The sequence below is a fragment of the Porites lutea genome, chromosome 8 (genome assembly GCF_958299795.1).
Source record: "Porites lutea chromosome 8, jaPorLute2.1, whole genome shotgun sequence".
Taxonomy (NCBI): Eukaryota; Metazoa; Cnidaria; class Anthozoa; order Scleractinia; family Poritidae; genus Porites; species Porites lutea.
In genome coordinates, this window is record NC_133208.1 from 724,699 (window position 1) to 792,500 (window position 67,802).

At 38.8% G+C, this 67,802-nt stretch overlaps 1 protein-coding gene, 2 long non-coding RNA genes and 1 pseudogene across 3 annotated transcripts in view; 3 read left to right on the plus strand and 1 right to left on the minus strand.

The window, feature by feature from the left end:
- The first annotated feature begins 449 nt into the window (after positions 1–449).
- Positions 450–3,027, plus strand: LOC140946979 (uncharacterized). The gene is made up of 4 exons (XR_012166897.1): positions 450–494; positions 982–1,092; positions 1,490–1,594; positions 2,690–3,027. It is a non-coding gene; the product is annotated as an uncharacterized lncRNA (long non-coding RNA).
- Positions 3,028–34,437: 31,410 nt separating this feature from the next.
- On the plus strand, positions 34,438–36,027 carry LOC140946699 (uncharacterized; annotated as a pseudogene).
- A 22,986-nt stretch (positions 36,028–59,013) lies between these two features.
- The window catches only part of LOC140946960 (2-aminomuconic semialdehyde dehydrogenase-like), a 9,787-nt gene continuing 998 nt past the window's right edge, over positions 59,014–67,802 (plus strand). Inside the window, exons 1-12 of the mRNA XM_073396047.1 lie at positions 59,014–59,233; positions 60,247–60,453; positions 61,152–61,363; positions 62,009–62,175; positions 63,048–63,118; positions 63,221–63,325; positions 64,182–64,257; positions 64,906–65,004; positions 65,167–65,239; positions 65,335–65,375; positions 66,356–66,451; positions 67,339–67,802. The exon at positions 67,339–67,802 is cut by the window's right edge and continues 998 nt beyond it. Coding sequence (XP_073252148.1) covers positions 59,061–59,233; positions 60,247–60,453; positions 61,152–61,363; positions 62,009–62,175; positions 63,048–63,118; positions 63,221–63,325; positions 64,182–64,257; positions 64,906–65,004; positions 65,167–65,239; positions 65,335–65,375; positions 66,356–66,451; positions 67,339–67,485 — 1,467 coding nt within the window. The 5' untranslated portion in view covers positions 59,014–59,060 and the 3' untranslated portion in view covers positions 67,486–67,802. The remainder of the gene's footprint in view (positions 59,234–60,246; positions 60,454–61,151; positions 61,364–62,008; positions 62,176–63,047; positions 63,119–63,220; positions 63,326–64,181; positions 64,258–64,905; positions 65,005–65,166; positions 65,240–65,334; positions 65,376–66,355; positions 66,452–67,338) is intronic.
- Positions 64,035–67,802, minus strand: part of LOC140946976 (uncharacterized) — a 7,281-nt gene continuing 3,513 nt past the window's right edge. The window contains exons 2-3 of the long non-coding RNA XR_012166894.1: positions 67,314–67,469; positions 64,035–64,230 (exon numbers count right to left, since the gene is read on the minus strand). This is a non-coding gene — a long non-coding RNA (uncharacterized lncRNA). The remainder of the gene's footprint in view (positions 64,231–67,313; positions 67,470–67,802) is intronic.

Genomic DNA, 67,802 nt, shown 5'->3' on the forward strand with positions numbered 1-67,802 from the left:
AATTACAGTCTGTACTATGGATAGACTTTGTTTATCATTAATTTTGTATCATGATAGTTGTTCAGATGGCCTACAAAGATAACCGAAGCATCAGACAGGACGGGAAGGAACACACCAACAGAATGCTGATTAATGAATGCAATGTGTTCTTGAGGTGAGTGTCAAACTATAATTACAGTCTGTACTATGGATAGACTTTGTTTATCATTAATTTTGTCTCATGATAGTAGTTCAGATGGCCTACAAAGATAACTGAAGCATCAGACAGGACGGGAAGGAACAGACCAACAGAATGCTGATTAATGGATGCAATGTATTCTTGAGGTGAGTGTCAAACTATAATTACAGTCTGTACTATGGATAGACTTTGTTTATTATTAATTTTGTCTCATGAATGTTGTTCAGATGGCCTACAAAGATAACCGAAGCATCAGACAGGACAAGGAGGAACACACCAACAGAATGCTGATTAATGGATGCAATGTATTCTTGAGGTCAGTGTCAAACTATAATTACAGTCTGTGCTATGGATAGACTTTGTTTATCATTAATTTTGTCTCATGATAGTTGTTCAGATGGCCTACAAAGATAACTTATCCTTTCGGATCCTCTGGATAGAAATTCAGTTTGCTTAGAAAACAAAAGATGTGCCACAGACAAAACTAAACCCTTGTTAAGTCCAACTATGAAAAAAGAGCAATTGTCGATTTGCCAATCAGCAATGGAAGAAAGTTGGAGGTTTGTTAGTGGAGGTTCAACTGTCATTTGAAACCGACAGCTTTCAAACCAGATGTCATATCAACCACCACCACCACAGAAAACTATCAAATCCTTCTTCAGTACAACATTTACTTTGCATGTTTTTTGTGCATAACTGAATCCAGTGTACTTCTGTATGCTACTAATAATAGTAAAATAACCTAGGAAGTCTAAAATTATGATGTACTCACTTTTCTTAACCTTCAGGTATTTCTTTTTTAGGCTGAAAAGAATAACATTGTCTTGAACAGATGTTCGTGAGTGTTCCAACATTAGAGAGGCAACTGATCTGAAGAATGTCATTGCCACAGGGAAGAGATCACTAGGCATCAGGTTGGTTTGTGACCTTTATTGGTAATAGCGGAGCCCCTTAGCTAAGAAAAACTATCCATCCGAGAAAATTTGGTAATCATGTGACCATACACCAATAGCCCGACCATCCATCTCACACTTTCTAGCTAGTTTGGGAGCCCAGATGCAACCTGATATTGCGCATCCATGTTGTGATAAATTGACAGCTGTCAAAACAGGGTATGTGGTGACCAGTATCACCTGACCGTATCGCAGGCTCAGGTATTGACCCATCGAGGTCATCAGTATTTTTTTTGAAGCTATCTGCTGACAAGTTACTAGTCCTCAAATTATGGCAGGATCAAGTTCAAATTTTTTGAAATGCGTAGGAAATAAGTTGTGTTAAAGAGCCACACTACCCAAATTTTGATTTCAACAGGGTGTGGCAGATTGTTAGATGCATGTTTATGAGTGGCTCCAACAATAGAGAGGCAGCTGTATTAAAGGACGTCATTACCACAGGAAAGAGATGACAAGTCACTAGGTTGGTTTGTAAACCTTCATTGGTAATACTACTAGCATAGCAAAATAGAATGTAACTAGTAAAGGCGGTGGCATTTTGATAAGGGACCTATCCCAGTTAAACTGGGCATCTCTGATCACATGTAGTCACTTCTGTTAGGGTATTAAGGTCTTAAGGTCTATAAGTATTAAATTATTGTCAGTGACTGAATGTTATGTGTTTATCCTTATTGAATGACATTATTATTATTATTATTATTGTTATTGTTATTGTTATTGTTATTATAGATACAAATATAAGTAATATCTCTGTTTTATAAGTATTGGTTCCTAATTGGACTGATAAATAGAATATTATACAGTGGAATGTCTTTATTAAAACACTTCAGTCTATTCAAGGGACTCTTCCATCCAGGGGATGCAAAATTTATACCAGGGCAAATATTCACATAATCTTTTTATCTGTTAGCTCTGATGAAGGGACACCTCTATTCAGGGGAAAGGGACACTTTTTCTTAGTCCTGAATCCCAGGTTTTACCTCCATTCAGGGGACACCTTAGTACTTAGAATGTGACTGACCACAAAGAGGGTTAAAGTGTACACTGATCACAACGATTGCAGCTTTCACAGCATGGACATAATAATCTCACTTAAATTAAAATGTTGATGTACTGCACTTGTCATGACTTGTAGGAACACGATGCAACAATTTGTCAGAGAAACGTTACATGTGTAACTGTGTATTTAGCTGCTTAAAAAATAATAACTGCAGCAGATTCTAGACTTTAAATAAATCCATTGTTGGTCAATTATTGGGACAGTCCCGACACTTTTCTCAGATCTGAGGGTGTCCCCTGAACAGAGGTTCCACTGTAAGTAATGTTTCAATAAGCACCAACAACCAACGAATGCATTTTAGTGCTTTAAAATTGCAAGATTTTCTGGGGAAGCATGTCCCAAGAAGAAGGCCACCCCAGAAAAGGGGGACTTATGGGCCCCTTGTTGATACAGTTTTATACAGTCTCTATTTTTAACCAGCTGGCTACGTGAGACCCCTGACTTTATATTATAGTTTTATCCTGTTGCTTATGTACATTTGTGATTTTTTTCTTCCAGGTCAGATGCACATGCCACAAACAGACTGGATCAAGTCTTTGATGTTTAGGATAATTTAGAGGTTTTCTTCAGTACCGTAAGGGCTGCATTGTTTACTTTGTAATCCAGCTTTTGAGTGAACCAGATAAATAAAATGTGGCTGGCTTGTTCGAAAGAGAGTTACTAATCTTATCCAGGACATTACATTAAAATGCATGTAGATGCATTTTAAGGGAGTTAACAATAGAGGATTATCTTTAAGGGGTTGGTTTGTGTGCGTACACCCAGTAGTTTACTGCATCATTTTCATGATTCAAGGTGTTTGGAGTTTCCTTTGTGCACTGTTTCTTGCCACAAGATTCATTGATAATTAGTAAGTAAAAAGTAAAAGGTAAAAGTTTCAACTTCTGATGATTCCTCGTGTGTGATCAAAGTCAATTCCACTTTATTTGTTATGTAGAAGATGGTTTCCAAAACAAATTATGTTTGCTTAAAATTTCCAAAAAGTAAGTTTTTGAACAAAATCTAGAACTTCAACTCAGAGCAGTTAATTGATAAAAAGTGATTGGATCTATTTACTCTCAGAACATTTGATGGGTAAATGCATTTGTTAAAATTGACTAGACCCTAAACCATTTCAGGAAATAACAGTCAGTGTTTGAAGCTCAAGAAGCCATCCAATTCACTGTCTTCACAAAATGAAGGAAAACTTTCAAAGCAGTACTGTTTGCATCTTGACAACTAAGCATAATTTGAGCAACTTTAGTGGATGTTAGTCAACCTACAACCCATTGAAGGTGTTGAATAAACACTGCTAATTTACAATAAATTATACTATGAAAATGCACATTCAGTTTTATAATCCTCGTTTATTGTGTGTCTAAACATTTGGCTTGAAAATTATTCATGCCAAATAGACATAGCATTTTATTCCTGGATAAGTATTAGCTTGCTTTTGATCAGTTTTGCCACAGGTATGTTATAGATATGAGCTAAGTTCTGCTAGTTTACAGCAGTTTTACATTACCTTCATGTGCAAAATTGCATTGCAAAGTCATTGTCAAAGAACCACATTGTCAATGACCCAATTATTTGCCAACCTTTTAATTTAAGTTCACAGTCATTGTGTCAGCAACATTAATTTGGTGATAGTTTGGCTGAAATAGAAAACGTTTTGGAAAAAAAAGGCTTTAAGTTGGCCAAAAAGGGACAAATAATGTGCTGCAAGCTTACATGTACACTGATGTGCATTGAAGTTTCATATCACTATTCAGTCAAGTCATTTTCTCGTTCAGAAAACCTTACGTACAATGTACACAACATTGCACTTAAAATGTTTTGAAAAAGGATAACAACAAAAAGCCATAAATTAAATTAAGAGTGTTTCTGAAAAGAAAATCTCCAACTCAAAATGGCAGTCTCTGAACTCCACAACTCCAGAATTTTAGCCAAAGAAATTGTCAAGCCCAGCACTTAATCAAACAGCAACTTTGTTAAAATATTAAAATAGATGGATAACTAAAATATCATTCATAATTTTGCAAAATTTGAAATTTGAAAACTACTTCAAATTTTAAACTTTGTTAGCACTGTGTTTAGAACTTTGTTCAAAGTTCTCATGGTTTGATTTTCACATGGAGGATAAAAAGATGTAAAACTGACTGTGGGTAAGATCAGACATGCAATCTACATCATGGCTTATACAGTCAGCATCAGTTATTGACAGTCTTGTTGATTGACAGCTGACTGGCTCACTGACTGGCTTAATGACTGACTGGCTGACTGACTGACTTACTGACTGAATGACTGACTGACTGACTAGCTGACCAACTCACTTACTGGCTAATTGACTAACTGACTGAATGACTGACTAACTGACTGGCTGGCTGACTGACTGATGGACTAACTAACTGACTGACTGGTTGACTAACTGATTGACTGGTTGACTAACTTGCTGACTGAGTGAGTGAGTGACTTTCTGACAGACTGACTAAAAGACTAACTGGTTGGCTGACTGACTGACTGGCTGATTGACTGACTGACTAACTTGCTTGCTGACTAATCAACGGACTGACTGGTTGACTAACTGACTGACTGAGTGACTAACTGGCTGACTGACTGACTCACAGACTGACTGACTGACTAACAGATTGACTGGTTGACTAACTGGCTGACTGACTGACTGACTGTCTGACTGATTGACTGACTGGCTGACTGACTGACTAACTAGCTGACTGGTTGACTTACTGGCTGACTGACTGACTGAATCCATAGCTGACTGGCTGACTGACTTTAGACAAAAATTTATACAGGCTGAATAATTTGTTGAAAGAGAAAACGTTGCTAGCACCTTTGATTGGCTTGGCTTTTAACTAAATGATCATCAGACATTATTTCTAGACTTATTTTGCCAAAAAAACATACAAGGAGGTAATTTCCAATTTTTAACAAAAATCTTGGGTTAACCCCTTTGAAAAAATCTCAGTATGGCGACTTTGTAATAGCAAAATTTTTATAGTCAAAGAGGACTTGTTTTCTACCTCAATGATCCTCAAACATTATTTCAAGGACCATTTGTACAAAAACATACAAGGATAAAATTTCCATGTTTTGACCAAAATAATTGGTTAACCTCTTTGAAAAAAACAATGAGGCGTCTATGAAAAATCAAATTTTTACAGTCTAGGAGGGCTTGTTTTCTTCCTCGAAGATCCTCAAAACGCTATTTCCGGGCCTATTTTGTCCAGAAACAAACTAAGATAAAATTTTCATTTTTTGACCAAAATCATGGGTTAACCCTTCTGAAAAAATCCCAATATTGCTACTGTGTAAAATCTATTTTTTATAGTATTTTAGGGCTTGTTTTCTGACAAGATGATCATGAGGCATTATTTTTAGGCTTATTTTGTTAAAACAAACAAACAAACAAACAAACAAACAAAAAGGAAAATTTCCGATTTTTCTCCAAAATCATGGGTTAATTCCTTCAAAAAAGATCTCAGTATGACAACTATTTAGTTTTTTCGTTAACTACATGATCGTCAAACATTATTTCAATGCCCATTTAACCGAAAAACAAAATGACTGACACACTGACTGACTGACTGACTGATTGACTAACTAACTGACTGGCTGACTAACTGACTAACTGATTGACTGGCTGTCTAACGGATTGACTAGTTGACTAACTGGCTGACTGACTGACTGACCGATTGACTGTCTGACTAACTGGCTGACTGACTGATTGACTGACTGTCGAACTGGCTGGCTGACTGACTGACTAACGGACTGACTGGTTGACTAACTGGCTGAGCGATTGAATGACTAACTGGCTGACTGATTGACTGACTGACTAACAGATTGACTGGTTGACTAACTGGCTGACTGACTGACTTTCTGACTGATTGACTGACTGACTAACTTTCTTACTGACTGGCTGGCTGGCTGGCTGACTGGCTGACTGGCTGATAGACTGACTGACTAACTAGCTGACTGGTTGACTAACTGACTGACTTGCTGGTTGACTGAATGTATAGCTGACTGGCTGACTGACTTTGGACAAAAATTTATACAGCCTGAATAATTTGTTATAAAAGAAAACGTTGCTAGCACCTTTGATTGGCTGAGGGCTTGATAAAGATAAAATTTCCATTTTTTGTCCAAAATCATGGGATAGGGTTTGAAAAGATGTCAATGTGGCGACTATTTAAAATCGATTTTTTTTAATCGTTTACGAGGGCTTGATTTTTAACTAGATGATCATCAGACATTATTTCTAGGCCTAATATGTCCAAAAACAAACAAATGTAAAATTTCCAATTTCGAACCAAACTCATGGGTTAACCCCTTAAAAAAAATCCAGTATGGCGACTATGTAAAATGAGTATTTTCATAGTCTAGGAAGGCTTATTTTTCTAAATGGTCATCAAATATTATTTCAAGGCCTGTTCTGTCCAGAAACAAACAAAGGGGAAATTTCCTTTTTTGGACCAAAATCATGGGTTAACCCCTTTAAAAAAAATCCAATATGGCGACTATGTAAAATCAATAATTTTATAGTATTGAAAGGCTTGTTTTCTAACTAGATGATTATCAAATGTTATTTCATAGCTTATTTTGTCCAGAAACTAACAAAGAAGAAATTTACAGTTTTTGACCAAAATCATGGGTTAACCGTTTGAAAAAATCCGGATATGGCCACCAAGTAAAATCAATATATTTATAGTCCAAGAGTGCTTTCTTTCTAACAGATGATCAATTTTCCTCATTACTTGCTGATTCCATGACATACCAATAGACCTTTTTATTTACTGCTCAACTGGGATATTGACGTATTGACTGAATAATTTAGGGATTTACTGACTTTGACTTGATTTATGACTGAATGAATGACTTGTCTCGACTGTATAGTCTTGGTGGATCGCATGTCTGTGTTAGTTTATTTGTTCGTTTATTTACTGTGAACTTTAAGATGAATCTCAAATCTGCCTTGCATTGCCCAAGCTGCAAGGGGAGTGGGTACTAGCTTTTGGCGCCATGAACTATGGGATCGTTTGACTCACAACCAATAAGTTTTGAAGCTGGAAGGGTGGTTAGAATAAGAAAACAAGAATTTTGGGTATTGGTTTGGTACGCGAGAAATCACGTTAGTATTATAACGAACCGTGAGAATTAGCAAGGAGAATTAGCATTTTCATCACTTGGGGAGTAAAAGAAGTTCACAGTATTAGGGAAAAAGGTCTTGGATAACGCTTAGTGTGTAATTTCAGACTGACTTTATCATTGATTTTTTTTTTCGCAAATTGCGCCACAATTACGTGCGTTATGATTTCTTTTTATTTCCAGTTTGCGTCAGAATCGTAGTCTTGTTTGCAGTTGTCGTTGAGATCGTCACGCAAGGCGTTTGTCTCTGCGTGACGATCCCGAGGTCAAATACAAGTAAGACTGCACCATTTTATTTCATAAACACAGTCAGTATATTTTTTTGGCTATTTATTTTCTGAAAATCACTTATTTGTGGCGTACTTTGCGTCGACATGCAAGGTGTTTTTAAAAAATTAGTCTGATTTTACCACAAAGTTTAACCAAGAGTTTATCAGAAACAGAACTTAGCTCTCTCTTGATTTAAACCAGGTAGTACTTTAAGCTCAAAATACGAGTGTTGGTGCGAGTTTGAGAAAGACCTTAAGGTGTTTCGATACAATTTTTCAGAGACCATACCGATATTTTTCATTCGCCTCAGTGCGAATATTGTCAATGTTTTACATTCAAAAGATGCAATAGAATGTATGGTCCGCATTAATTTGGAAAAATTAGCATAACATCAAAACAGTGAATGTTGTACTAACGCAGATTTTTGACCGGGTTTAGGCAATGTTTGCCTTGAAATTTCAAGGTGTTACAGTGAGTCAGTCTTAATGAAAGTTTCAGACATTATTATGCAGATCATGAAGATTATTTGATGAAGTATAAAAAGAATTCTGTCAAGCCGTTATAGAGATATACAGAGAAGCGCTAAAAATCAAAATTGAGAAGAAAGTTGCACTTAGACAGGCGGTGAGATAACAGCTTAGTTTTCAGGATCGCATGAAAGAAAATTCATCAAAATTTCTAAGCAGCGAAATGTGATATTAAGCAGCATTCTGACACTACTTAGGATTAATTTGAGTCATTTTGAACTTTTTTTATTAAACAATTTATCACGGCTATTCAATCCAAAATCATTCAGTGGTGAAAACTTCATAACGATCAGACAGAGATAAAATCACTTTTTAAGACGAATGAAAAATATCGGTATGGTCTCCGAAAAACTCAATCGAAACACTTTAAAATGTTGCTTATGGGCCTGGCAAACTTAAAGGAATTTTCGTGGGCTAAAGTTCTCTTAATAGTGTTGTCAAGTACTTTTTTTGTTTTTCCAAGTTCGCATCGACACTCGTACTTTGTTGTTTAAGTACTTATAGTTTCTCAGACGTAAAGGCTTGGACACAGTGAAGCATTGCGCGCAGAAAAGTTACGTCGTTTTTTAGCGCTGAGGTTGTTGCCTACGATGTGTAAAGAAAAGCAATTTACTTAATTCAATAAATCCTTAACAACATTGAATGCAACAATCGCTTGGTTGGGAAACGGTGTAAGTTAAAGATTAGCTTATGCTAGCGATATCAACGCAAGCAAAACCGGTACAATTGAGTTCAGTGAGATCGTCAACAACAAAAGCATAAGCAGAAACATGGGAAGAAGGAACACAATCATTCTTTTCTTGATCATCACTAATTCACTAAATTAAAGTCCAAGCGGAAGAAGAAAAAAACGAACTCGTTTGATTTTCTTGTACTTGTGCTTTAAATGCGTGAATTACTGGTGAGAATAGAAAGAATCAGTGCGTACTTTCTCCTGTGTTTGTGTTTATTCTTGTGCTGTTACGTCCGCACTTAACTTGTGCTTGTGTTTATGTCGCTGGTGTAAACAAGTCTTTACTGCGCGCAATGTTTTGCTGTGTCCAAGCCTTTAGGGCGTTTATCTGGTTCACTAAAGTAGTTGGATTACAAAGTAAACGGCACGGGTACTGAAGATAACAATACTTTATTGAAGAAATAAAACTTGTCTCTGTTGTCCATGAATTTACAATAAAAAAATTATAAAAAAAAATAATCTAGCCTTCCTCGTCCCTGCCGGGCTGCTTCCACTCTGGTCCGAGTGGGTGTTCATTCTTCTGTCCTCATTTAATATTCCAACTTTAAAATCCTGGTCTGTTTTATCTGATCCCTTCATTCAAGCTGGGGGCAGTTGGACACTTAAAAAATTCAGCCGTTTGTTCCCAAGTGGGTGGGCAGCGTAGAGGAAAGTGAGAGTTTGCTCCCCATGCCCTCAGGGTCCCATTCATTTATGTCACAATACCACACCGGCCAAAAATAATTCTCAGCGAAAAATATAATTTGTTTTAGTTGAAGACGCGTATCTACAAAGTCAATATCTCGTGAAAATATCCAGAGACTCGGACAAGAAAAAAGAGGGTGCTACAGAGTGTTAACTCACTTTTCGAGTGCGTGTCCGTCAGAAACGAAGGCAGAGAATTGAACAAAGAATCGCGCTGGTCTGACTGACCTTCATTTCACAAACTTCACCAAAGAGCACAAGTCAATAATAATCTCTCCTCTGCGAAGCAACTAATGCTGGATTTCCCTTGCCCTATTTTAATGTTTAGCGATTAATGTTTATGTGAAATAAGACTTTATTCTAAGGCCGTTTATTATCATTTATCCTAAAATGCCGATGTGCCGCGATTGAGTTTTGGTCTTAATGTTTCTTAATATCTAAATTTGCCCGCCCTAGTATGAATTAGGATGCCGTTATTTAGAATCAGTGTCGAATAGATTTCGCCTTCAAATTTCGCCAAAGGGATTAGATCTAGAGCGACTTTGTAAATAAATATTTCATTTAAGTTAAATTTTGGATCCTTTTACTTCTAATGAAAATAACGGACAAATTTGCGCATTTCGAAACGGAAAAGAAAATTACGGAAATTAGCGGAAATATCTATATTTTTTATCCTATAGAGTAAAATTAAATGTTAGCTGGAAAAACTTGGATTTGATTTAAGTCTTAATTTATGCAGCTAGCCGCGATGAGTATCCGCATAATAATGAAAATTTGCCGGAATAGTAATTTGAGCCGATTTCCCTAGAGATGTTTCAGCTGTCGTGACCGGAACGGATACTTAACATCAGGTTTCCAACAAAAGACTGGAACTAGTCAAATGTGTTGTGCAAATTTAAAAAAAAAAACAGAAAAGAAAAGAAAGAAAGAAAAAGCATCTTCCAGCCCTTTATGGGAAAGCCGATTTTAATGTATCAATTGAAGTCACTGCTGAATGAAATTAGCTGAAAATTTAAGGAAGATACTAAAATCTATGCTTATGATAAACGTTGTTTATAAATTTATGTCTACAACTGAACCTAAAGCATGAAGGTCAAATTAACTTGATTTATCACACAAGCCAAGGAAATCTACTCTTTCCCGTTCAAAAAAAGGAAATAGAGAAGACTTCCACAGCAGTCTGATTAACCAAGTTAAAATTAAAATCGTAATAATTTGATCCTAAATTAATACGGTTTAGTTATCTAGGTTTCCGAAGGCTTAAGTAATATCAAAGAGAAGTTGGTCTTTAACATCAACAGCCAAGTTTGTTTGACTGCCATTTCCAGTTGACACAAAAACAACAGACAAAAAAACAACAGATGTTGATGTAATAAAACCTTAGTTCTGATCAGTTTTAGATAATTCAAGCCGGAAATATGAGAATGAAATGATTAAGATAATAATTGAATCCTAAATTAAAATGGTTTAGTTATTTTGCTTTCCGAAGGTTTAAATAATATCAAAGAGAAGTTAGTCTTTAACATCAACAGCCACGTTTGTTTGACTGTTATTTCCAGTTGACACAAAAACAACAGACAAAAAAACAACAGATGTTGATGTAATAACACCTTAGTTCTGATCAGTTTTAGATAATTGAAGCCGCAAATATGAGACTGAAATGATAATTAAGATAATAATTGATTTGCATCTATCCTCTGCGATGGTTTGAACGGTTATTTATTATTAGGCCTAAGCAAGCTTGAGATAGATGTGAAATTTTTAGGTTTAGAAGAGAACTCCATTACCGGTTGCCCCCCATTAGAGAGATTTTTATGACTATCAGCTCAATTTGATGTCATTTGTAAAAATCCACCCACGCCACACCAGTGAGATTCAGTGTCCAGTCCTCCGTCCTCGAATCCTCCGTCCACTCACCTACTTCGTTAGTCAGCACAATTGTAGAACCCCCGTTTTTCATCCTACCGCAGTGGAACATTCCCAGACAAATTGTTTGCAGACAAGCACCTTACTGGTTTTTTTTAGAAAAAGGTGTGGGTAGTATTATGACAAAATGAATGAAGCCCCAAGAACATAAGAAGCAAACTCTCACCTTCCTCCACACTGTCCTCCCCACTTGGGAACAAACGGCCAAATCTTCCAAGTGCCCAACTGCCCCCAGCATGAATTACAAGATCAGATAAAGCTTCCCAGGATTTCTCCATTGGAATATCTCAGAGGACATCAGAATTCACACCTTCTCAGAGGCAGAGCTTCCACAGCCCAGCAGGAGCGAGGTTGGCTAGATTAACCATGACCTTTCCCAAGTGATGGGCTCCTAATCTTGTGAGTGTGCCACCTTAGATCTGAAATTAAATAGGAAGCTAAAATTTTAAGTAGAAAATGCAAGCCTATTAGCACTTTAAAAACATAATAGCCCTGTATTACTTGGTGTTACAGTAAAATTCCGAAAAAAAAATTGGTTATAACTCTAATTTTTTTACTAGTTTTTATAACGACACATTAATACCAACAAATGGTATCAGGCTAACCTGCTAAGGTAAACCTAGAGTGAAAAAAAAACAAAACAAAAACAAACAAACTGAAAACTGATATTTACGAAGGAACTTTTGTAACACCAAGAAATGTGGACGTGCATATTATAAATAATCCGAACATAATTAAAGAGAATGTGATGGTAACCAATAGTCTGCTGTCTTGAATATGCTCCTAGGATTTTTGAAAGCTATTCAAAAAGTTCATAAAAGATCTCCAATGGAAAATTCGGTGCACAGATGCAACTTTGTAAGTTGTGAAATCAGTGCTAATTTATGTTCCTAGATTTGGACTAGAATGAAAGGTGGTAAATAAGTGATGACCTTAAACACTCTTAAATAAATATATAGATGAAATATTGAATAAATATTAAATCTAACCTGAATAATGTCCCTGAGTTGAGACGCCGAGATTGGTATAGCTGAAGGGTAACCCTTACATGCTAAGCATATTTTCTATTTTTTTGGTTTGGTTTTGTTTTGTTTCTCTGATTCCTATTTTGAAGGTAAACTGTTAGTACGCAGAAGAACTTATGCCTTGTAGTATGCCAAAAAATTAGATTTGAGATAATGAACTTAAAACTTATTTTTTTCTTTGTGGTTCTCTGTTAAGGTGATCCAAAAAGTATTCAAATGGACTTTTTCAATGCTAAAGCAGAAATACTAACCTTAGTCCCTGGCTAAGAATGATTTGTGCTAGAGAAAGTTCAATTTATGCTTGTTGAAGCCTGGTTAAAGGTCTTAAAGTAATTGTGCTAATGGGCTTGCTGTTAGTTGTGTAGATAATATAGGATTATATTAACAATGGCTTCACTTGACTACAGTACAACCAGAATTTCTAATAATTCCCTGTAAGTTGACTATTTAAATGCAGTGATCCCAGAGAAATTAAAAGAATCAAATTCTCCACAATCCTTGAATTACTAAAAAAATCCTGGTAGTCTGCAGTTAAATGAAACAATTGTGCAAATGGTGTAATGACAAATAGTAATAATAATATAAATAATTATGCAAAGGAAGCAATATTGCCAATTGTTGCAATTTTGAAGGCAAAAAATTTCAAAGTTCGGTTTCCTGAATTTTTCCCAGGGTACCTGTAGGCTGAAATGTAATAATAATATGCGAACCATGAAATTAATTATTATTTGTGTTTCAGTCCTTAAGTTTGAGATTGAAGTTCCCTGATCAATATTTTTTTTACCCCTAGATAGCATAAACAAATGAGGTTTAATCAAAGTTTATGAGGTTTCAGTTTTTAACTGCTTCCTTTACTCATTAATTTAAGAACAACCCCGCTAAACGATCAATTTGCCTAGTGTGGAAAAACTAAATGTGAAACCAATTTTTTCCAGATTACTTGTCTAAATAAACAACTTTGCTCTTAACCTGGGAAAGACAGAAGACGCCTGTCCTTTCCATGGAATTTTGGCAGCGAGATGTTGATTGCTATATACTGGCGCTATCAGTAATTATTTAGCAATAATTATCATTGACAGAATGACTAATGGATATGTTCTCACCTAGCAAGCCTGCTGATGTTAAACAAGATTCCAAAGAGCAGTTTAAAACTACAGGTTACCAGTTTTCAGCCAAAATTGAATTCCTTTAAGGTTCCAATTCAAATGAATGCATATTGTTGTGTTAAAATATTTGTTTAAAATTCCTAGTAACTGGACTAATATTTTAAGGAAAACAAAATAATGGTAACCTCTATGTATTAAAGCAAGATAGTTACTATAGTTTATGGTTGGATTACAATATATTATTGTCCATCATGTGTCCTGGAAACCATTTTTGTACTTTCAGTCCCCACCGTGTGATTTTCCCTCCCCTACTTCAGGTATGAACTGTTGCCTTTGAAAGTGGAATGATAAAGTAACATATCCTATCTGACCAGAATGCAAAAAATCTTACTCTATTTTGTACTTAAACATTTCAATAATCTGTATACCGTATATTTTTTCATATAGCTTATGTAAGGGAGTACTCCCTCACAAAGACCCACACCCTCCTACTGAAATTTCCAGTGAAAGGCAAGATATTTCAGAGAAAAAACAAAAATAACTTCTTATACATGCTATCAGCTAGCAAACTTATCCAATTCATCATGATGAGCTAGGAACCTTTAGCTATCAAGGAAGGCACAAGGAGGTATCCATGGTAACCTGAAAGTAGCAACTTTAAAAGTGGCCACACCAATTGTCACTCTGATTTAATCATCAAACTGATAAAAAACAAAAACCTGTGCTTGAAATGTGACCTAATCCTTCCTTAAACTTAAGATTGTTTGACTCCAACTGTAGAATGCGGCGAAATAAATTATTTTGATGCCATGACTGGTTTACCCATGAAATGATGTTCACGGAACAAACATAGAAATTTCATACTAATGACCTATCACCTATCTAGGTTGTGTTTCTGATTGGTTGTGCCGTGTAGGAAATTTGCCTCAAACAAAGAGAAGTCCTTCCCAAATCTGGGTAGTGATATGTCATCAGTATAGAATTTCTGCACTCCTTCCACAGACATTGTTTCGTGGTATCTCAAAGTGTTGGCTAGTATCTTTGGCAAACAAAACCACTGCTCAATGGAATCATGTAGTGGAAATGTTAAACTTAAACTAACTGGTTGAACAAACAAGTGCCAGGGAGCATCTTGCAAATTGAAAATCAAAACATAACATTCCTTGAAAGAATAATTGATTCATCTAATAAAACAAACCCTACAAGTAAATTTAATGCTGATAAATGACACTTCCCAATGGCCTCTGTTTGTGCAATGGTGGCACACATACTGGAATTATTACTAATAAAAAAGTGGAATTTCAGCTGGTCACATGACTGAAAAAATGTCTAGATGCCAATTAGATGTAAAAGATTTGCGAACTGATTCTACCCATCCTTATTAAGAGACCAGAGAAAATTAATTTTCCCTGATAAAAGGCAAATATTTAATTTCTGTAAATTTCAGACTATTTCCTGGAACCCCTTACTATAATTCAAAGTAATTTCTGAAGGTTGCAAAAATTATTTGTTTTCAAAAAAAAATACAGCAGTTATAAGGAAGTTCTTTAAGTCATGCAACAACTGTGTAGATCCATGATTCATTGTTGTGTATTTTATGTGATATATAATATTTAGGTTCTGTTCTCATATTTAAGAAAATGTTGTGTAAATGGGGGTTGTGGAACAACAGCTGGGTGAAAAACCTCCCTGTACGTCCACTTGCTCCTAGGAGGAAAACCCCAGGCCAGCTGTACCCCACATTCAGGCCTCCTGGGCAGGGCCAAAAATTTTGACTTAGTTTTTATCATCAGGATTTAGATGTCATTATTATTGCTACTATTTAAAGAGTATGATAATATTAAACTATTATTATACTATTTCTAGTCAATTAAAATATCATGCAATACAAACCAGATGTTGTAAGACTCTCCACAATCCACAGCCCAACACTTGAACCAGGTACACATGATGTCTCAGATCACTTGCCCTCTAATCCATCCTCTCCATTCTCTTCTAAACAAGGTTCTTGTACTAGGTGATGTCATCCAGCCAGTTCTAATTTGCCCAGCCATCTTCTGTCCTCTCCATTATCCACAGTTGCTTGTACTAGGTGTATGTTATGTTATCCAGCCATTTGATTTGTTTCCATCTAGTGTCCAACACTGTGTGCCCATTGATGTAACCCTCTCTCAGTCTACCATGCTTGTAGTTGCTTCCTGTTGGACAAGAAAGAGAATTCATATTACACCAACATTCACATTTAAAGGTAAGTTTTAATAATAAGTGCTTCTACCAAAAGATGGATTCTGGGTGACAGGTAAAAGCAAAGAGAAAGAATGTTTTGAAGAAGAAAATAACAATGAAAACTTCAACAACAAATCATTCTTGTGATTTTTCCGAGGAAGAAGTGGATAAACTAAGAAATGTTGATTTCCCTAAAATAGAATGAAATGCAATGAAAAAAATATCCAGTTTAAGTAGATTCTTTGTAACATACATGTAAATGTACAGACATTGTTTTACAGAATTCAAGACTATTTTAATGCACTGTATAATAAATGTAGGTGACAGGTCCAGGCTGCATCATTGTTCAGTGTGCTGGGTCGTAAGTACAGGTCACATGCCGCAGGTCAAGAGTATACAGGTCACTGCTCTATCGATAAATTACCAAACCACACAGATTACCCTCGATCTAATAGAGTATTTTGTTAAGAAATTAGAGCTAGGAGACACTTTTAATGCTGTTTGTTTATCTGTATCATGGTGACCTGTACTCTGACCTGTGAAAAGTCACCTGTGTTTTAGGCTGCCCTTTGTTCAGTGTTGGACATGATCAAGTAGGGACTATTCATCAAAGAATTATGCCCAACAATGAACAATGATAGAGGCCTGTACCTAGTGCATACATGTATAAGCAGTGGGTAAAATTGGTCAGACACATGATTTGCAGTAATCATATGATATACAGCTATGACTGACAATTGACTAAACTAGGCATTAGGATAACATTGAAATATCTTGCTCTTTCTTTATAGATTATCTGATGAAAGGAATAAAAGGCTGACAGTCCTGACTGTATAAGTGGATGCTAGCCAGAGAAAACAGCAAAGTGATGGCTATTGTGAGAAACCAAAACAGCCGACATTTCAGGATCCACCAATAAAGATATACTGACTGTTTGACTAATTAAGGATGGTGCCCACTATTGTTACTGTGCACATTTTCTGCACATGCCAAAGTAGTCATGCCTGGCACGAAAGAAAAGCGCAACACACAGAACACGTGGACTGGTTTTGTCTCCTCTAAGTCTGGGAGGTTCTAGTTATTTCTTGTGGAAAAGATGTGTCGTTTTTCAACAGATGAAAAATAATTTATATTTACCTTGTCAGTTCTTTGAAAACCGAAGAAGTATGCGCATGTTGCTATTTCTGCCGTATGGTCGATCTGACCAAACATTTTATAGTCAAACAAAAGTCAGTTCTAAAACATCAAAAGTTATTGCTTCGAGATGTTACGCTTGGAGCTTGGGTATTAAACAATCCCCTCATAGGCAAGGATCAGTAAATCAGAAGGAAAATAGCTCTTAGTCCTCTGCTTAATCAAGAAACTGCAAGGGTACCTTTCACTCGCGTCCTTCGTGTTTTATCAGCTAATCGGCTGTAAACACCTTTCCCGAATATTTCTTTAATTTTGTAAGATTTTATGTAATATTATTCACCAGAAGATAGACTTAAAGCGTTCCAGTACATACAGATGTCCCTTTTATTGAGAGTCCAAGGCTTTTATTTGTCGAACAAACAAGAAAAATACTATCACAAGATTGCTTGGATTGCTGAGATCACAGCTTTACAAATAGTTGCAGACCGCAAAGGAAATGCTTTCATGGTGGAAAAAATCGTAAAAAATTGTTATGCTTTTTACTATTATCATTGTTATTTAAGCATTTTGGCTTTACTAAGCATAAAAATTATTGACTCATTGGCAGCTAGTGAAGGAAAAAGATGCAGATAATATAAGGGAAGTACTTTGTAAATCATTCATTCAGTGGTTTTACGAATTAAAGTTGTGTTGTTATAAGTACTGAGTCGACTGTTTTGGTTCGCTGTGGTTATTCTTTTGTTGTTGTTGAAGTGCAACTGAAAGTCTAGGAATACAAAAACAACACTTAATGTCAGGTCCCTCGACTAGGGAAACATTAGGACTCTCGGGAAAACAAAACTAACTGTTTCCCTCGGGATCTGACATTAAGAACATTACGTGTACATTGTTTACTAGAAAATTTGCTCAAACGATTTTAAGAAACACCTCTGCTTTACAATATCTGCAATTAAATTATGCTTCATGTAACGTTTAGGTTGATAGCCTAAAATTAATTATTTCCTTCCAAGAAAATTATCAAACTGCCTAAATATATTTCTACTCATATCATGTTATTCCACTCAATAAAACAATACTGTAATTATTTTGTCAACTAGCTTCTTCCAATTTAATTCCCTGACTACTACTGTTTTGAATTAAGTTATGCATCTTTAATAATAAAATAAAATATGTTTCCATAACTGTAATAACTCTTAAGCAGCAAGCATGTATCAGGGGCGGATCTAGGGGGAGGATGCAGGGGGTGCGCACCCCCCCCCCTTCCTGAGATGACCTGCAGTTTTCTAATACAACTGGTATTCTGCCCAAAAAAAAACTATGTGCTTTATTGGTGTTGAAGTAGAGCAAAAGACGAGTGCACCACCTCCTAAAAAAAATCCTGGATCCGCCCCTGTGTATCATGTTCTGGACCCAAAAAAGTCAGGGTTTTTTTTCTGGCCGGTATGAAAAAGGTCTGTTTCAAAACTTTGTAAGCAAGAGAATAAAGCTTGTTTACAGGATTAACAATACTCGCCTTGCCTTTCTAACTTCTATAACAACAATTTATAGGCCGCAAACATCTGAATTAAAGTCCATATCTAAATTTCAATTATTGTTTCACTGGAAGAACTTTGAAAAATATATGATCTTTTATACTCTACCTTGTGGCAGGTGAAACAGAACTCATAAACGATGAAATACATGCATTGTACTGTTCACGATAGCCGAATTAGGTCAAATGTCTTGAAGCAGCACCCACACTAAAAAATGTGGACCTGTCAACAGGTGCATCACTGTACTCAGCATTTGAATCATGAAGATATTTCAGTGTTATGCTTCTAAACACCTTTAGCCGTAATAAAAGACGTAAAAATTGTGAAGAATCAAGATGGCGGTCTCTAAGTGCCCTTGTTTGACCTTAAGCAATGTCATTAACGGTTGGATGCCAAAATCTCATTGGTTCCTACGCATGAACTCAGCTAGACTACCTTCAACCTTATTGGCTCCTGCAACAAACATCCAAACATACAAAGCCACAAAGATACATACGCTCACACCACTGACATGAGCTATATTTTCAAAATAGCTCAAAAATGGATTTACAAAGAGATGGGAATTGGTCTTACTGAAAAGAAAAAAACAACTAGCTTAATAACGAACAGCCTGCAAACCACTAAGCTGAAACCTATGTCAAGTTAGGCCCCTTTCAAATGTGGAATTTCTTATGAGTGCCAAACACCTATTTTAGTAGAAAAAAAATCAGTAATTAAACACGGAAGTTGATTGAGACGTCGGTATAATGGTGACGAATTTAAATCCATTTGTTGGAAATATTCCCAGTCTCTAGAAAAAAATGTTACCCAATATGGATAAGGGTTTCTAGAATTAAAGCATTATATTCGGCACATGTGAAATGCGACTTCTAAATCAAATGTTGAACCTAAATCAAATTTTCGGCTGTAATTCAGTTGCAGATTCGGCAAAGTTGTATTTAATTTGAAACTGTTGATTCAGACGTCGCATGTCAAAGCAGTTACCTCTCGAATTAAATTAGGCACCTGTGAAATTCTACGTTTGAACTGGGTAATGGTAACAGTTTCCAGTATTACTATAAATAGCAGTAGATACCCTATGATACATATGGCATTTTTTATGTTCCTCTAAATTTTGCTTTCAAGTTTACCACATTATGTTACTAGCTATATGCACCGCACAGGTAAAAAAAAAGAGAGTAAAAACGAAAATGAAAAAAAAAATAAGGTCATGAAAAATTTACTTCAAGGGGATTCAAACCCGGACCCTCCGAATACTTTAGGACTAAAACTGAACACCTCTATCCACTGGACCACCTTGGTAAGTGCTGACAATTCATGTTTAAAAGAGGTATATACTCCTTCTCCATGGTGATTGAGTTTTCAAGGATGACTTTTTCAGTTTCTGTGTAGAATTAAATCCTTAACTGATTGAAGCCAGATGTAAATCTCATAATAAACCCATTAATACTCTTTCAGGCTTGGTCCATGCCGGGGAACGTTTAAGAAATTTATGAACTATTGATCTTGCGGCTATACCGACTAAACAGTATGACCATGCGATTCTCTCCCCGCTCATAAGGTCTCCTTTCATCAGTCGGGGAAAACATTAACACAACCTTGTCTATCATTATTTCCATTGTTTTAAGTTAGGGTAGCAAACTATTTGGCTTTAAGGGTTAGAAGAACTGCTACATGATCTCTCTCCCCAGAATGAAGAAAAACAATATGACTGCCAAATACATCATTTTAGCTTTGAAAGTTCTCCTTTATTAACAAACGTTGAACATCTATTTTGGCAACAAACAGTTAAGTTGAAAAAGGATTTTCCAAAAGTCTCAAAAAGTAGACTAGGTCTCCTTTTCAATGTTAATTTGCAATATTGGTCGATTTACGCATCTTTTAAACTTCTGGCTCAGTTTTTGTTTGCTTCTGTTTTGAAAATGGAATAATAATTACTTAAGGAGTAATACAGTGTAAATCAGATAATAATACAGATGTAAATCTCATAATAAACCCATTAATACTCTTTCAGGCTTGGTCCATGCCGGGGAACGTTTAAGAAATTTATGAACTATTGATCTTGCGGCTATACCGACTAAACAGTATGACCATGCGATTCTCTCCCCGCTCATAAGGTCTCCTTTCATCAGTCGGGGAAAACATTAACACAACCTTGTCTATCATTATTTCCATTGTTTTAAGTTAGGGTAGCAAACTATTTGGCTTTAAGGGTTAGAAGAACTGCTACATGATCTCTCTCCCCAGAATGAAGAAAAACAATATGACTGCCAAATACATCATTTTAGCTTTGAAAGTTCTCCTTTATTAACAAACGTTGAACATCTATTTTGGCAACAAACAGTTAAGTTGAAAAAGGATTTTCCAAAAGTCTCAAAAAGTAGACTAGGTCTCCTTTTCAATGTTAATTTGCAATATTGGTCGATTTACGCATCTTTTAAACTTCTGGCTCAGTTTTTGTTTGCTTCTGTTTTGAAAATGGAATAATAATTACTTAAGGAGTAATACAGTGTTAAGATTTGTAGAGAAAAACAAGAAAAACTTGCAGATTTATGGCGAAAAATGTACTTTAAAAACGAACTAAAATATTTAAAATGCTCGGATCCATGACTTATGACGTCATGCCCCTCTTTTGGTAATGAAAAAATTGTCAGGTAGAACATTACTTTCCTGCAAATTTTCTCTGCCATGTGATGAAAATAATGTCAACTCTCTAGCCCTTGGCCTAGTTTCCTGACTTTTTCGCTCATGTTCATTGCCCCCTTAAATTTTAAATTCCGGACGTAAACTGGTTATTTTTAAATGCTGCACACAACCAAAACCTCAAATATGCTATTTTGTTTTAACCCAATGAAAAAATCTTGTCCCAGCAACAAAAAACCCTAATTCAACGATGGTCACGTGATTGATGACATCATCACCGTAGATGTGACATGAGAAGATATTTTATGGCAAATGTTATCTTGTTGTGGTGTGACATTCTTCTACGTATAAAATTGTCAAAGTTATAAAGCTTTCAATAAAAATTGCCTCAAAGAATTCTGGAATAATTTTTATGATAATTATAATTTACCTTTATAATTATGATGATGATGATGATGATGATGATGATGATGATGATCATGATGATGCAACTGACTAGCTACCTGTTTGAATGGTTGATTGTCTGCTGGACTGACTGTTTGATTGATTAACTGACTAGCTACCTGTTTGAATGGTTGATTGTCTGCTGGACTGACTGTTTGATTGATTAACTGACTAGCTACCTGTTTGAATGGTTGATTGTCTGCTGGACTGACTGTTTGATTGATTAACTGACTAGCTACCTGTTTGAATGGTTGATTGTCTGCTGGACTGACTGTTTGATTGATTAACTGACTAGCTAACTGTTTGTATGGAAGATTGTCTGCTGGACTGACTGTTTGATTGATTAACTGACTAGCTAACTGTTTGTATGGTTGATTGTCTGCTGGACTGACTGTTTGATTGATTAACTGACTGGCTCAATGTTTAAATGGTTGATTGACTGCTAGACTGACTGTTTTATGGTTTAAGTCCCATTGTCTTATTTTTTGGTTGAGACAGAATTGATAGGAAACTGAGCTGAATGGTACTTGATATTTTTCTCACAATCCTTGAGTAATAACTGCTTCTTCTGACAAGGTGATGCATTTATTTGAGGATGTTTATTATTGGTAACTTTGCTTCTTTGTCTGGCTTTTAACAGTGAGGAGAAGTCATTATGTCACATTGCCATGGTAGCAAAATTTTTGGATGACAAAACAAACTAAAACGTCACTTACACTGTAAAAAGTGGATTCGCAGTGCTTCAAACTTCATTGATCTTATTTCATTTCATTTAATTTGTCAAATGTTGGCGAAATTTTCTGGGTTAAATCAGAAAGGACAGTATGCAAGTTTAGAAAAAGAAAAAGAAAATTTTTGTGTTGTGCTCACCTACTCCATAAGGCGGGCGCGTGAAATTAGGAAGTTTCATGTCGTGGTCGTACAATCTAATTTTGCCAATCTAAACCTATTGTTTTTTTCTGTTCCCTGTTACTGTTGCAAAAACTCCCTATTGTTGCCATACAGAAATTTTGCTACCATGGTAACATGATGTCACACTTCTCCTTTCTATTATGAGTAGCATTAATTGAGTACAGTAAATTTACAGGGTATGTCACATATGGTATATGAACACAACATAATTTTCTCTGTAAAAAAATTTTGACTTTGTTTTTATCATCAGGATTTAGATGTTATTATTATTGCTATTGTTTAAAGAGTATGATAATACTAAACTAAGATGTTTTAAAATAATTCTTTTACCATTTCTAGTCAATTAAAATATCATGCAATACAAACCTGATGTTGCAAGACTCTCCACAATCCACAGCCCAACTCTTGAACCAGGTACACATGATGTCTCACATCACTTGCCCTCTAATCCATCCTCTCCATTCTCCTCTAAACAGGGTTCTTGTACTAGATGAGTGATGTCATCCAGCCAGTTCTAGTTTTCCCTGTCCATTGCCCAGCCAGCTCAGCCATCCAGTTGCCTTGCACTAGGTGTACGTTATGTCATCCAGCCAGTTGATTTGTTCCCATCTAGTGTCCAACACTGTGTGCCATTAATGTAACCCTCTCTCAGTCTACCATGCTTGTAGTTGCTTACTGTTGAACAAGAAAGACAATTCATATGACATGAACATCTACATTTAAAGGCTAATTTTAATAATAAGTGCTTCTACCAAAAGATGGATTCTGAGTGACAGGCAAAAGCAAAGAGAGAGCATGTTTTGAAGAAGAAAAAAACAATGAAAACTTCAACAACAGATCATTCGTGTGATTTTTCTGAGGAAGAAGTGGATAAACTAAGAAATGTTGCTATCCCTAAAGAAAAGAATGAAATGCATTTTTTAATGAACAAAAAATCCAGTTTCAGTAGATTCTTTGTAACATACATGTGCAGACATTGTTTTAGAGAATTCAAGACTATTTCAATGCACTGTATAATAAATGTAGGTGACAGGTCCAGGCCGCATGATTGTTCAGTGTGCTAGGTCATAAGTACAGGTCACACGCCGCAGGTCAAGAGTATACAGGTCACTGCTCCATCAATAAATTACCAAACCACAAAGATTACCCTCGATCTAATAGAGTATTTTGTTAAGAGATTAGAGCCAGGAGACACTTTCAATGCTGTTTGTTTATCTGTATCATGGTGACCTGTACTCGAGCCTGTGGAAAAGTCACCTGCATTTAAGACCGCCCATTTTTTCAGTGTTGGACATGATCAAGTAGGGACTATTCATCAAAGAATTATGCCCAGCAATGAACAATGATAGGGGCCTGGACCTAGTGCATACATGTATAAGCAGTGGGTAAAATTGGTTAGACACATGATTTGCAGTAACCTGAGATCAGGCCCAATTTCAGCAGTTCTCATATATTCTCTCTAACGGCTATACTGCTAAAATTGGACCTAATACAAACTCTCACAAGTTTGTGCTCACTGCAGCCAGATTTTGGCTGCAACGCTGATTGGCTGTTAGAACAATCAGCCACAAGATCTGTTTGGCTGTTGGAATCAATGGAAGTTGAAAGCGCTCATTCCTCGCATGGTTGTTTTCCTGAATGATTAGCCGTCGGCAGAAAGAAGGATAGATTTTCCTGTCTTTTTTTATTGTTTTATGGTCTTATAGTAGGAAAATAATGCCTTAATATGTCCATGGAAATTCAAAAAATTCAGATGGTCGTTCTTCGACTGTATTGCAGAGTTGAATCTCTCTTCAAATTGTTGACCGCAAAAAAGGTGCCTTTTGATTTACCAACAAACGAGTGCAAATCAAAATACTGTCCATCTTAAAACTGGTTTCATTTGAAAGTTTAGCCGGGAATGACTTCTTTGAACGGTGTACGCAAGCGGAGGCTCACTGTGAAAGAAACCTCAATCGCCAACTGTGAAGTATTTTTAAAAAGACGAAAAATATGGCATCGCTGTTCAGGGAATTTTTGTAGACATTATTATAAAAGCTGGTGGCCCTAGTCTTAAGGTAACAGACTTGTTGTTTGCCTTCGCTTTTTGTAAAAAATAAACCAGGAAAACTGGTGTCCTCGCTCGTTGGCTGTTTGCTGTTTGTTAATTTCGATTCATAAATTCAGCGAGCTTTTTAGACCTGCAGTAAAACAACAACACAACTGAAGAGAACTACAAAGTGTGTTTGTAATATTTTTTTCGTTTTGTTTATAGGTGAGTTGAGCATGCATTTTTATTAGTGTCGTTTCGTCTTTCCAAATTGGCAGATAATATTTACCTGGATTTATAAAAAAATATATTTTTTTAGATGTTTGTCTCTTTAGTAAATTCGCAAATTGCAAGTGTACTCACGGGACTAAATTACCTAAATTAAATGCACTTGAGAATTCGTTTGGTTTGTTCCGAGATAATGTATGTATCCTTTGAAAAAGTCCATGATTTATTTCTCCAAGATTTTTAAAGATTTATGTACTGAAAATCAGGGAAAATTGCCGAGGAAAATATAAAGGCAACAGAAAAATAGAAATTTCAGTATTTTAAATTTGAACACGCTAGCCAAAATATTAAATCTAGAACATCATGTCGCCATCTTTTTGAGAACTTTTTACCTTCAAGCCAACAGAAATAAGTAACCTTAGAGATCTCCTTTAACCTCGCAAGAAGTTAAATGCGATTGTGCTGACTGTTTTATTTCTAGTTGAAAAAATTAAAAGGAAAAGCTATTTTTTAAGTCAGTGAGTCTGCAGTTTTCCCACGTATGAAAAAATATTTGCATACTAAAAAAAACAAGCAATGGAAGTAATTTTGGTTGGCTGATTCAAGAAATGTCAATCAATCAAAAAAGTGGGTGGCAGACGTTTGGTAGAAGGTTTGGATTAGGCTCTGTTTTCGTTTTGCCTTGCCCGCCAGAATGTTATTGACAAGGCGAAACGAAAATTGAGCCTGGGCTCAGGTTAGATTTGCAGTAATCATATGATTAATACAGCTATGACTCTGACATTTGACTAATCTAGGCATTAGGATAACATTGAAATATCTTGGTTAAAACTATCTTTGCTCTTTTTTTACAGATTGTCTGACGGAGGGAATAAAAGGCTGACAGTCCTGACTGTATAAGTGCATGCTAGCCAGAGAAAACAGCAAAGTGATGGCTATTGTGAGAAACCAAAACAGCCAACATTTCAGGATCCACCAATAAAGATATACTGACTGTTTGACTAATTAACTGACTGTGGGGAGGTGAGTAATTGTTTGAATGGTTTATTGACTAATAGACTGACTCTTGGATAGAATATCTGATTGGCTAACTGTTTAAATGGCTGATTGACAGCTGACTCATGAACTGACTTTTTGACTGATTAACTAACTGACTGGCTGACTATTTGAATTGTTGATTGGCTTATTTACTGACTATCTGATTGATAAACTGACTGGCTAACAGTTTGAATGGTTGAATGACAAACAAATTGTTAAAAGTCCTATTAATATCAACTCACCAAACGTTGCTTAGAGGGAAGACTCGAAGGTTTCAAGGTTTGTTAAGATAATGAAGCTTATCGAATACTAAATAGCTAAGAAATGCCATGATTTTCATCATTGTTGTAGATGGTGATCAAAGCATTGTGGAAAGTGGTGTGACGGAAGGCTGGAAAAACACTGCCAATTTTCTTTTTCGTGAATGAACAAAACAACAGAAACATGAAGCCTCAAGCTAAAAAGCAACGATTTTTAAAGTCATCCCAGAAGGGAAACAGCAGCTAGTGAAGGAAAAAGATGCAGATAATATAAGGAAAGTACTTTGTAAATCATTCATTAGGTGGTTTTAAGAATTAAAGTTGGGTTGTTATAAGTACTGAGTCAACTGTTTTGGTTCACTGCGGTTATTCTTTTGTTGCTGTTGAAGTGCAATTGAAAGTCAAGGAATACAAAAAAAACACTTAATGTCAGGTCCCTCGACTCGGGATACGTCAGGACTCTTGGGAAAACGAAACTAACTGTTTCCCTTGGGATCTGACATTAACTGTACATTGTTTACCAGAAAATTTGCTCAGACGATTTTAGGAAATCACCGCGGCTTTACAATATCTGCAATTAAATTATGCTTCATGTAACGTTAAGGTTGATAGCCTAAAATTAATTATTTCTCGGCCTTCCAAGAAAATTATCAAACTGCCTAAATATATTTCTATTCGTATCATGTTATTCCACTCAATAAAACAATATGTAACAAGGCTGTGCTCTAAGGAAAATTTCACGGAGCCCTTTGGGCTCCCAAGAATTTTAGTTAAGGCACCCAGACCTCAAAGTTGGTCGCCCGCATGAAAATTTCGCGGAGCCCTTCCGGCTCCCAAGCATTCCATCTTGGGTGCCCAGGCCTCTCAAGTTGGTCGCCCTAATACATCTGATGGAAGTATTTTTTACGCACACGAATCTTACTGGCCTGCTGATCACCAAAGTCGGTAATTTTACCTTTTGGGTTTGACAAAAACCCGCATGCTGTCTAATGAAACCCATCAAAGTTTTCGTGCCATTCAGATTTAAAACCAGAAACGTGAGCAATGCTGCCGAATTGTTTAGGTCTTGAAGAGGGAACCCGGGGGGGTACTGCCATATATGGGCTATATAGGTATGTGCCGGTGTGAAGGGTATGGTTTTCAAGCAGTTTACTCTAGGATAGGGTATAGAAATCAGAATATTGGGTCTAGAATAGGGTATGATTTTTCAGGAAACTGATCAGTTGGTTGAAGATTTTATCTAGACTAAGGAAACAGCTACTCTAGGATAGGGGGATTTGGGGAGTTTACTCTAGTATAGGGTAGCAAAATTTAGCTGAACTAGCTCTGGTATAGGTTAAGGGCTCCAGGGTCCCAGCGGCACATCCCCACCCAGAAATTCCTTAAGTACCCCCCCCCCCCCCCCCCCCCCGGGAGAGGGAAAAGTAAAAAAAATTCAGCAGGTTTACGTAAACTTCATTAAGATCTTTGGGTCAAGGAAAACTGTGCTTTTTACCAGTAATACTAAAGTTGAAAATAAATTTTCAAAGGTGAATCAATGCGGCATGAAATATAATGTGACCGAGTTTTATATGCGGCAGATCGAACTCAAGTTTCCCTTAAAAACTCTGTGAAACAGTGAAACCGCCGCGGCCCAAAACCTATTGTTTAAATAAAAATAAGTCATCTTTAATTTTCTTTTCTATTTTATCAGTGAATCTTTTAGGATAATTGAGCTTTTCGTGGATACGGTCGAAGCGTAAACCAGCTCTTCTTTCCGTGTTTTTATTATTATATTTTGGCCGTTATATATGCAGGCACCGCTGTGTATAAAAGTGGGACGGGGACAAGGGGACGGGGACATCGGGACGCGTGTGTGGGGACTTGGGACTTAGGGACGCGAGACGAGGGACTTGAGGACATCAAGTATGGGACGCAGGGATGTGTGGGACAGAGAAGCGGGAACGTCAAATACAGGGACGCAGGGGACGCGGGATGTGAATAATTATTTCAGTTTCTCCCATTATTTCAGTTTCAATTAAGTCGGAGAAAAATGCGATATCTCTGTGTTATTTATGGTCAACATTAGATTCCATCTTCCAAAACCACATTGGACACCTTATGATGCTTACACAAAATATTTCTTTATAATTTTAGATTTATTTGGAATCGAATGCTGTTACTCTACATAAATCTTGGCGACCGCAACCCACCCTACCATACTTTGGCCTCCAATATTCCTTTAGCGAGAAGTCCAGGACAACGGCTTCACTTTCTTCAATGCAGGGGTCCTCGCCGAGTCTTCGCTTCGTAAGCAGGCATGGAAGAACCCTAAGGAGGGCAGGGTGGGTTGCACCAAAGTGAATGATATCGCATTTACCTCCGACTTTTGCAACAATTATTCGCATCCCGCGTGCCTTGCGTCCCTGTATTTGACGTCCCCGCGTCCCCGTCCCACACGTCCCTGCGTCCCATACTTGATGTCCTCAAGTCCCTCGTCTCGCATCCCTAAGTCCCAAGTCCCCACACACGCGTCCTGATGTCCCCGTCCCCTTGTCCCCGTCCCACTTTTATACACAGCCTGCATGCACGCGAATTTAGTTTTCGATACGTAAAATGCCAAGACAACGTGGAACTGCCCTGTTTCTACAACAACAATAAAAACGATCAGAACGATCATATCTTTTCTGTCTATATTTCGTTATCTTGTGTAAAGGGAAGAAAACAATCGTACCTTATGTTTTAGGCAAGCAGACACAGCAGCCAAAAACCGTAAAAACATTACATTTGCATACTGCTCAATACAGCAACTACCGTTTTACACAAAAATAAATTACTCCGCGTCACCAGCCTCGCTCCACGTCTGTCAGAAAAGCATTGACAGTTTCTCCTAAAAACTGTACCTAATGAACCATTCTATCTCAAACAAAAAAGTTTAAAACTATTTTAAGAATCAAAAAAAATCAAGAAATCAAGAAATCAAGAATCGTGCCGCTTGTCACGTTCAAAGTGATGGATTATGTTACATGTGAAATCATGCAGAACGACCTCTGAACATCGACGCGCGCCTGTTTCTTTCTTACAACATTCGTAAAACATTTTCTTTAGGGTTTAGTTAGCCTGCGAATTAGTAAACTCCGACTCAACAAGCCAACGCTAGTATGTTAAATTTTTCTGCCCACTTAACTGAACACTCCACCAGAAGCAAGAGTGCCCGGCCGGGCGACCGGGAACTTTTCTTCAGTCGCCTGAAGCTAAATGTTAGTCGCCTCAGGCGACCGGGCGCCGTTAGAGCACAGCCTTGTCAACTATTTATTTATTTTGTCAACTAGCTTCTTCCAATTTAATTCCCTGACCGCTACTGTTTTGACTTAAGGACGGTGCCCACTAATGGGGAGTATTTTTTTTCCACATAATGACTACGTGAGACAAGTAGATCATATCAGGGGCTTTTGAAATCCAAAAAGAAAACTGGGGGTAACCTCCGCTTCAACATGGACAAAAACGCTGAATAGGCCTTTTTTTAGAAAAATGATAAAAAGTTATATTTTCCCCAAATTTCAGAGTGTACACGTGAACTGGCACAAATGCAATGATAATTGTAACAAGGTTTCAAAATAAGCAAAAAATGATAACATAACAACTGCTCTTTATACGTCTTTTTTTTTGAAATATCAGCACAACTAGGAAGTTATCAGCAGTTACCCCTCTCCATGCGTTTGCCTTAAAAACAGTGTAAACAACATTTTCCCCAAACCAAAAATTGATCGTTTGCTGAGTAGGCTTATTACTTCCATTTCGTAAGATAAACAGTAGGGGTTACCATGTGTTTTCAGAAGTTAAATTGGTAACACGTAACGCAAAAGAGTGTCGAAAGTGAAAATACTTTATTTTACCTTCCATCTTTAGTTCGTAAACAGCCAAATGGCAGCTGTGTCTAAATGTCCAGATTATGTGTGGCCTGGAATTGAACCTTAAGAAATGCTATCTACACGACAAGCTGCCCAATGAGTCAAAAACTTCAATGCTTAGTAATGCCAAAATCCTTAATAACAATGATAATAGTTAAAAGCATAACAATTTTTTTACGATTTTTTCCACAATGAAAGCATTTCCTTTGCAGTCTGCAACTATGTCTGAAGCTGCGATTTCAACAATCCAAGCAATCTTGTGATGGTTTTTTTCTTGTTTGTTCAACAAATAAAAGCCTCAGACTCTCAATAAAAGGGACATTTGTATGTACTCGAATGCTTTAAATCTATCTTCTGGTGAATAATTACATAAAATCTTACAAAATTAAAGAAATATTTGGAAAAGTGTTTCTAGCTGATTAGCCGATAAACCCCGAAGGACGTGAGTGAAAGGTAAGCTTGCAGTTTCTCGATTAAGCAGGAGACTTGGAGCTATTTTCCTTCTGATTTACTGATCCTTGCCTATTAAGGGATTTTTTAATACCCAAGCTCCAAGCGTAACATCTCAAAGCAATAACTTTTGATGTTTTAGAACTGACTTTTGTTTGACTTTCAAATGTTCGGTCAGATTGATCATATGGCAGAAATAGCAACACAGGCATACTTCTTCAGTTTTGAAAGAACTGACAAGGTAAATAGAAATTATTTTTCATCTGTTGAAAAACGATGCATGTTTTCCACAAGAAATTACTAGAACCTCCCAGACTTACAGGAGACAAAGCCAGTCCACGTATCCTGCGTGTTGCGCATTTCTTTTACGTCGTGCACAACTACCTTGGCATACGCAGAAAATGTGCGCGGTAACAATAGTGGGTACCGTCCGTTAAATTTTCTTTAGGAATCGAAGCGCCATCTGAACATGGACGTACTTGAAAATTTTCCTTTCCCTAAAATTAATTTCAATTGATTTGCACCAAAAGTTGATTCCTGTATGGTAAACGTTGATTGTCTAATAACATGACAGGTCAAGTAGACGTTAGATTATGTAAGCTAGTAATAGTTGACACTACAGCTGCCCCCGCTCTGTTTATTGTTGCTCAATAGCATTCTTGCTTGTTGTGTAGCTCTTTGAAATATACCGATTCATAAGGAAGATTTTCACACATATTCCAGACAATAGGTGAGATAAATACAGGAAACGCAAGGTTCTATGCACAGCTTTGATCAAAACATTCTCAGTTTTGAGAATAGCTTATTCTAAACCATAAGAAAAGATTTAATTAGAAGTTGAATTTTTTGCTATTTCTCTTTCAGTTTTTACACTCAGTTCATTTTATTTGCCAGAGAGGAAGCCTTAGAAATTAAAAGGGTGTTTGATCAATTAATACTCACGCATTCTAGTCTATTTTAAACTTTATAGCGAAAGGACATGTGTGAGCAGGGAATAAGTCAGCACAGAATTTGATTGTCGGCAAATTTCTGTAATCATCCATAGTTCTGCTAGTGAGAAGCTAGCCGTTGTTCACTTGTCTTGCTTGTTTGGGGCTAAGTCTTATTCCGGTCAAAGAGAAAGAAAAAATGTCTGACAAGTTTCTAATGAAAGATTTGTGAACTCGTGTCTGGCAAACTCTCCAGGTGTTTATATATACACAGTTATAGGCATCTTATAACTTCTTCTGCGCTTAACGAGTGTCGTTAAAATTTTGGTCCATAACTTTCACTGAAACAACTGCTCCACAGAATGTCACTGATAAAATGTAACGCAAAAGAGTGTCGAAGTATGACTACACAATAAAATGTCACAAAATCTACCTAAGCGGTCCCTTGGGGATGTTCTGTCTTTACGTCATCCTAACCATTTTGTACTTGCGGGCGCAAACAATAGAAACGTCATCATTACCTACCGATTCCTCGCGAGATTTTTTCTATATTGACTGTATGACTGTATATTTCAACAGTAAGTACTTTCCTTAATATACGCGTGAGTTACTAGAGTGCCTCCTCGGGATTTCGCCTTCTGGGCGAAATCCCTGCGGGGGCAATTAGGGGGCGGTTGATGGCTTGTTAAATGAATGTATCAGGCGTTCTTTTTCCCTCTCGAGCCAAAGAAGCAAAGAAGCAAAGAAGCAAAAAAAAATAACGCCTGATCTCAGGTTACGTCAAATGTTACAATGCCAACAACATATTTTTTTCATCGCAATATTTCCTGATGATTGGAGTCAACGAGCATTTTTGCACAAACGTTATGACGTCATCTATCCTCCTTGCATGTAGCCGTTGGAAAATTTAAATTCTTACATTAATAAAAGAATCTTAGTCTCTACCACATTTCTACGATCTCACAAGAACCTTACCTTTAACGACAGACTTATCGTGCTGCTTTGCGTCAAAGCTTGTTTCCTGTTGTTGATGTAACACATTTCTTTTCACGTAAAGGAGCTAAACGACGACGAATAAGCCACGAGATGGTTAACCGTTTCAGCCACGGTGTTGAAGTTCAGTACAAACGGTGAAATCACTGTAAAGTTCAGAAACAAGAACATTTTAGGCGCCGAGGCGCCATCTTGGTTGCTTTTAGGTCCCAGGTCTCACTCGTGTAAAGAGATTCAGAAATTATACCACGTGACCAACCTGTGTCCATATGAGAGTTAACCTATTTTACGATCTCTTGCAAATACAGATTTATTTCGAAAAATGTAAAACAAACACAGTGCGCTGTTTTAAAGACTGCTCAGGGCTAATCGATGAAAAGCTGATGATTCCGTTTTTAGTCTTATTTTTACCAAATACAAATAAAGAAAAAATTTGAATTTTTTTCTAACCAAAATCATCGGTTTACCCCTTTAAAAAAATCTGTATTCTCTAGAGAGGTTTCTTTTATATTTAACACATCATTAAACACTATTTCTGGTCTTAGTTCAACTAAAATAGAAAAAAAAGAAAAACATCGAGGTCTTTTTTACCAAAATCGTGGGTTAACCTTATTATAAAAGTACCATTTTTGGGACCTTGAAAAACTGACATTTTTATAGTCAAGAAGAGCTTCTTTGCTATTGATGGTTTTCACCTTTCACAATTTCAACAGCATCTCTTCTGTGACTATTTCGCGTTCGTCAAGGGTTCTCTGAAACACGGAAACCCTCTGTAGCATCTCCGCTGAAACTGCGTTCATATGCTGTGACGTACGGCAGTGATCTTCAAACTCTTCTGGGCGAAATCGTTTACAGGGCTCCTTGTTAAAAACTTCGACTTGTTTTGAGGATTAGACGTGTCATGTTTTTTGCACAACAAGCAGAACAGACCCTAGCCCATCTCAGTTTTAAGACAAAATGACATCGATCTTTTGTTTAGCCAATTATGTTGAAATTTGTCTCTTTTAGGTGTCAATAAAAGGCTGGCCCACGCCCAGGTTGGTTTTCTTAAGGGGTTTAATTCAAAAAAAAAAAAAAAGGTGCTCCGGCAAACGATCAGACGAGATCACTTTAAGCGAATTTAAGAAATTTATCTGGGATGATAATGCGAAATACGAATTAAGCCGACTCTTAGAAAGTACAGAAACAAAAAACAGGCTGAACACAGCACTGAATATCAATAACGTGGACACAATGACTGATCTATTCAAACAAAACTTAATTGACGTATGCAAACAAGCAGGCTTGAGATTCATTAACACCACGAGGAAGCATAGTGAAAAACCATGGTTCGACGAGCAATGCAACATAGAAAAAGAGAATCTTAAATCATTAGGTAGGCATATCTCACGAAACCCGAACGAGGAGGAATTGAGATCAAGTCTACACAAGAAAAAAAAGGCTTTCAAACACCTGTGCAGAAAAAAAGAAACGCCAACATTATAATCCGATAATTAAATGCATTGATCTCAGTAATGGTAAAACTACGTGGAGACAACTTAGGAAATTATTCAACCTGGGCAAATCCAAAAATATGCAAAAGAATACATCTGAGGACTTAGAGAAGTTTTACAGTTACTTTAAAAAGTTAAACGCACGAAAACAGCAAAACGAAGAGTTCATACTAACAAGATCAGAGGCCTTGGGGCCCCTAGATTATGAAATATCTGAACAGGAAACGGTAACTGCTATCGACCTATTAAAAACTGGAAAGGCCCCGGGAGTAGATAACATTTTATGCGAGCTGCTCAAACATGGCAAAGAGGCCTTAAAAGGGCCTCTCACAATCATTTTCAATAAAATCCTAACCAGTGGTAGGTACCCTACCCTGTGGAGTCATGGCCTAATTATACCAATCTTCAAAAAAGATGATCCGTCCAACCCAGAGAATTATAGAGGAATTACTCTCTTATCAGCCATGGGGAAGATTTTTACCTCAATAATGAATAGCAGGCTTTGTGACTATCTAATTGCAAAGGGCATAATTACTCCAGAACAATGTGGTTTCCGAAAAAAACATGGTACACAGGACAGTACCTTCATTTTAAAAGCACTAATAGACAAATATGTTAAATCTAAAGCCAAGAAATCAAATAACCTTTTATTCACCTGCTTTGTTGACTTTAGTAAAGCATTCGATAGTATCCCCAGAGGGAAACTGTTTCAAAAATTGAAGCTAGCGGGAGTAACGGGGCGCTTCCTTGAGATTTTACATTCAATGTACTCCAATGATAAATCATCTGTGAAAATAGAAAATATGCTAACACCTGCCTTTCGATGCCATACCGGTGTAAAACAAGGTTGCATGCTCTCGCCAACCCTTTTTAACCTTTATGTCAGTGACCTTTCAGAGAAACTTAAGGCCAAGAACCTAAATGACGTAGAACTAAACGAGTTACCGTTAAGTTGTATGCTCTACGCGGATGACTTGGTCATATTCTCCAAATCAAAAAACGGACTGCAGGATTATTTGGATTCCCTCAGTGAATACTGCAAAGAAAACGACTTGTCGGTTAACCTTAATAAAACTAAGGTGTTAATTTTTAATAACTGCGGGAGAACCATGAATAAGCACGTATTATACTATAGAGGCAGTAAACTTGACAATGCTAGCAATTACAAATATCTTGGCCTACAATTTAGTACTTATGGGACCTTCACGTACGCTAAACAGGAAATAAAGAAGGTTGCCCTTAAAGCTTTGTACAAACTCAGGAAGGAAATGGGCGACCATTTCAGAGACGATGTACAGCTCACAATGAAAATTTTTGACACGGTTATTTCTCCAATACTCACCTACGGAAGCGAGGTCTGGGGGGTCGATCACGACGGAAAGCTAGAAAATGATCCAATTGAGTTTGTCCAAACAAAGTTTATAAGGTGGCTATTGGGAGTTAACAAATTCTGTAGCTCAAATGCGTGCAGATCGGAGGTAGGCCGTTTCCCAATGCGAACGAAGACAAAGTGCAGAGCCATTAAATATTGGCTGAAATTTTGTGAGCCGGAGTACCAAAATAAACTCTCTGGAATAGCATTTACAGACCAAATTGGTCAAGATAAAAAGGAACTTTGGTCAAGCAAATTAAAACGACTATTAAATCTCGCAGGTCTTGGCGACATATGGTCAGCGAAAACTAACACTCCCGCAATCATTAACTATATACGACAGAGACTCTTAGACATAGAACAGCAAACATGGATTAGCGAAATACACAACGATGAACGAAAGGACCCGCATCAAAAAAACAAACTGAGAACTTTTAGGAAGTTTAAACTTACCCATGACTACGAAAATTACCTCACAAATGTAAGAAACACCAATCATAGAGTAGCAATCACAAAGCTAAGATTAAGCAACCACAAACTAGCAATTGAAACTGGACGATACGTTAAACCCTATCAACCACCAGACCAAAGAATCTGTCCATTATGTAAAACTGGATAAGAAGACGAGGAGCATTTTTTGATGAATTGCATAGCCTATAGGGATCCTAGGAGAGAGTTGTTCAATACGCTAAAAAAGGAAACTAATCTTATTCTTGACTCTATGACTCCAAGCTCTGCCTTTACAACGTTGATAAGTATGAAGCAAGGAGAGAAAACGCAAAAAATTGTGGCTAAATACGTATATGATCGCTTCCGCGAAAGAGATAGACGCGTTAAATATAACCTTGTTTAATAGTTTTATAAATTTCACGAATGTACACCTCTGTAATTATTGCACTAAAATCTTTGTTATCGTTATAAACACATGTGTCTGTAGGCGCTCTGTTGATAATAAAGCACTTATCCTATCCTATCCTTCAAAATTTCCGATGAGCATCCCCGGCCCTTCCATATGGGAGTCCCCCCCGGTTTAAAAATATACATATTGCGTGACAGCGTGACACGTCACAAAAAATAGCAAAAACCCTGTCAGGGGAGGCAGCTCTGGTGGCCATTTTTCCCGTTTAACCTCTGGGAGAGAGTTAACCGTTTAACCTCCGGCGCGAGGGTTCCCATTTAACCTCTGGGACCGAGTTAATGTTCGAGCACCTCCCTGCACTTGCTGGGCCGGAGATTGGGGTCCGTCAGCAAGCTCGACAGTCCCCCCCCGGTAAGTCAATCGTCTCCGCTGCACGGGTTAGTCAAGCAGGTTTCAGAGAGTTGGCCATCTCTCACCACCCTATAACCCCACCAGCACAATCAACCTAACTTTGCCTTAGAAAATTGACCTATATATTTGGATCGAAAACTCATTTCGCTGACTTATGGTTTAAAACACTCATGGTACGGTTCTTCACAGACGCATGCGTGTTAGGCCAAAAAAATGGTTTGGAAATTTCGTTGATTCATACACAACATCCACATTCACTCAGGCCCGTTCAGTTCAGCTATTAAAAATGTGGCTATCATTTGTAAAAGTTGTTATTCCTCAAAATCTCGCCCAGCTTTCCACATACTCTTGTTACAAAAACGCGCCTTAGAGAAGTGCTTAGCATTTTATAAGATTAAATTTGCTATGAACTGTACATGCCATTGGAGACTTCGTAGCATACATTTTCCGCAATTCTACGACTCAAAAAATATCTTGAAGGACATGAACATGAAGCAAGATCGACGTCTGAACAACGGCCTACTTATGCGCGTCAAGAATTTTATAATGAACGATCCCGACACTGTTATGGTTACAAGCAAGCAAACAGCTTTTTGTCCCACACACTATGCAAACGACATTCTGGGAAATTTGAGTAGAGAAATACGCTTGACTTTTTGTACGATGAGCCCCCCACCTCCCCCGCCGGCCCCTTACGTTTGCAAAAGGCTCCGATGCCTCTAAACTGGGTCCTAAAAATCATTTGTATTCGTAAAGGAAAAACGTAAAAAGGTTTGGTGATTCAGTCGAGGACTGCCGATTCTGTGGGGCAGGACCCTGGTGTCCTCTTCTCAGGAGCACTCGGTTAATGCTTTTTGCCAATGCAATTTAATAGCCAATGATTTCTCGTTGTAAAAGTATACCTAGTTATCGAGAAGACCATGAAATAAATGGAGTTGTGTAAACCCGTCTAGTCAGACCATTTTGTTGTGAAGTTCAATTAATTAGAGTTTTATAATTATTTTTCGCAGTTATATTCCCTGTTTCCTCGACATTAATAGGAGGCTTGTTTCTTCACTAGCTATTGTTCAATAGCAGCCAAAAAGGCGGGAAAACAATTATTAGTGATTTCTTTGCAGCATATATTCAGTAAAGATAGGAAGGAAAGCCATTCTATTTCAGTTTTAATTATTTTTGATGAAGAGGACACGATAAGGGAGTTTAAGGTCCAACGACCGCACAGCAAGGAAAACATCGCTCAAAAAGTGAATTTGCGTTCTTTCAGTCTTTAAGCGATTAGTCCTACCCACTTACTTTGTCAAATGTAGGCGAATCCTCCCAAAGCTGAATTTCAAGGGACCATCTCCAGGCTCAGAAAGGGAAACAAAATTTCGTCGTTGCTTGTTTACGTCCTCCATAAAACGCGGAATTAGGCATTTTCACCGCGTAGTCGTGCAAAAACGGGAAAAAATGTACAACAACGTGTGGGGCACGTGCAAAGTTGTTGTTTTGCTTAATAAAACCTATTGTTCTTGCAGACATTCTGGTTCCCGTCGCATTGTTGAATCTTAAAATCAATAGAACACGCTGGTTGTAAAACACAAGATTAGGTTATAATTTTCCAAATCTGACTTACGTTTTTTTTTACAGTAATATTGCCTGCAACTGCTGAAAAGGAGTTCACAGAGCATCAAGTTTACACGTATTTTTCGTTCCTTTTCCATAAGTCAGAAAATAGTGGACATTGTTTAATAACGTGCAAAAGAATACCGGTAAAATGTACCACAAACGTTTAGTTGTACATTCTTTAGAGCGGTGATTTGATAAATGTAAATTTTCCTTTTAAGAATCTCTACAGACACAAACAAAAATTCGCAAATAAACGACTCTGTATATGTACAGAGTGAAACTTCGTCATTAATTAATTGCGAGGCTTTTATTCACTCACACTAGATACGAAGCAAAATTTTGCAATTAGTTAATCGCGAAGTTTTACTCTAGATACATATTTATTACGCTAATACAAATCTCGCACTTAACTATTTTCCTTAACTGCGAAATTTCTGTCTGTTTATAGTAAAAGACTCAAATCTCGCACTTAAGCAGTGTTTCCTTAACAACAACAACAACAACAACAACAACAACAACAAGAAGTTTATTTCAAATTAAATATAGCTTACAAAGCATGTGCCCGCAATTAGCGAAGGCTATTCGAGGCGGGTACAAGAGAAAATGAAAATTCTGTAAATATATATATATATACATTAAACGAAAAATCCTAGAAGCAATCTAGTTTGTTGTGTGGTTTATAGCCATAGTTGAGAAAGGAAGGCAGACTGTACTTCATACAGAAGTACACCATGTTACAATTTTGAGAATTGTCCTGTAATATCAGAAACGCTAATATAGTCGTCCTCTTTTTCCAGTATTTCAAAGAGTTTTCTCTTTAGTTCACTTTTGAATTTATTTTTTAAAGTGTTTTGAGAAAGTGGAATACTGTTCCAAATCAAGGCACCGGAAATAGAGAAGGCTCACTTCAAGTTTTCAGTGCTAACTTGTTCAACATATTAATTTTCATTAGTAACAGAATCTAGTCCGGTAAATGTGGACAGAAGACAGTTTCGTGAACATATTCTTAAAGTTATCAGAAGCGAGATTATTATGGATGTCGTACATTAAAAGGCTCATTTGCTCAAATAGCTAGAACGATATCGGAAACTGTTTTGTTTCTAAGAACAACGGAACTGCATGAGTTCTTGGTTCAGCGAAGACCATTAGCCTAAGGGCTCTCCCCTGGAGAACCAGTAGTTTATAAAGATGCGTTTCAGTAGCATGACCCCAAGCACAGATACCAGAACTGATATAAGGCAAAAATAAAGAGCGGTATAAGGTGAGAAGTACATGACGGGGAACAAAATGTCAGAGCTTGGCGATAATTCCGATTGTTTTTAATACTGACTTTTTGACAAACGTAATCTATGAAATTTCCATGAAAGGTCAAAGGTTCGAATCAATGAGTATACCATGATATCTAATATAATTTTTCGTTTCTAACGGTTGACTGGTATTTGAATTATTATCAATTATTTTGATATTAGGATGAAAAGGAATAGTCTTTTGGCGTGGACAAAAGATGATGTAGTTAGTTTCATAGTTTTTTTTCGATATTCAAGGTTAATTTATTGACAACTAGCAACGAGCACACGCGTTAGGCTAGTTATTTTGTTTCGGTATAATTTAAAATTATAATAATAATAACCTTTATTTATTACCTTTGGCGATAAGAATTACGGTAATATTACAATAAAAATTCAAAACACTACATATTATATATACATATCAAATTAAGTTAAGTTTAGCACCTCTAGGAATAAACGATTGTTTGTGCCTAACAGTGCTGATACAGGTATTCTGAGGTGCGCTGGGTTAGTCTTACAAGATCTTAGATTATGGCCATGATCCACTGGCTTGTCTAAAAAACGTTTGCAAGGATGTGCTTCTGATTCTAGGATACGTTTAAATTCTTTCCTCGTCAAATTCAGACGCCTAGTTACAGGTGACTCAACAGTATCCCTAGGGAGACCAATGACATTTAGACACCTATTCTGCACTCTCTGTAGATCTTCTTCGAGGTAAATGGGCATCCCTCCCCAGACAGGCGAGGCATATTCTAAAACAGGTCTAATCTTAGTGATGTAAGTTGTAAGACCAATGTCCCTGGGGAGATGGGCTGTTCTACAGACGCTAAGATAATGGATCCGTTTACACGCTTTACTGACAATACTTGAGACGTGTGTGTTCCACTGGAGATCGTTCTGTTTATATACACCCAGTAGTTTAAACTCTGAGACCCTCTCCAGCTCAGTAGGCCCGATATTAATAGGAGCAGGAATTGGACAGGACTTCTTGAAGGTGATCCACATATCTTTGGTCTGTTTAGCATTCAGCTAAAAATTTTCCCAAACAGCGTTAAAAAAGGTTATTTTTACTCGTATTAAAGTTCTCATTCCTTTGGTAATCCTTTTTCCCCTGCGCTTGGAGAGAGTTTTCATTGGGGCATGCTTTTTTACCAAGCAGTTTATTTTTCTGTAAAACAGTTGTGAACGACTTGTTTGCGTCATTGCCAGAAAGATTACTCCATTCTATTTCTTTAAAAGTTCAGAGAGAAACCTGTTAGCATTGAAATTGGAGTAGTCACGGATTTGTTCAAGTAGTTCAATAGTTCAATGAATTAGGATGAGTTGCCACAATACAGACCTGGGTGAAGTGGTCCGTGGTGTTGGTTACAATGTTGCCACATATGAGGCTGTTTTCTAAATTGTTTGGTCTTTTTCCAGCTGAATGTCAGCTGGAATGTCAGTCTTTCAGGTTCTATTATTTGCGAAACATCTTCCCCACTTTTGATGTTGGTTCAGTGGCTACAAGCTCAACTCCAAAAATGTTAGAAAGTTTTATATCATGGCCATTGATTTTTGGATACTTAGTGCTTAGGAAAAGAGACGAAAAACACAGCACAGCTGAACACGTCTTCATGAAGAAAATCTTTATTCGGGCGTGCGTAAATAAAGATTTTGTTCATAGCAGCTTAATAGGACTTATATAAGGCAAGCACGCGCACTATGTTATAAAAGCAATTTATGAACCTCGAGTTTTTCCTTTTTTTGCTTTCTAAAGCAAAGTTAGTTTAATGGTTAAACTTGCGTACGTATGAGCAGATTTCAAGCAGGGAATCTGATAGTAAATCAGTAGTAAATTAAATATCTGCTATTATTATATAGATACTGATGAAATACAGGATTCTTCCTCTTACTTAAAACTCATATCTTCATCGCGCGCAGTGAAGATACTATTTTTATTTCTCACGTGTGAGGATATTGGTGTCGCCATGGTTGCTAACATGCTTTTTCTCTTCTTCATTAGAATTTTGACTTTTTGGAACAGAAAATATACAGTAAGTATTACTGTCTTTATTTCTCCTTTACAACTTTATATCCGAGTTTCATAACATTTTTGTGACAGGCATTTTGCCATAGGTGACCACTTTGACATCCCCCTCTCAAGTTTGTCTTTTGTCAGTGTAAAGGGTCCCCAACACTTCTTAGTTACGTGAAGCATGAATAGGCGTTAACTCGATTGGCTTCTTTCTCAAAAAGCCAAACCAAATTGATCGTTGCTGCAATGCTATGATCTTTTGGAGCACTTGACAGATCTAGGAAAATTTCTACCAGTCGTCATCCTTGTTGCGGAGTCGTTCGCGTCCCTGGTGCATTCGCGTAGGTAGCCTGCGTGATAGTAGCCTGAGAAAACAACTGACATTTCGCGACGCCACCTTCGTCCTAAAAAAACCCTAGCGCATAGGTTGGCTTACATTGCAAATTCAGCCCATGTCAGTGACGCTAACGACTATGTGCAGTTTGTGCGTACCAAAAACTATGCCAAAGAAATATCTGCGGGCAGGGAACGAACTCTATTAACTTGCTTTGTCGTTTTGATTGGTTGATGAATCGTGAAGTGCATTGTAAACTGCTACCATTTCACGATGACGTCATTTGACTAAAACTTCTAGAATTCATTTTGTTTTTGCTTTCTTATTTAAATTTCTCATTTCCAGTGAAGTTTGTATAGGTAATAGCATGATTTGTATGCGATATTTGGCATAAATACCACGAGTGATATTTCAAAATTGTTATACGAAATTTCACGAGCCGTTAGGCGAGTGAAATTTGAGACAATTTTGAAATATCACGAGTGGTATTTATGTCAAATATCGCATACAAATCATGCTATTATTTGTTTATACTACTACCCTCAAAAGGTTTGTAATTTTCACATGTAGGTATTTCAAATTAAGCTGAAATACCACTGCCCTCAGCCAATCAAATTGCAGAAATTTCTCATGTAGTAGTATAAAAAAATTAATGGCCCCAATCAGTCCACGAGAAAAGACAGACTGAAGAATTCTGGTGGTTGTAGTAAAATGACGTCATCGTACACTTGTCTTATTGAGGCCCCACGGAAAAACGGCCCTGGCAAAGGCCCTCGTTACTATTATTAATATATAGATTAAGCCAGGGCTAAAAGCGAAGTTCTCTTTAATTTTTATAGTTTCCTCAAAGAAAATGTAAAATCGAGTAATACTAAAGACAAGGTGAAGACAACAAGAAGAAAGGTAAAAAACCACTACTACCACCACTAGCCACCGACACTGAGGTGAATAATTGTTTTAGTATATACTAAAACAGTGAGATAATTGAGCTCAAAAATGATGATTTTTAACTCTTATACTACTACATGAGAAATTTCTGCAATTTGATTGGGTGAGGGCAGTGGTATTTCAGCTTAATTTGAAATACCTACATGTGAAAATTACAAACCTTTTGAGGGTAGTAGTATAAACAAATAATAGCATGATTTGTATGCGATATTTGACATAAATACCACTCGTGATATTTCAAAATTGTCTCAAATTTCACTCGCCTAACGGCTCGTGAAATTTCGTATAACAATTTTGAAATATCACTCGTGGTATTTATGCCAAATATCACTATAGCTATTACCTATACAAATACTGTTGCCAACGATTACAATTTTGGCGCGTAATGACCGGGCGGCCGCGGCCGTCGCTTTTTCTTGCCGACAAATAAAACTTTTGAAGGCATTTGTTTAGCTCTTGCAGGGAAATTTATTCAAAAGGAGTTGTGAATTCTTTTTGCATTTAAAATCATTCTGTAAAAAAAGATTATTAAATTTAGTTTTAAGCTTATTTATGAACAAGTCAACTAAATAAAGTAACGCAAGACTTAAGCTTAATTTGCATTTGAAAACAAAAAAACTTTTTCACCGGCCTTTTTATCGATAAATTCGAGTCAAAAAGACAAAGCTTTACCTGTTAAAACTTCCAAACCTTCTTCGTGTATTTCGGGAATAGCTTGCTTGATTAGTTGTGAAATTTCTTTGTTTGTTACGGAAGCAAACCAGGAAGGCATTTTGCTCGCAACTTACGTGAGTTTGGCGTCGCTCGCTCGGAGGAACTGGAGGTGAATCAGTGAATAGTGCAGGATATTCACTGATTGAGTAGCGAATCAGAGCGCCCGAAAAATATTATCCACTGTTTTAGTATAAACTAAATCTAATTAGCAAAAAAACCAACTTTGCACGTGCAGCACACTTTATTGTACGTTACCTTGTCGTTGTTTTGCACGACTAAAACGTGAAACTTCTTTTAACTTACTGTTTACGCGTTTTTTTCGAGGAAATGTTTGTGTTCCTGTTCAGGCTGTTTTTTCACTGCCGCTCATTTTCATCTTGGTAATCACTAGTATTTCTCATTTTTAACCGCCGCTATATAATTTTCATGTTTTTTTCCAACCAAATTGGTCTCAATGGTTATTTATTTCCCGCTCTAGCGCTCTCCCCAGTATCTAAGTTAATATAGACATTAAAATTTAGTGGAAAGAAAGACTCGTTTTTTTCTTCTCTCTAAAAGTCCGGACGGTCATGTGATTTACCTCCGAAACAAACGAGGTGCTTGAAATGCAAAATTTCACCTCAGTTATAACATACTCCTCCCCCGACGGGCTGACTTCTGACTCCCTTCCCCCTCCCCCAGCGTCTGTACGGACGGGAGATCGTACGCTGAAGTCATAACCAAATTTTCTTGGATGGATAGACGTGCATCGCGCGCGTGGAGCTCCGCTATTATTATTATTATTATTATTATCAGTAATCGGCTCCTGTTATTATTATTATTATTATTATTATTATTATTATTATCATCATCATCGTTATTAAAAAAATTATTATAGATTAGAAAGTTTCTTATTTTTACATGAGATAGAGTATACTGTGTTCACAAGTCTACTCCAGCTCGTAAGTTGCTAGGTAAGCACTTAAACGCATTCCAGCACGTATTAACCCTAAGGGGGGAGGGGGTGGTTGCCACCCCCGATGGGGTTGAGTTTTTTCTTACACGATAAAACATCAGCATCTGACGTTTTCAGTACCTGTTCGTTTATCCCTGTTCGTATTTTGAGACAAGTTTAGTGATGGTCAGTGTCTATGGTTACTAGATATGACCAGGAAGCTCCTGATATGACTTCATAAGTAGAAGGTGGTCAAGCCATTTTGAGAAAAATGCATGTGTTTTTCAACTTCTTTCAACAATTAATGGAAACCTTGTGCGTAAAATGGTGCAATGAACATATTTATGTATTATTTTTCATGTCAAGCACAAAACATACCATTTTCGAGGTTTACACCTGATTTCTAAGTCTTCGTACAATCTAAGATGGCGGCCAAGATGGTGACAATTGTTGGTGACGTCACAGGCCTCCAGCAGCGCCACCACCCATAAAATATACCTCACCTTGTTGAGAAGATCAAAGGATTTCCACTGAAAGCAAAATCATTTGGAAATACTGCAACATATCAAAAACTTTAGGAAAGGGTTCAAACCCCCCCCCCCCCCCCCCCCCATCCCATGTACCACGGTGGAGGTATGAATTTGCATGTACTTCCGAGGGTTACGTATATCCAGATCGACCTCTGAATTGTTTTACCTGCTGAGAATACCCCAATCCTTTCTAAACTCGTATTCGTTCCTTGTGAATTTAACTGGCCTGTGATATCTACACATATCAGCTGACCTCCGGTTTCTGTATTCTGAAATGATCATTTTTTTTTAGATTAAAGACACTTGTGCCTTAAAACAATGAGCACAACAACCATAATAGAGACCTTAAGGTTACAGGATGAGATTGGTGAAGGAGGTTAAGCCGTCTCCCGATCACAAAATTATAAAACTTCTAACCTTTGATTACTTGTTTCCTAAAAAAAACGACATTCTTCAGTAATACTCGTTGCGGGAATGACGACTGTTGTCACTTTTTCCCGTTAAACTGACTGGTTCACGCGCGCACTACTTATTTATTAAATATTGAGAAGATCTCGTTTTCGTAGTCGTCCTCGTCACTTACGAAAGAGGGACGGGCCATACTGTCAGCCATCAAGCAGTTTCACAGAAAACCAATCGCGGACCATTTTAACATCATGGATGCTGGGCGTAGACGAAGCAAGAAATGCAATCGCCAAAGGCGCGGGCCGGTAAGAGCAGAAGGTTCTGAGGGGCTAAAGCCAAGAAAGGCACTCAACAGTTTTATACGGGCAGATTCCTCCCCAAGTCTCACCCCTTTACTTTTTTGCACACCACAAAAGGTAACGCCGAAATGACAGATTTCCCCAGGGGCGAATCTAGGGGTAGAGTGCAAGGGGTGCGCACCGCCCCCGTCCTCTGTGGTGACCAGGGGCTTTCTAATGCAACTGGTATTTGCGAAAACGGACCGTTGGATTTTAGTTGGGTTGGACTCTAATCATCATGCCTTATTGGACGAGGATAGAGACCAGACAAAGTGTAGTCTGTTGCAAGCGTTCAGATAGTAGCATGAGAGTGGCGCGAAATGAAAAGTGGAGGGGGGAGAGGGTATACCCCCTCGCTGTTTTTCCTGCTCTCTTTTCTTTCCGTTATCTTCACAATATGAACGCCTGGAACATGCTAGACAAAGAGAAACCACTGTTCCTGTAAGTTGAGGGTTTACGGCGCAGGGGGCCAACTGTCCATTGCTGTAACACGATCGATGTTGGTTTCTGAAACGCGAGCAAGAAGTTAAAGTTTTCCAGGAGCTTATAACCCGGAGAGACCAACTTCCATACTAGGCCTATGTCACGGCAGTTTCACGGACCAGGTTATTTTTAGACACATTTAAGGGCACTTTCTCCCGCGAAAATAGAATCTCCACCATGTCTATGATCGCATTCGATATCAAAAAGGAAAACTAAACGTTATTAAAACGCAAAAAATATCGTTTTAGGTCTGTAGGTTTAGACGACTGATTTGTGGAATTTAACAAATATTCAAAATTCGCGCCAAAACCGTTCTAAATATAAACTGGTCCGTGGAAAAACGCCGCGACACGAGGGCATGGAAGTTGCTTGCTCCGGGTTCTATGGACTCCTCACTTTTCCTCGCTCCCTATACGCGGCGGCTTGCCGAAAAGACTTTTGACGACAATGATGTCTCGCACACGACCTTCCACTGACTCCCCCGATTTTGTTCGGTGCAGGATACCTACTTCCTCAAGTGAACTGAAAAAAAAAAAGACAGAAAAATATGCTGGCCTAGCTAAGTACCCATATTTGAAGAAGGAGAAAATACGATGACATAAAGCACGTATGCAATGTCAAATCGTTCGAAAATCTTTCCAACGGGTAGTTTGGCTTTGTGCCTGGATGATGTAGCAGGTATGGATCTACCACCAAATGTTGTAAATTTGTTTGCTTATAAGCTTTATCTCCCTTCTATTAATACTAGGGAGGCGGTATATGTGTATCTTACATATCTATGCGTAGGAAGGGAAACACAAAAAGTGGAACAGGATTAGCTCATTCGGTAGAGCGCTTGACTGCTGCGCGGGAGGTCACGGGTTCGATTCCCGGTGCCGGATCAATACTCAGGGTCTTAAAATGACTGAGAATTGAAGGTACTGCCCTTGCCCTGCAAATGGCTAGACCTTCGCGAGGCTCGGATGACCACAAAAGATGGCGGTCCCGTCTCCAGTAGGATACGTAAAAACAGTGTCTCCAATTAGTTCCTTCTTGCTCAATACATTGACACTCAAATAAAGTGCTTTTCTTTTTTCAAACTTGGATTAGCACTAATCGGCCTTTCAGGAACCGGGCCCTGTAATATAAACTGTCAGTTAGGGGGTACATAACGACAAAATCAGTGGTGAGATTGCGCCATTTTTTTCATCAGTTCTGTTGGATACTAAGAGACCAAACTTCATTCAATCTCTGACTCAATAATATGGTCACCTTTATGACCAAAACGGAACTTTAGCAAAGACGTTTTTGAGGAACGTGCGTCAACCAGAAGCGAGGCCTTCTACACAGGGGCGGATCTAAGGGGAGGGTGCAGGGGGTGCGCCCCCCTCCCCCCCGAGATGACCTGCGGTTTTCTAATACAACTGGTATTCTGCAAAAAAGAAAAAAAAACTATGTGGTTTATTGGTGTTGAAGTAGAGCAAGAGACAAGTGCACCCCCTCCTAAAAAAAATCCTAGATCCGCCCAGTTGTACAGTTGTACTGCCAAGTGTTCTTTCTCTTGGGTAAAACTACTGCCCAAAGATGCAAAAAGTCCTCTTCGGATTGACGTGCGTCGCTCACAAACGTCTTTGCAAAGTTCTCTAAATTAACAAAATACGCGGTCGTCCGATTTGCTCATTCACGAGTATGATTACAGACCGAATTGGACGACACGAAGTATTGTTACCAATTAATCATAACTATTCCAAAATTTGTGATATTTGAACTTTTTTAGATTAAAACAATAAAGTACGAGGTTTTTTCACCAGCAGTGAAAAGAAAGCATATTAAGTGCAGTTCCTTCTCTTCAGCTCCAACTTAAATTATCTTTTTTTAAGTAACTGGGCCATTTAGGATGCGAATTCTATTTTTCAACCACCTTTTCATGGACGTCGGACGTCGCCGTTGTCGGATCGTAAGGCCCCTATTCACTATAAAGCTTCCCCGTAATAGAGAGGTATCCATTTTATAAAAGTATATTTCATGAGGAGAGTTTCCAGTTAAGTAGTTAAAAGTCTCGATTACCACTACGAGGAAAACCCAGGAAAATCATTGACACAATAAAAAACAGATTTATCCAGCGAATAGAGTCCTCTATCCTGTAAGTAATGTTTTTGTGCCTTGATTCCTCAGACCTCTCGCTTTGATACATTACAAAAAGGAGCGAACATCACAAGATAGCTTCCCAGCCATTCCAGTATATGACAACATTCTTCCACCTGTACGAGCAGTGAAAAAAAAGATACAAAGGGGTTTAACAGTATACCACTACCTTAGAACAAGGACGTCAAATTATCGTATGCCCTTGCATTCTGCGTTATGTTACAAGCTGGTTTTAACAAATCGTACTCTCATCGACCATCGCTAAAATGACGTCAAAATGTTCGAAATTCAAGTGGAACCACGAGCAACAGTCGAGTGGTTTCATCGAAAAGTTCTGAGCATTTTGACGTCATTTCTACTGGCGATAAAACTACAAACCGTATAAAACTGTCGTCGATTTGTTTTGTACAATAACATTGACAGATTTTGACGTCCGTTGCCGTTGAAGTTTATTGGAAAATCGTGCGCGAGAGAAAAAGAAATAAATATTGCGTCATCATGACGTCATGTCCATGATCTGCTGTTCGACAATAGCACTCAAGCAATCAGCGCGAAAGAATCCCCTCAGTTATGCCTTGCATTTATTCAGCCCTACACGTCAACAAATGCATCAAACACGCCCGTTTCTACGTCAGTAGAAGAAGTTCCAAAACGACGAAACTTTTCGTAACCAAAAAGATTCCAGATAACCTGTTAACGAGCAAGCAATAGGTTTTTGGATAGTAACACCTTAATGATTTACAGACAAACAAAGCACTACGTACACCAAAAAAACAAGTACCATGACGATGAAAAACTCCTACAAAGGTCTCTTTAAAATGACAACGCCGTACAATTTTGTCCACAGACTCAAACGTAAAAGCCACATACTAGATTAAAAGTAACATCTGAAAACACTTCCGAACACCTTTCATTTAAATGGTCATCCCATTGCTAGCAGAACAAAAATATCCCCAGTGTTATGTGTTTCCCTACCTGGGAAACACATATCCTTAGTTTTATGTGTTCCCCTACCCAGGAAACAAAAATCCCTACTGTTATGTGTTCCCCTATCTAGGAAACACATATCCCTAGTGATATGTGTTCCCGTACCTGGGAAACACATATCCCTAGTGTTATGTGTTCCCGTACCTGGGAAACACATATCCCTACTGTTATGTGTTCCCCTACCCAGGAAACAAAAATCCCTAGTATAATGTGTTCCCCTATCTGGGAAACACATATCCCTAGTGCTATGTGTTCCCCTATCTGGGAAACACATATCTCTAGTGCTATGTGTTCCCCTACCAAGGAAACAAAAATCCCTAGTATTATGAGTTCCCCTATCTGGGAAACACATATCCCTAGTGCTATGTGTTCCCCTACCAAGGAAACAAAAATCCCTAGTATTACGTGTTCCCCTATCTGGGAAACACATATCCCTAGTGTTATGTGTTCCCCTACCCAGGAAACAAAAATCCCTAGTATTATGTGTTCCCCTATCTGGGAAACACATATCCCTAGTGCTATGTGTTCCCCTACCTGGGAAACACATATCCTTAGTGTTATGTGTTCCCCTACCTGGGAAACACATATCCCTAGTGTTATGTGTTCCCCTACCTGGGAAAACATATGCCTAGTGTTATGTGTTCCCCTACCTGGGAAACACATATCCCTAGTGTTATGTGTTCCCCTACCTGGGAAACACATATCCCTAGTGTTATGTGTTCCCCTACCTGGGAAACACATATCCCTAGTTTTATGTGTTCTCCTACCCAGGAAACAAAAATCCCTAGTGTTATGTGTTCCCCTATCTGGGAAACACATAGCTCTAGTGATATGTGTTCCCGTACCTCAGAAACACACATCCCTAGTGTTATGTGTTCCCCTACATGGGAAACACATATCCCTAGTGTTATGTGTTTCCCTACCTGGGAAACACATATCGCTAGTGCTATGTGTTCCCCTACCTGGGAAACACATATCCCTAGTGTTATGTGTTCCCCTACCTGGGAAACACATCTCCCTACTGTTATGTGTTCTCCTACCCAGGAAACACATATCCCTAGTGCTATGTGTTCCCCTACCCAGGAAACACATATCCCTAGTGTTATGTGTTGCCCTACCTGGGAAACACATCAGGGTTTGAGCTAGGATTTGATCACTGGGGGACAATTTGCCCCCTGGCTAAATTTTTGGGCGACATTTTCATTTTTAGGGGGACAGAAATTTGTACACCCTTCTCCTGATGCAAAGGGGTTTGTCTTCTTAGCAGGGCTTCTGATAGGTCTCGGAAGAAAAAGTCAAATTTCGCGGGATTTTTAGGGACAAATTCGCGGAAAAATCGGCCGATTGCGTGGGAGTTTTCGGGTCACACTTCACCGAAAAGCAATCGGTAAAAAACGGCCGATTTTGTGGTTATTTTCAAGGCAAATTTCCCTAGAAATCGATCGGTTTGATCAGACCAGCCTTTTTAACGCTTTTCTAACAGAGCTCATCATTTGCTCTTTCAACAACAATACGCTCCAGAAATGAACCAATGGCAAAGCCTTTAACATCATGGCTAGTGCCCAGTTTTTCGCAACATAACCTGTTTACACGTTTCAGTGACGAAGTTCCAAGATAAATTTGCAAGTTTACGGCAAGTAAATAGCCCCTCCTATAGCTGAAATAAGTTTCAAATATGTTTTACAGACATGTATTTGATAAGATTTCTACCGAATTTCGCGGTATTTTTCGTGTTTTTGTGAATTTCGCGGCTCCGCGACCGCGCGAAGAATCAGAAGCCCTGTCTTAGATCTCCGACAAAAATAGCGGTAGAGTGTGACTGAAGCGTAACTTTGGAATGAACTTTAAAGGTGCGATAAAATATACTTTAAACGTTCTGTTTCAGCTTGCAATTTCTGCACTGAAATAAATCTCTTCGTGTGTGCTTCCTTTCGAGTTTTTTCCCTAAATTTTGAAGGGGACAAATAATTTTGTCCCCTTGGCCGTTTTTTAAAGGGACAATTCCAATTGCAGTGCGGGATTGGCGCAATGGCGCGGCCTGGCTCAAACCCTGAAACATATCCTTAGTTTTATGCGTTCCCCTACCCAGGAAACAAAAATCCCTACTGTTATGTGTTCCCCTATCTGGGAAACACATATCCCTAGTGATATGTGTTCCCGTACCTGGGAAACACATATCCCCAGTGTTATGTGTTCCCGTACCTGGGAAACACATATCCCTAGTAATATGTGTTCCCCTACCTGGGAAACACATATCCCTAGTGTTATGTGTTCCCCTACCTGGGAAACACATATCCCTAGTGTTATGTGTTCCCCTACCTGGGAAACACATATCCCTAGTGTTATGTGTTGCCCTACCTGGAAAACACATATCCCTAGTTTTATGTGTTCTCCTACCCAGGAAACAAAAATCCCTAGCGTTATGTGGTCCCCTACCCAGGAAACACATAGCTCTAGTGATATGTGTTCCCGTACCTCGGAAACACATATCCCTAGTGTTATGTGTTCCCCTACCTGGGAAACACATGTCCCTAGTTTTATGTGTTCTCCTACCCAGGAAACAAAAATCCCTAGTGCTATGTGTTCCCCTACCCAGGAAACACATATCCCTAGTGTTATGTGTTGCCCTACCTGGGAAACACATATCCCTAGTTTTAAATGTTCCCCTACCCGGGAAACAAAAATCCCTAGAGTTATGTGTTCCCGTATCTAGGAAACACATATCCCTAGTGTTATGTGTTCCCCTACTTGGGAAACACATATCCCTAGTGTTATGTGTTCCCGTACCTGGGAAACACATCTCCCTAGTGTTATGTGTTCTCCTACCCAGGAAACACATATCCCTAGTGTTATGTGTTCCCCTACCTGGGAAACACATATCCCTAGTGCTATGTGTTCCCCTATCTGGGAAATACATATCTCTACTGCTATGTGTTCCCCTACCAAGGAAACAAAAATCCCTAGTATTATGAGTTCCCCTATCTGGGAAACACATATCCCTAGTGATATGTGTTCCCCTACCCAAGAAACAAAAATCCCTAGTATTACGTGTTCCCCTATCTGGGAAACACATATCCCTAGCGTTATGTGTTCCCCTACCCAGGAAACAAAAATCCCTAGTATTATGTGTTCCCCTACCTGGGAAAAACATATGCCTAGTGTTATGTGTTCCCCTACCTGGGAAACACATATCCCTAGTGTTATGTGTTCCCCTACCTAGGAAACACATATCCCTATTGTTATGTGTTCCCCTACCTGGGAAACACATATCCCTACTATTATGTGGTGCCCTACCTGGGAAACACATATCCCTAGTTTTATGTGTTCCCCTACCTGGGAAACAAAAATCCCTAGTGTTATGAGTTCCCCTATCTGGGAAAAACATATCCCTACTGCTATGTGTTCCCCTATCTGAGAAACACATATCTATAGTGATATGTGTTTCCGTACCTGGGAAACGCATATCCCTAGTGCTATGTGTTCCCCTAACTGGGAAAGACATATCCCTAGTGTTATGTGTTCCTCTACCTCGGAAACACATATCCCTAGTGTTATGAGTTCCCCTATCTGGGAAACACATATCCTTAGTGCTATGTGTTCCCCTATCTGGGAAACACATATCCCTAGTGCTATGTGTTCCCCTACATGGAAAACAGATATCCCTAGTGTTATGTGTTCCCCTACCTGGAAAACACATATCCCTAGTGTTATGTGTTCCCCTACCCAGGAAACACATATCCCTAGTGTTATGTGTTCCCCTACCTGGGAAACTCATATCCCTAGTGTTATGTGTTTCCCTACCTGGGAAACACATCTCCATAGTGTTATGTGTTCCCCTACCTGGGAAACACATATCCCTAGTGTTATGTGTTCCCCTACCTGGGAAACACATATCCCTAGTGCTATGTGTTTCCCTACCTGGGAAACACATATCCCTAGTGCTATGTGTTCCCCTACCTGGGAAACACATATCCCTAGTGTTATGTGTTCCCCTACCTGGGAAACACATATCCCTAGTGTTATGTGTTCCCCTACCTGGGAAACACATATCCCTAGTGTTATGTGTTCCCCTACCTGGGAAACATATATCCCTAGTGCTATGTGTTTCCCTACCTGGGAAACACATATCCCTAGTGCTATGTGTTCCCCTACCTGGGAAATACAGATCCCTAGTGTTATGTGTTCCCCTACCTGGGAAACACACATACCTAGTGTTATGTGTTCCCCTTCCTGGGAAACACATGTCCCTAGTGTTATGTGTTCCCCTAGCTGGGAAACACATATCCATAGTGTTATGTGTTCCCCTACCTGGGAAACACATATCCCTAGTATTATGTGTTTCCCTACCTGGAAAACACATATCCCTAGTGTTATGTGTTCCCCTACCCAGGAAACAGATATCCCTAGTGTTATGTGTTCCCGTACCTGGGAAACACATATCCATAGTGTTATGTGTTCCCCTACCTGGGAAACACATATCCCTAGTGCTATGTGTTTCCCTACCTGGGAAACACATATCCCTAGTGCTATGTGTTCCCCTACCTGGGAAACACATATCCCTATTGTTATGACTTCCCCTACCTGGGAAACACATATCCCTAGTGTTATGTGTTCCCCTACCTGGGAAACACATATCCCTAGTGCTATGTGTTTCCCTACCTGGGAAACACATATCCCTAGTGCTATGTGTTCCCCTACCTGGGAAACACATATCCCTAGTGTTATGTGTTCCCCTACCTGGGAAACACACATTCCTAGTGTTATGTGTTCCCCTACCCAGGAAACACATATCCCTAGTGTTATGTGTTCCCCTACCTGGGAAACACATATCCCTAGTGTTATGTGTTCCCCTACCTGGGAAACTCATATCCCTAGTGTTATGTGTTTCCCTACCTGGGAAACACATATCCATAGTGTTATGTGTTCTCCTACCTGGGAAACACATATCCCTAGTGTTATGTGTTCCCCTACCTAGGAAACACATATCCCTAGTGTTATGTGTTCCCCTAGCTGGGAAACACATATCCATAGTGTTATGTGTTCCCCTACCTGGGAAACACATATCCCTAGTATTATGTGTTCCCCTACCTGGGAAACACATATCTTTAGTGTTATGTGTTCCCCTACCTGGAAAACACATATCCCTAGTGTTATGTGTTCCTCTACCCAGGAAACACATATCCCTAGTGTTATGTGTTCCCCTACCTGGGAAACTCATATCCCTAGTGTTATGTGTTTCCCTACCTGGGAAACTCATATCCCTAGTGTTATGTGTTCCCCTACCTGGGAAACACATATCCATAGTGTTATGTGTTCCCCTACCTGGGAAACACATATCCCTAGTGTTATGTGTTCCCCTACCTGGGAAACACATCTCCATAGTGTTATGTGTTCCCCTAGCTGGGAAACACATATCCATAGTGTTATGTGTTCCCCTACCTGGGAAACACATATCCCTAGTATTATGTGTTCCCCTACCTGGAAAACACATATCCCTAGTGTTATGTGTTCCCCTACCCAGGAAACAGATATTTCTAGTGTTATGTGTTCCCGTACCTGGGAAACACATATCCATAGTGTTATGTGTTCCCCTACCTGGGAAACACATATCCCTAGTGCTATGTGTTTCCCTACCTGGGAAACACATATCCCTAGTGCTATGTGTTCCCCTACCTGGGAAACACATATCCCTATTGTTATGACTTCCCCTACCTGGGAAACACATATCCCTAGTGTTATGTGTTCCCCTACCTGGGAAACACATATCCCTAGTGCTATGTGTTTCCCTACCTAGGAAAAACATATCCCTAGTGCTATGTGTTCCCCTACCTTGGAAACACATATCCCTAGTGTTATGTGTTCCCGTACCTGGGAAACACATATCCATAGTGTTATGTGTTCCCCTTCCTGGGGAACACATATCCCTAGTGTTATGTGTTCCCCTAGCTGGGAAACACATATCCCTAGTGTTATGTGTTCCCCTACCTGGGAAACTCATATCCCTAGTGTTATGTGTTTCCCTACCTGGGAAACACATATCCATAGTGTTATGTGTTCTCCTACCTTGGAAACACATATCCTTAGTGTTATGTGTTCCTCTACCTGGGAAACACATATCCCTAGTGTTATGTGTTCCTCTACCTGGGAAACACACATTCCTAGTGTTATGTGTTCCCCTTCCTGGGGAACACATATCCCTAGTGTTATGTGTTCCCCTACCTGGGAAACACATATCCCTAGTGTTATGTGTTCCCCTACCTGGGAAACTCATATCCCTAGTGTTATGTGTTTCCCTACCTGGGAAACACATATCCCTAGTGCTATGTGTTTCCCTACCTGGGAAACAGATATCCCTAGTGCTATGTGTTCCCCTACCTGGGAAACACATATCCCTAGTGTTATGTGTTCCCCTACCTGGGAAACACACATTCCTAGTGTTGTGTGTTCCCCTTCCTGGGGAACACATATCCCTAGTGTTATGTGTTCCCCTACCTGGGAAACACATATCCCTAGTGTTATGTGTTCCCCTACCTGGGAAACTGATATCCCTAGTGTTATGTGTTTCCCTACCTGGGAAACACAGATCCATAGTGTTATGTGTTCCCCTACCTGGGAAACACATATCCCTAGTGCTATGTGTTCCCCTACCTGGGAAACACATATCCCTAGTGTTATGTGTTCCCCTACCTGGGAAACTCATATCCCTAGTGTTATGTGTTTCCCTACCTGGGAAACACAGATCCATAGTGTTATGTGTTCCCCTACCTGGGAAACACATATCCCTAGTGCTATGTGTTTCCCTACCTGGGAAACACATATCCCTAGTATTATGTGTTCCCCTACCTGGGAAACACATATCCCTAGTGTTATGTGTTCCCCTACCTGGGAAACACATATCCCTAGTGTTATGTGTTTCCCTACCTGGGAAACACATATCCCTAGTGCTATGTGTTTCCCTACCTGGGAAACAGATATCCCTAGTGCTATGTGTTCCCCTACCTGGGAAACACATATCCCTAGTGCTATGTGTTTCCCTACCTGGGAAACACATATCCCTAGTGCTATGTGTTCCCCTACCTGGGAAACACATATCCCTAGTGTTATGTGTTTCCCTACCTGGGAAACACACATTCCTAGTGTTATGTGTTCCCCTTCCTGGGGAACACATATCCCTAGTGTTATGTGTTCCCCTACCTGGGAAACACATATCCATAGTGTTATGTGTTCTCCTACCTGGGAAACACATATCCCTAGTGTTATGTGTTCCCCTACCTGGGAAACACATATCCGTAGTGTTATGTGTTCCCCTACCTGGGAAACACACATTCCTAGTGTTATGTGTTCCCCTTCCTGGGGAACACATATCCCTAGTGTTATGTGTTCCCCTACCTGGGAAACACATATCCCTAGTGTTATGTGTTCCCCTACCTGGGAAACTCATATCCCTAGTGTTATGTGTTTCCCTACCTGGGAAACACAGATCCATAGTGTTGTGTGTTCCCCTACCTGGGAAACAGATATCCCTAGTGCTATGTGTTTCCCTACCTGGGAAACACATATCCCTAGTATTATGTGTTCCCCTACCTGGGAAACACATATCCCTAGTGTTATGTGTTCCCCTACCTGGGAAACACATATCCCTAGTGTTATGTGTTTCCCTACCTGGGAAACACATATCCCTAGTGCTATGTGTTTCCCTACGTGGGAAACATATATCCCTAGTGCTATGTGTTCCCCTACCTGGGAAACACATATCCCTAGTGTTATGTGTTCCCCTACCTGGGAAACACATATCCCTAGTGTTATGTGTTCCCCTACGTGGGAAACACATATCCCTAGTGCTATGTGTTTCCCTACCTGGGAAACACATATCCCTAGTGCTATGTGTTCCCCTACCTGGGAAACACATATCCCTAGTGTTATGTGTTCCCCTACCTGGGAAACACACATTCCTAGTGTTATGTGTTCCCCTTCCTGGGGAACACATATCCCTAGTGTTATGTGTTCCCCTACCTGGGAAACACATATCCCTAGTGTTATGTGTTCCCCTACCTGGGAAACTCATATCCCTAGTGTTATGTGTTTCCCTACCTGGGAAACACATATCCCTAGTGTTATGTGTTCCCCTACCTGGGAAACACACATTCCTAGTGTTATGTGTTCCCCTTCCTGGGGAACACATATCCCTAGTGTTATGTGTTCCCCTACCTGGGAAACACATATCCCTAGTGTTATGTGTTCCCCTACCTGGGAAACTCATATCCCTAGTGTTATGTGTTTCCCTACCTGGGAAACACATATCCCTAGTGTTATGTGTTCCCCTTCCTGGGGAGCACATATCCCTAGTGTTATGTGTTCCCCTACCTGGGAAACACATATCCCTAGTGTTATGTGTTCCTCTACGTGGGAAACACATATCCCTAGTGTTATGTGTTCCCCTACCTGGGAAACACATATCCCTAGTGATATGTGTTCCCCTACCTGGGAAACACATATCCCTAGTGTTATGTGTTTCCCTACCTGGGAAAGACACGTTCCTAGTGTTATGTGTTCCCCTTCCTTGGGAACACATATTCCTAGTGTTATGTGTTCCCGTACCTGGGAAACACATATCCCTAGTGTTATGTGTACCCCTACCTGGGAAATACATATCGCTAGGTGTTATGTGTTCCTCTACCTGGGAAACACATATCCCTAGTGTTATGTGTTCCCCTACCTTGGAAACACATATCCTTAGTGTTATGTGTTCCCCTACCTGGGAAACACATATCCCTAGTGATATGTGTTCTCCTACATGGGAAACACATATCCCTAGTGATATGTGTTCCCCTACATTGGAAACACATATCCCTAGTGTTATGTGTTCCCTAACCTGGGAAACACATATCCCTAGTGTGATGTCTTTCCCTGTGCAGGAAACACATATTCCTTTTTAGTGTTAGCCTGGAGAGAGATATTCTTAGTGATATGTGATTAAGTTAAGTGATATGATATTCTAGACATATTTTAGGACAAGCTGATAACAATATGAGTAATATGATGAAAATCATAGAAATGCTATTCAACGTTGTGCACCCTGTAGAGTCCTCAAAGACATATAACAACGGAGTCTGGCAGGCTTCTTAACTATTCCTCTCTTTGGAATACGTTTAGTCCAGACAAAGGAGTGCATCCCCCGAGCCCCCCAAGGGGATCGCGCGAGTTGAACATGGTGATGACTTTACTTCCAAAGTGATCACAGCGGGCAAGCGGTCTACACACGCCACTTCACGCAAATCGTATAAATTTCATTAAAACAGCGACATAATAGTAAGCCCTAATACGGTTAAATCCTGTTACGTTAAGCTCAAATCAAACTTACCTCGAGCACTAAGCGTGCGGAAATCTTCTGGAAGCCAGTGCAATGCAAATCTTTATCTTCGTGTCAACTTTTCCGTCCACTTTTGCTAACAAATAAAGTAATCTTATTTCAACTTTTGTATTTGTTTTGTATTTGGAAATTAAATAAAACATGACTAACACTCTTTAAAACTCATGAAAAATGCTAAGAAAAATTCATTTTTCGAATTTTCCCGGGCACGTGGAGTAAAATGGCCGCAATGTACATGAGCATTCGCAAAGGCTATTGGGACTGCAAGTCATCTTTTCACCCCACCCCGACGGGTCGTTTTTTGTTTTAGTTATGATAAAATTGGTAAGAAAACTGCTTGAAGTTCAATTCGGTCTGTAATAATATTAGAAATTAAAAATATGAAAGCTTCATATAAGTACTTACTGCAGTACGGATGAGTTGTCGCTTTTTGGCTTAAAGCGATAATCGTGAAACTGATGAGGGAGGGAGGGAGGGGAAATTTTAAGTGAGATTTGCGTAATCACGAACACGAAGAATAATATTTTAACCTACAGAAATGGCGGCAGACATGTTAATGCTTGAAAACTTTATTAACGGACAGTTCGTTCCTTGCAAAAACCATATCGACAGCTATGATCCATCAACGGGGAAAGTGTATTGCAAGGTCCCCGACAGCGATCAAGAAGAAGTGGATATGGCTGTCAAGGCCGCGCGTGATGCTTTTGAAAGGTAGAGCACAGAATCTTTTCTAGTTTTTTTTCCGTTCTCGCGTAAGAGCGTCTTATGAAGGCAACTCAGTCTCAAAATGATTGAAAACACTTGTTCACATTTTAATTTGATTGCTACAAATCTTACCAAATTAAGCTACGCCATTAGCTCCAGTTATCAGCTGTGTTTCATCTGTTTGTTCGATCCTTTGCTTCGAAAGCTCATCTCAAGTACATTTCGAGGCTTCTACAATATTACATTAACAGTACAGCCTATGAAAAATGGGTTGTCAGGGAAAAGAAAACGAGGTTTTTTATTTTGTTTCTTGTTCGTGTCAAGTACACACCCCCTTACCTCCCCCTTTGGGGGTCACTTCTGCAGTCCTTTTTATGATTAGCGCTAATATTACCACGACAACTGAGGTTTGGATGACGGGTTTAAAGAATCATATTGGGAACCCTCTTAAAAGTGTGAGTGCTCTCAGTTTCAGGTCACTATTGGCACCACTCTGACAGGGGCCTTTCCATTTAATAGCCACACCCCACCCCCATAAGGATGAGGTAAGCTGACCCCCCAAGAAAAGAAAAAGATCAAATGCATCGTCACAGTCCCACCCCCTTAGAAATAAACAATTTTTTCTTAACCCCTTCAGAAAGATGGGAGTTTTTCTCATACCCCTAGGAAGTACTTAAAAGATCATAAGATGCCGACACAGCCACCCCCTAAGAAATAACTTTTAAGACCCCCCTCAGAAAATCTGATCCATAGGGGGGTGTGGATATTAAATGGAATGGCCCCCTGTACAACGTATTGTGAGAAAAACAATTTTTGTCGGGTGTCTAAGTTACCCAGTAGATGTGGTTCTTGGTATTTTGTCGGTAAACATTTTTTTTTGGGTGGGGAGGGGGGGAGTGTTAATATGGACAACGAAAATGGTGACAATTATTGTGGAGATAATATTTGACTGGTTTGAAATCATATCAGTTGATTTTTACCAGTCTCATTTAATATGAAGCCCATCTTTCTCTTATCAGCTGGTCGAAAACCCCTCCAGAGTTACGGGCAAAAATCATGAGGAAGATTGCAGACCTTATTGAATCAAAGTTAGATGAATTTGCAGAGGCTGAGTCCAGAGATCAGGGCAAACCAGTGTTACTTGCTAAAACAGTGGATATTCCACGTGCCTGCCTTAACTTAAGATTCTTTGCTTCAACAATAATAAATGCTTCATCAATGAACCAGTAAGTATGTACAAAGATAAGCATAGTGCGGTGAAAAAAGGGCCAAAGTTTTCTTCCTGTACCCTTTTTGAGCTAAACTGTTGCAAAAGACTATGCTAAGTTAACATTTCCAACCAGAGTCCTGTGCCGATGTCTGCTTGAACGGTGTCACTGTAGTGCATAATTATGAGGACTCCATTGGTCAGGGTTGACCTCACCTGTTCCAGGGGCAAAGAAAAGTGAGGAGGAAAAGCAGCTAGAGGGCTATTTTTTCCACTCTCTGCCTTTAATTCTACACTCCACTACTGCATGTCTTGAAAAGACTAGAAAAATCCTAGTTTTACTGACTGTCTGCTTGGCTGGAGTAGCATTGCATGTGGTACTGAGTAGCCTACGTGTAGACGCAGGGTGTGGCTACATGACTTGTAGGCTAGTGGTGACAACACCAATATGGGGGTGACAGACTCTGTTGCAAAAGTTCTGTTAAAACATGATGGTTCCTGATTTGTTAAAATATTATAGTGCTCCTTTTCACTTGCCAGCTTATTTATCACAGTGAGTTTAAAAACTACACTCACCGTCTGGTGACCATGAATAAGCTTATCTTCATTACAACCCTGGAAAAGGAAACCAAGAGTCTCTCCATCATGGCAAGTCTCTGATTTTTTTACTATTTGCCATACCTTCAGATTAAATAATATTACAAATTTTTCTTGCAGCTCCAATGTTTTAAACAAGGTGGGTGCTGTAAACTACTGTGTCAGGTGTCCAATAGGTGTGGCTGGTCTCATCTCCCCATGGAACCTGCCCTTGTACCTCTTAACATTTAAGATTGCCCCTGCTATTGCCGCTGGCAATACTGTTGTGTGTAAACCAAGTGAGATGACATCTGTTACTGCATGGATGATGGCTAAGCTAATGAATGAAGCAGGTGGGCATTTAATTGCTTCTGTATTCATTGGTGTTTTAAGGCCACCTTTATGGACCTCAACTTTGTCTTGTGTATAAAAAATAAATAAATAAAAATAAACTTGTTCAGCACCCAGCCATCTTGACCTCATGTTTGGTTAATATAATAGAGGGCTGTCAAAAAGATTTTAAGTAGCAGGCTAATAATGAATAGTAGGCGGCTTTGGAACTTGCACCAAAGGCACAAGTTCTTGAGGGCCGATGCATCTAGGGACATTTTGAGATTAAGAGTCTTGGAAATGGTGTTTCCAGGGGTTTTCAAGTGGTATTTTCCACTGTGGACAGGATATTGTTTCGTCAGAATACACGCAAGACTGAGAACAATGCCATCAAAATTTCCCAGGCATTCCACATCATAACATGCCTTGAACGTTTCACAGATCTAAAACCTTTTAAATATGCGTTCAATGACATTCAAAACTGGAAAACATATGTGTGATAATTTTATTCAAAGGTGCTTATTTTTTGTTAGCAGTTATGGTAGAAGGAGATGAAAGTAGCCAGTTAAGGATAGCTAACTAGCCGGCGGTTTTGGCCGGCTACCAGCCCTTATTGACAGCCCTGATGATATATATTGCATATTTACTTATTGTGTGTTTGAAAACAGGACTCCCCCCTGGAGTATGTAACCTTGTGTTTGGAACAGGACCTAAGGCTGGAGCTGCAATTGTGAAGCACCCCGATATTCCAGTCATCTCATTCACTGGTTCCACAGCCACTGGTCAGACAATTACACAAATGAGTGCTCCATTCTACAAAAAGCTTTCATTGGAGGTAAGTACTGACAGAGTAATCTCTGTCTACCTAAGATAATTTACCGAGGGGGGGGGGGGAGGAGAGTGACTCCCATAACAAGAGACAAGGATGCTCCTTCAATTTTGAATTAATACCCTAGATGAGACTAATTAGGGCATGGCTCAGGCTGTTTTGATCCCCTAAGAGATACTACTGACAATACTAAGAGAATTACCATTTCTATAGTAATTATTTCTTCACTTGCAACCCCATTATAATCAAGATCTAAAAATAATGATGTCTTGCCTGGAACATATTAACTGAAAGCAAAAATCCAGAATTAATGCCTCAAAAGGAGAAGAGGAGTGTCCATGTCTCTTTTCTATGGGTTCCCCATGCCCCCTTCCCCCACAGGTAAGAGGAGCACCTTTGACGACAGCTCTGAGGTTCTCTAAGAAAGGTCTATGAAATGCATGCAGGGGCCAACCCAGGCTGCCCAGCCTGGTGTTGATTTTAGGGAGGTAATGGTTAACCCTTTTACTCACAATGATGGGAAAAGTCAAAATTCAACAACTTTGCCAAATTATATTTTCTAGAATGCTAAAAAACAAATAGCACCATGTGCGTGAAATGCCAAAGTTTTCACGCCAAAGGGTTTTGTCTCAAAAGTTAGAGCCACCTTATAAGACACTGGCCAATCATTCATTCCCAAGATGGGAGTGGAAAGGTCAAGAGAGGGTTGACTTCACATTGTTAAGGCGGTATTAATTTAAAATATTATTGGTTATTTACCTTTCTTGTGTATAAAAATGGAAATAATAATTAAAAAATGCATAAAATATCCTAGATCATCATACTATGCACATATTGATTATTCAAAGCCCTTTTCTTTATTTTACTTTGCATTCCAGCTTGGAGGGAAAAATGCTGCCATTGTTTTTGATGATGCTGACCTAGAAAAGTGTTTAGCAACAACTATCAGGTTTGATGGCCTACTGTGGTTTGAAAACTAGCATTAGAGTTTTTTACCACACTGTAAGTCTTGGTACTAAGTCTTCAGCAATTATTTGTGCTCTTATTGCAGGTCCAGTTTTGCCAATCAAGGAGAGATTTGCCTTTGTACTAGCAGAGTTTTTGTTCAAAAAGGAATTTTTGACAAATTTCTGGAAAAATTTGTCGAGAAAACAAGGTAATCATGAGTGGATTTAGGGGTGGAGCCGATGGTATTATGCTCCCCCCTTTTTCTGTGATATGTTCTATTATTAGAACATCAGTAAAATAAAAAAGTATCTAGTGTCCTGGCCAACTGTTTCTGAATTTTCTGGATCCACCCCAAGTAATAAAATTTAACACTTAAAGTTCGTTGAAAATAATAGTAAACTTTCTATACACAGAGAAACTGTGTGATGAACCACAGATCCTAGTATAATAAAACAGACCTTTTTAGCTTGTATGTTTTGGTTTCCCATTTCAGACCATGTGATATGTCACCCCATAGAACTGTTCCTTTCAAATGTCACCCTATGCACTTGTATCCACATATATATCTATGCCAAATTCCCTGGAGAACATCACATGGTCTGAATTGGGAAGACAAAACATACAAGCTAAAAAGTTTGAATGAGTATCAGTGATTTAGAAAAAGACACAAAAACTACCGATAATAATAAATCTTCCAAGTCATACCTAGCCTGTTCCAGGCTCCGAGATAGTGGTGAAAAGTCGTTCAGTAAAAAGAAATGAGAAAAACGTGCGCCATTTTTCCCGCCGCCACCGCCCCCTTTCCCAAGTCGCCCACATCTTATTTTCGCTTTGCTCGTTTAATACGTCCCCACTATACTATCTGAGAGCCTGGCACAGGCTAAGTCATACCAGACCATTTCACCCAACAAATTGATCAAGCACTTAAGCTATAGAACTAAAAAAAATGAAATGTGTGTACACACTTGTTTAATATTGTGTAGAGTTTCCTTTTTAAAGCTCAAACTATGCATCAACGAATAATTCCTTACTACTAGTGAGTGCTTAAACTCGTTTTTCTTCAGACAGCTTCAAGTTGGCTCTCCAAAAGATCCAGGCACAAATCTTGGGGCACTGATAAGCAAAGAACACTTAGCTAAGGTATTTTTAATTTGTACATAAATGCAAACCTAACATTGTACATAATAATCTCAAGTAATCTGTCAAACTGTGACCGTCAGCAGTTTAACACAAGATCACAGATGATTCAATCTTCCTCAGAAACATTTTTGCAGGTAACAAAATAGAATATTGTATTTTTCTTATGTTCTTAATTTTCTAGCCTGTTCTAGGCATTCAGATAGTGGAAGGCAGCGTGAGGTCAGAGAGTGGGAAAAAAATAAGGAGGAGGACAGGGGCAGAGGGGGAGAGGAGGCAACACTCTCACCCCCTACCCCACCCCATCACCGTTTTTTCCTGCACTGCCCCATCAATAATGAACACCTGGAACAGGCTACTAGTTTTCTTAATAGTTCTAAAACTCAGTGGTGCACCATTTTAAGAAGAGTATCAGTTGAGTGTATTTTTCATACAGTTTCTGAGTATGCTTCATCTAGGACCATCTAGGTCAACCACACTTAAAATTGCCTATGGTAATTTCTGCAAAATGCGTAGAGTTTAAATAACCTTTTCAATCCCCAGAGGAAATTCTTGGACATAATTAATACTTCTTTGAACTGCTCCACTCCTTGGTAGATTTTGAAGAGGAACTGTGGTGTATTGAACAAGTTTTGTTGTTATATTTTACAGGTGCTTGGATATGTAAAACTTGCAGTGAATGAAGGTGGGGAAATTGTTTGCGGTGAAGGAAAGGACCCACCATTAAGTCTTCCCAGCCCGCATACAGAGGTATAGTTCATTGAGTACTAGTAAATAGTCCACAAATATTTCTTCAATCAATCATTCCTAAGGTTGAAATTGTCACACAGTATCAGCTGAGCAGATATATTTAATTAGCTTGATGTCATTGCCTCTGAATTGCACTGATTTTGTCATTGTGTAATATTGCAGGGATACTTCATGCGACCCACAGTGATCACTGGTTTAACTGATAGCACTCGCTGTATGCAGGAGGAAATATTTGGTCAGTGATTACTAATGTCCCCCTTTGTCACTTTATTTTGGATAATTAATATGAAGGCCGACTTAATTATTCTTTACATCAATTTTTGTCCATAGGACCGGTGGTTGCAATTGTACCATTTGAAACTGAAGAAGAGGTTTGTGCTTTATCGTTGTGGAAATGACTTGTTTCTGCTCCTATCTTTGATTGTTCTTTTATTTTTTGGGCGGGACTTTCCAATGTGTTTTCTTTCTTTTGTAGAACCATCATACATAATTTATTTCTGCTTCAAAATTAGCCTGGGCAATCGCATAAAATCAAAGAGGGCGGAGCAGTGGGTGGATAAATGCCATGAAGAAAAAGAGAGAGGGAACCTCCCTATCCCCAATCCCCTTTCTTCCTTTTTACTCTTGCGTTTTTCTGGGGGGGGGGGGGGGGGGGTACTTGGGTAAATTTTTGTTAAGTATGTACCGCTGGCCTCTCAGAGCCCCTACCCCATTATAGTCTATTTTGTGGCCAATGATAGATCTCATCTTAGTCACTTTTGGGCAAATATCTAATTTTTGCGATCTCAATTTAGTCACTTTCTATTTTTATGAATTTACCCATTTTTTAACTGAATGAAAAACACTTTAATTTTCACCTACAGTACAAGCATTCTGGTATGTTTGCTAACCGTAAATATGAAGCACTGTCTTGCCCCCAAAAAACCGAAAATGTGCGACCCCATTCTAGTAACTCTATTGAGAATGCGACCCTATTATAGTCAATCCATGCGACCCCATCCAGCGGCACATCCCCATTAGCCTCTTATAAGTAAGTACCCACCCCCCCCCGGGGGGGTCATTTTTTTTATCCCAGTTTGCTATCCTGCTTCTGTTATCAAATTGATTGTTTCTTTCAATTTCATGTTTTTTTTTGTAATCTGTATAGCCCTTCTGAAAGGTAACCATCTCAATGAACAAGCCACTGTTCTGTATTAAAATCCTTGAAATTATGTCACAGGCAAATCAGTGCTCAGTGGTGCTCGAGTGACTTATCGTCAGGGAAAAAAACAGCGCATTTTTTACTCTCCTGCAAGCGACCACTTGGTCACAGTCGTGTAAAGATTTAACGTCTCCTTTTCACTCTTTTGAGGTTATCAAGCGAGCCAACGGTGTACAGTATGGATTATGTGCAGTAGTTTGGACAGAGAATGTCTCCAGAACACACCGTGTGTCACAGCGATTACAGGTATTGTGACGTAACTTATTGTCATATGACCCTAATTGCGTAGCCTGCTAGAAAGCTCTCCGGGGCTCTCTGGTGGTGGTGTGAAGCAGGCTATCATTGTGAGGGGAGAGAATACAGTAGTACCCTGAACTGAAAGTCTACATTTCCAACCAATCACCCCACCCCCAACCCCGCAGTACCTAAGACAAAGAATGTCTCCAGAACACTGATCGCGTGTCACAGCGACTACAGATATCGGCCTATCTTATAGTCATAATTACCCTCATTGGGAAGAGTGAATGTCAGAGAACCCTCAACCAAAAGTCCCTATGTCCTCCCTTACACCCACCCCAAGGGGACAGCTTGCTTGCATACTGCACTGACTGTGTACACCGCGTTTTTTAGGAAATAAATACAACTTCCCAATTCTGGGCCATGCGCTGTGCATCTTAACGTGTCCCGATGATGCTGAGAAGTTTTCAAGTTCATAAATAAACTCTTAGCTACATTGCAAGGAAATAATTCACAAATCCCGTTCAAAAAACGCTCACTTTCCACTCTTTTAGAAGAAAATCGGACAATGCAGTTGAATTTTAAATGCATCGATTGTTTCTACTGAAAAAGACTTGAAAAGAAAGATACCTTCAGAGGTAGTCCACTTTTCCGGTTTTAGCCGCTATGACTGGTACTAAGTGCTTCAATCTTTAAACTATTCTACTCATAAATTCCCATCACCCTTGTCTTGCGGACGCGTTTCTGTTTGACTTTCTGTGTTCATGTTGCGGGATGATTATCAACAGGGGCGAGGCCTCTCAGATACTGGGCGGAGCAAGGATAGAAGAACGTAAAAATATCTAACATAAAATAAAGACGAGGTACTTACGTGGTTATTATTGGTGTAATTTCAGGCGGGAACAGTTTGGTGCAACTGTTGGCTGGTTCGTGACCTCAACATGCCGTTCGGAGGGTTCAAGGCGTCCGGAATTGGAAGAGAAGGAGCTACAGAGTCGTACGAGTTTTACACAGAAGCTAAAACAATCTGCATTAAAATGTAAATAGTAATATTACTAATAGAGTCCTTTTAAAGAGACAGGTTCACGGTTCAGCGCATGCCCATTTATCAAAATGCTGTTTTTCTGCGGGACATGCTGTATCGTCTATGCATACGATATGATCATGACATGCTGTATCGTCTATGCATACGATATGATCATGTCATAATGTTGTCAAAGAACCAATCTGCTGACTCCCCTGGCAGTCATTTACACTTGATCAACTTAAAAATTTTCAAATAGCTGAAAATTAATCAACAATGGAATAAAACCTTCGGGTCAAAAATAAATTCAACGTTGGTAGTGTTGGCATAATCCAC